Consider the following 72,089-nt stretch of genomic DNA (forward strand, 5'->3'; position numbering starts at 1 on the left):
AAAGTCTGCGATGCGCTCTTGCTGACTGTTGAACGCCTTTGAAGAAGGGAAGACCCCGAAACGCGTCGGGCTGCTGTCAGGTGTTTTAATGGACTGAAAAGCGCAACTGTCTGTACCAAATAAAAGCTTTACCGGGGAAAGCTGACCTTGATTTGTGCGCGGCTCATCTGTTGGACTACCCCACTGAGCTGTATGTATGTATATATATATATATATATATATATATATATATATATATATATATATATATATATATATATATATATATATATATATATATATATATATATATATAATTAGCCCTATTCATACATAGATATAGTACTCACCCTATACTTACAATTAGAACTCATATCTCTTTACCATTCATGCCTTTACAACGAAATTCCTTGTAGAGGCTAGTGTGGTAAAGGCATTTGGGTAGGAAAACCCTTCGTGGGAAAGGTTATGCGTGGTAGTGCACTTGCGTTGTAACGACCACATTGTAACGCCAATGCGTGGTAATGACCCTGTTGTAAATGTAAATGTAAATTGATACTTGTATAGTGCACTACTCACCCACAAGGGTCTCAAGGCGCTTGTACAAATACCGCTGTGGAACCTATCCGTGCTTTCCCGGTGAGGCGGCCACTCCTGGCCACCCCCAAGGTGGAGGCCAGGCATCCTTAGCGTTGTGGGGGCCATTTCGGAGATTAAGCAAGCTATTGCCCAGAGTTGCAGAGTGGGACTCCATGATTGGAATAGGCACCGAGGCAAGAATTTTCAGGTCAGTGGAATTTTGAGCCCAAGACCCGCTGAGGCGGGGAATTGAACCATGGTCCCGGGCTAGACCTCTGCATCAGGGTCTGCCGCTCTAATAATTGAGCCACACTTCTCCACATTGTCACACCTGTTTCCCACACAACACAGTGCAGTAACTCGGCTTGCTGCATTGCGCTGCTTGAAATCATAGGTAATATGCCACCTAGTGTTTTGCGATGGGGCAGTAGCTGTAGAAGTATGTCAGTTCAAGTGTGGCCATCTAGAGGAGGGTGTGATCAGACAGTGGTTAAGGGATATGGGCATCCTACCCTCTTCAGGGGAGGTATCCATGAAGGTAGCTTCAGAGACAGATAAGGTGTATTTGGCAATGACATCCGGGCAAGGATCTTCGAATTCCCTGCATGGTCTGTGTTTAGATGGGGGTGACAATATCTTAGTAGGAATGGATTTAATGCCAAAAAAGCTCTTGAAGTGAGGTCTCCCGGAACAGAGTCCAAAAGGAGATGTATATCTTTGAATAGTTTGTCTGGCAGTTAATGGCTTCCATCTGCATTCTTTTTTATTTTTATGTTTTATTTTTATAATTAATTTGGAGGTACATTACAATGCATGAAATATACCAACAAGTTCTCATAGTTCATTAATAAGGCAGGGATAGTAGATAAAAAATAGCAATTAAGAAGGCATTCAATTACTAAGCCCACCCAAGTCGAATTCACCCTCTCTCTCTCCCTTACACTTCGCATTTTATTTAACCAATTGGTAAAACAGCGGGCAACTTTAGACCGCTAGTTTTGTAAAAATAGGGATCATCCACTAACATCAAGATAAATATTGACTTCTGATACCTCATCGCTATATCCTGCATATGGCAATGGTATAGCCCTAGTAGTCGGTTTCTAGGAGTCTCAATCAGCAATTGATTTTCCAAGAATCTAAAAATATTCCTCTCAAAATCACCCAATTTGCTACGGTGCCGGATAATATGGGACAGTCTTCACTGAATAAAATAGCCCACCTAAAGCACAGATTTGGATGAACCACTCTTACTTTATTAAAAATCATGGAGTCCAATAGAGTAACTATTTTAAATAAAATTGCATTTTATGAAAATTCACAACCCTCCATAATTCATACTTCAATGAATTTGTTCTTTGCCAGATATCTTTAGTCAGCGTTATCCAATTCTCACTTAGCCATTTGGTAGCGATATGGCCACATATGTCAATTTTATCCAGTGACTCCTTCTTCTCTACTAGGCTCTTAGAATTAAAGCACTTTATGCCCATTACACCCAGACTTTATTGCTAACAATTTGTTGTTCAAATTCTTTCCAAATTTTCAATTTTTCACCGATCAAGAAGATGGCTAATTTTACGCAACCCAAAGCTTTTTCTGCTTTCAACAATCATTGGTTCCAGAGCAGCCCCACTACGCCATTTAACATGCCTTAACTAGGGGCCCAATTCACAAAAGCAATTTGAGACAAAATCCTAACTTTACGACTTTCGGTATTCACAAAAGGTATTTAGGAGTAGTAAAGTTAGGAATCCTAACTTTACTACTCCTAAATGCTTTTTTTGAATAACGAAAGTCGTAAAGTTAGGATTTTGTCTTAGATTACCTTTGTGAATCGGGCCCTAGATTCTGAATCTATATAAGGGAAGTTGTACCGTTTAAAAAATTGTGCTTTTCTTTTTTAAAAAACCATTGGAGTGTCTTGTATGTCACTTTTTAGGAGACTTAGTTAATCAAGAGTCGATCACGAATCTGGTTCTCTGTATTCATTATATCTTCTAAGTAATTTTGCAGATGGTTGCGCAGAGAACAGGCTTTCTGAAATCTAAAACAATATTGTGCAAATAGGGCAAAATAGTAAGTTCTCAAACTTGAGAGAGCCAACTGCCCTTACTCCGAGCTCCCATGTAAAGTGTCTGGTGCTAATCTTGGACTACGTTTAAACCACAAAAAGGATGAAATCATGGAGTCGACAACCTTAAAAAAATGAGAATATAAATACAGAGAGCTGCTTTGAATAGGAAATTAAATAAGGGAAGAGCTGCCATGTTTATTAGAGATACCCTGCCGTAGAGCGTAGCAGGTATCCAGTTATTTGCTAATCCTTTGATTTTATTCAAAAGAGGCTTGTAATTGATATCATACATCCCAACCATTTCTTCATTTAGAGCCTTCCTTAGTGATGATGACTTATAAGGAAGGTTTAGACCTTGCAAATGGGTGGTTTTGCCAGACCGAAATGGCAATTTAAAAAGGCACACCCAGGCTGCAATGGCCGACCAGGAGACATGCTTCACAGTGCCACTTTAGTGTGTGGCTCAATGAGCGGTGCAGCCCACTGCACTAGTAGCATTTCATTTATAGGTCCAGGATACACATTATACCATGTACTAGATAGGGACTTACAAGTAAATTATATCTTCCAATTAGGAATATGCCAATTCTAATATGTTTAGAGAGGGGAGGACAAGCACTTTACAACTAGTTATCAGAAGTAAAGTGTGCAGAGTTCTATGGCCAGCAAAAACTGGTTCAGCAAAAGAAGGCAAAAATCTGGGTCAATACCATGCAAAAGATGGTTATTCCAACGTTCCTTCTATAAGCTTCTTACGTAGCACCTTATAGTATCCGTCTGTGATGATGTGAAGACACTGGTCTTGTTCCTCCCGCTTACAGTATTGAAACTACAGACGGTCAACTAAGGGGTCACCTGGGAAGGGAACATGCTGTTCAGTAATTACAGTTTCACTTAGGGAAGCCAATTACATTTAACCCTTTCGATACTGATGATGGCTGGGAGCCGTCATGGCATACAGTGCTTGTGTGCTGATGACGGCTCCCAGCCGTCATGACCACACCCGCGATCGGATTGTGCCGCACTGGAGCGGAATTCCGCCGCGGGCAAGGGGTTAAAAGAAAGGTCCCTTAAGGAACATACATCACAATGTGCATCATTATGGCTGCAGCAACATAAAACAATGCTTCAGACATTCCCTGTATGAAGAGGAGATTTAAAACATTTAGGGGCAGATTTATGTGACACAGCGCCTGCGTAAACAATGTGCCACATTGCGGCCCATTTCAATGTGACGCATCTAGGGAGATGCGTCACATTGCAAAGCCCTGTGTCACATGATACCTGCGTCAGGTAGAATGTATGCAGGGTGGGCGTTCCCATGCGGGACTGTCTCATTGAAGTGACGCAGTGAAATCTACAAGATTTCACGGCGCCACTTCCCGGATGCCACTGCCTCAAAACCCTATGCCTACTTGGAGCAGGCGTAAGGAATTACGTGGTGTATTAGGAATAGCCCTCCCCATGCATTGCTGGAGTTGCGTTGTGCTTGCGACACAACTCCAGCAATGTGTGACTTTTGTGCCGACAGACGTGTCAGAATTTCTGATGTATCTGTTAATCCTTGTGCCATGGTGTGCCATATTGTAAATACAGCGCATCCATGGTGGTGCAAGGGTTGTGCAGGCTGGTGTCGGGAAACTGATGCATCAGAGAGATGTTGTAAATAAGCCCCTTAGAACCTCATTACAGGGGGTTACAGTGATCTCAGTTGGGGCATAAACATGTATTTGTGGTCGAATAAGGATTACAACCCTATTGGAATAAAGTGCGGTTTCAGTCATTTCCAGTGCAGGACTCCCTATAAGGTCTCCCACATGATTTCTAATGCAAGCCTTTGAGGTATATTTGCACCTCAATAGGAATGACTGCATACACATTGGAAAGTACTCCTAAGGATTACAATGGTTGCTCAAGGTATGGATGTGGTGAGAGACATTTCTGCTTCCCTGTGATCTGGAATTCCTGGAGACTCATTCAGCCCGGATAAGCGGTTGTTGGCATCATTATTGTCCTTCCTTCCACCCAAGCCTATCTAAAATTGGTCTGTAAATACCCCGCTTGATTCTCACATGACAGCTATTTGCCAGCCTGCTGGCTGTGACCCCCTGTTGCCTTGCAATTGATAGCTCGAACGTAGATCCTAGGCCACTGCTTCTTTCTAGCAAGGGTAAAATGGAGTTGCTATTTTGTAATTTAATCCAAATGGAAGACTTGTGTTATGTTGCACAGCATTGTATTTTATGTTAAGGACAGAGGCTGTTCTTAACCTTCAATTTGAGATGTGTTTAGCAAAAACTACATATATATGATGTTCAATAACATAGCCCTCAGGCGCGACTTGTATTTAAGCAACTGAATTGATATTCACTGCTTTAGCTGCAAGTGCTAAGTTGAAACTCTTCTGCATTATCACTTTGGCTGGGGTCCCATTTTGCCTATGTATAAGTTCATCTTCATTTTTCTTGTGTCTGGTCCCCGGTTTAAAGCCACTTGCATTACAGTAATATCTCTGCCAACATCCAGCATTTCTTAAAGTTTCATTTTCAGCTAGATTTTATTTTCTCTTAGGGGTCTATTAAAAGAAGTTTCGCCTTGTGGAGTGGTCTTGTTGGAGAAATCAAGTTTTATTTTAGGTCTTCTTGGCCTCAAATCATTTCTCCATAGATGTTTTATCATCAATTCTGTGTTTTCTTCTGATGAACAAAGAGTGACTTGATGTCTTGATCTTTCTCAACTGTATAAAAGAATACAGAATGTGTAACAGTACTGGGAAAATCCTCCACATAGTAATTGAACGCAGCAAGATACATAGGCTCCTGCAGTTACAAAAAGGTAATTAACCGAAGCCCGGGCAAAGGGCGGGCCCTCTGAGGCTGAAAAGGCTGTGGCTGTGTCGAACCTTGCATAAATTTTTGCCTATTGTATTGCATTTCTTTTGTGTTAAGGTTCTTGTGGTTAAATCAATCAAGACTTATTTAATTATGACTGCCAAGAAATTGAGGTCTGGGAGACTTCTGGTAGGCAGGTCCTGCACAAAAACTACGTCTAACCCCCTACGGAATAAGGATGGCCAGGCTGCTTTAGTAAAGGGAAAATCTCAATTATTTAGCCTATGGGAAAGGGGCAAAGACAAAATTCTTAGTGAGATACCCCCCCTAAAAGATAGTTTACAGGTTGGACAATATGTAGCTCAAGTGGCAGAAAATAGGGACAATATTCCTCCCTCTTTTTCTACCATGGTATCCAGTGGAGGGGAGTGTATTGACCCCCCGTAAGAGGACTTGGGGAGTCCATCAGTTTCATTACATATCTCTACCCCCTCCCGTCAAAGTGTCAACTCCAGAAATATTCTTGGCCTCTTCCCCTCTCAAACACTATCTGCCCCCAATTAAAAAACTATAGATGTCATTGTGCATAATAAAATCTTTAACTCCGGTGATCCTATAACCCCTCTAGAGAACGCATTAGGGATGACCCCAAAAGGGACGATACAAAATATTGACCCCCTCTGCCTTGACATAGATATGGATTTATGTAAAAGGTATATAGAGGATGAAATTGATGTGACATTAGATCCCAGAAACACCCCGGTATTACCGTCTCCATCTGGGCTCCTATTATTTAGTAGTACCCCCTCTAATAATTCTTTTCCCTCCATGCCACAATTAAATATTCCATCTAACCCACAACTTAAGATAACCAATACTGACCCAATTGAGTCTGTTGGGCGTGGTAACCTAATTTCAGAAACCCTGAGTTGCCTCGAGCATTTGCTTTCTTCCATTTTGTCTTTGTTGGAAAGATTTGTTGGTGGGTCTGATTGCGTTTTGGAAACGGTGACCCAAATATTAAAGGTTCTATTAGATAGACAGGGGGGGAAGATTGCAAGTCAATTATCTGTAATTGCTCAATCTGCATCTGATTTTCCAAAGGTTTCTTCTGAAGATATTGTAACTAATGCTTCAGTCCAAACCGATTCACTGCTGAATATGTCTTCTCTAGAAGTAAAGAGGGTATTATTGGCTCAGAAGATTTCCCCAATGAACCAAGGGGAAGTTTTTGGGAATGGCTGTGTGGTGGAGGTGTTTTGGATATTGAATCTACATGTATTCCGGGAAAAGGAGTATGTCAGGATTTATTTCCCATCTTTAATCCTTCAGATAAAGTTGTCAAAGAGGAGTCCTTGGTACAACTTAATCAGGAAAAGACAACGCTTCTAACAAAGAATAGTGGAAAAAGGAGGAAAAAGTTGCGTAGAATTACTAAAAAGAGGCAGAGGAAAATCAATTTCGAAGTTCCTCTGAATAATACAGTTATTAACTTCCCAAAAGAAATTCTTGAGGATAAGCTGTTGCAAGAGAGTTCGGGTCTTTCAGTGACGGGGGCTGCTCCCTCTCCCACCCCTAATCCCCCCCCCCCAAATTCTCTGCCTTATATTTCTATCCAGCCTATATCAGTTTTTGCCTGTCCGACTCCAGGGGGATCTGCCAATCTAGTTCCTCCGGCGGAGTTGATCCAACCTGTCGATCAGGGGTCTTCTAATCTTAACCCCTTAGCAAGACCTTTTGTAGGTGGAGAAATAGCTGCAACAATGTCAACTAAGATAATTGAGGAGAAAAATTTGGACACTCTCTATGTAGATTTTTTTCCTCTATTTGATTCTGATTTTATCTTAAATAGATCTACTCTCCTTCAATGTCTCCATGAGACGGATGGTTTGAAATTGTTACAGACAAACGACATAGACCTGATAAAACTCTTGAAAATCAATGCTGGGACTTTAACCAGAGTAAGATTTTACTCAAAGTTTGTTGTTAATCTTATCCTTCAAAAAATTGAAAGTTTTCAGCCTAGAGGGATTGATGTTATGCCTTTTTTTGTAAAACCCCAATTTAATAGAGTAATGGGTAAGCCTAGGTTTCCCCAGGCTATAGCTCGTACTGGGGTTTCTCCCATTGATTTTGAAGATTTAAAAATTAGTATCGAAAAAAATGGCCGGCAAGTGGAGTATCTAAATCCCCCTCGCTCTCACTTCTCAAGCACTCACAAGGAGGAGTGTCATCAATGGAACTGGTTGCCCGGAATCTTAGCGAGTAAATCTTCCAATACATTCCAATCGCAACCGTATCTTTAACAATGAATTCAGGATTTTATCATGGAACGTTGCAGGAATTCGAAATAGCCCTGAAAAGCTACTATCCTTACTTTCAATAGAGTTTAGTATCATATGCCTCCAAGAAACTTGGTGTATTGAGAATTTCCCTATAGGAAAGGACTATTTTGTTTTGGAGGGTAAAGCAAGCCCCTCAAGGAGAGGCCACGCTAAAGGGGGAATAGCATGCCTCTTGTCTACCAAGATACAATGGAATTTTTCCCATTTTTTAGACCCTAGTAATTAGTTTCAAGTAGTTACGTTATTTAGTTCTGCTATTTCTGAAAACAAACCTATTATTTTAATAAATGTTTATATTCCCCCGGATGTCAGTCATAATGAAATTCTGTCCAGGGTTTTCTCTCATATTAAATCACTTTTTGTAAACGATGCCTCTCCCCACATAATTTTAGTAGGGGATTCTCTGCCTTATATTTCTATCCAGCCTATATCAGTTTTTGCCTGTCCGACTCCAGGGGGATCTGCCAATCTAGTTCCTCCGGCGGATTTGATCCAACCTGTCGATCAGGGGTCTTCTAATCTTAACCCCTTAGCAAGACCTTTTGTAGGAGGAGAAATAGCTGCAATAATGTCAACTAAGATAATTGAGGAGAAAAATTTGGACACTCTCTATGTAGATTTTTTTCCTCTATTTGATTCTGATTTTATCTTAAATAGATCTACTCTCCTTCAATGTCTCCATGAGACGGATGGTTTGAAATTGTTACAGACAAACGACATAGACCTGATAAAACTCTTGAAAATCAATGCTGGGACTTTAACCAGAGTAAGATTTTACTCAAAGTTTGTTGTTAATATTATCCTTCAAAAAATTGAAAGTTTTCAGCGTAGAGGGATTGATGTTATGCCTTTTTTTGTAAAACCCCAATTTAATAGAGTAATGGGTAAGCCTGGGTTTCCCCAGGCCACAGCTCGTACTGGGGTTTCTCCCATTGATTTTGAAGATTTAAAAATTAGTATCGAAAAAAATGGCCGGCACGTGGAGTATCTAAATCCCCCTCGCTCTCACTTCTCAAGCACTCACAAGGAGGAGTGTCATCAATGGAACTGGTTGCCCGGAATTTTAGCGAGTAAATCTTCCAATACATTCCAATCGCAACCGTATCTTTAACAATGATTTCAGGATTTTATCATGGAACGCTGCAGGAATTCGAAATAGCCCTGAAAAGCTACTATCCTTACTTTCATTAGAGTTTAGTATCATATGCCTCCAAGAAACTTGGTGTAATGAGAATTTCCCTATAGGAAAGGACTATTTTGTTTTGGAGGGTAAAGCAAGCCCCTCAAGGAGAGGCCACGCTAAAGGGGGAATAGCATGCCTCTTGTCCACCAAGATACAATGGTTTTTTTCCATTGTTTAGACCCTAGTAATTTGTTTCAAGTAGTTACGTTATTTAGTTCTGCTATTTCTGAAAACAAACCTATTATTTTAATAAATGTTTATATTCCCCCGGATGTCAGTCATAAAGAAATTCTGTCCAGGGTTTTCTCTCATATTAAATCACTTTTTGTAAACGATGCCTGTCCCCACATAATTTTAGTAGGGGATCTTAATTGTAAAGTCTCCAACTCTAGTTTGGAGATCTTTTGTAACAAATATAAAGAGGACTCCTTTCAGATACCCCAAATCCTCTTTCCTGGGAACATTAAAACAACAAAGAGAGGGAAAATATTTCTTGAAGAGCTTTCTGAAATTGATGGAATTATAGTGAATGGCCAGCTCCCCTCTGATACGCCGGCTAATTTTACACAAAAGTCCAGCTCTGGGGAATCTATTTTAGATTATGTGGTGGTGGATATGCTAACTTTTCCCCTCCTCAAGGACCTTACAGTTACTCATACCCCTTTGAGCGATCATAAAATAATAACTCTCTTTTTAGATCTGAATCCTCCTCTTACAGATCATTGGTCTTTGGATGGTAATTTGGTAAATTTTGGAGTTCAAAATGGAAGATGCTTTTGGAACTTTAAAGCAATTAGGGGTATACAGAGTCTTTTAGATATTGCAGTAATTGACTTGGTTAACTGGAAGGGATTCGAATTAATCTGTTTTTCTAACTTCTTGAATAAGGTGCTTTTGGTTGCTAAAAAACTACCCAAGAAGGACCAAATTAAAAAACTTCCTATTTCTTTGAAGTTGCTTAACTTAGAAATAAATAAATTCACAAGAAAACAATATTTGAGATATTGCCCTTTAAGACATCATAGATTGTCGATATTAAAAAGAAGGAGGAAAAGGCTGAAAATTAAGCTAAAAAGGAAAAGGGAGGATCTTGTTTGGATTAAATTGCGGGAGGCTGTTTTTAATGGCCAACCTAGACTATTTTGGTCTTTGATTAGGGAAGGTTGTGGCCTTAGAACTAGATCCCTGCCTGTCCCGATTGAAGAACAAAAATGGGTAGATTATATTTTGAATTTGTATGCCGGAAATGGAATGGAAACTGCTCAGATTAGAAAAAAAGAGAACAATTTTAATATTGTTCCACCCTCTGAAAAAACTATTGAACTAGCCATCAGGGTATGCGTTCTTCTGGAGCAATGGGTCCGGATGAGCTCCCCATCTCTGTACTAAAACAGAATAGCGCTATCTGGAGCAAGATCCTCTTTCCAGTGTTTACATTTTGTTTTTTACACGCCGTAATTCCTCCTTCTTCGAAGGGCAGCATTCTGGTCCCCCTGTATAAGAAGGGAGACAGAAATGTTCCCCAAAACTATCGACAGATTGCCCTCCTTGACGCCATTGGAAACATTTTTGCTAGATGTCTTTTGCAATTAATTAATGATTGGGTAGCTGAGAATAATGTATTGCCGTTTGAGCAGATGGGGTTTCGAAAAAAGCATGGCACCATGGACAATTTGACCGCCCTACAAGTGTTATCAGAGAAATACATCAAACTCCGTGGAGTGAGAATATATGCAGGATTCATAGATTTCTCCACGGCCTTTGATAAGGTGGATCGTCATTTGTTGTGGAGAAAGTTATCGGACCTGGGTATGCCATCTGAACTTTTAGACTTGGTCCGAGAGCTCCACTCTGATACTTGGTGCAGAGTGCTTTTGGGAGGGGAAAGGGGCCTCTCCAAAGCTATCCGGTCTGCCAACGGTTTAAAGCAGGGGTGTCTGCTGGCACCACTATTGTTTTCCTTATACTTAGCTGATCTTCCACAAACTCTTTCGTCAAGTGTTGGTATTGCCCCGACCTTGGGGAGCAAACCAATAGCATGTTTATTATATGCAGACGACATTTTAATTTTGGACTGAACCCCCACTGGACTGAATAATCGGCTGCAAGCTCTTCACGGATTTGCGGAAACACATCATTTAAGGATAAATGTATCCAAGAGTAAAGTCATGTGTTTAGTGGGAAGGAAAAAACTTAAATATGGGAGTTTTTCCTGGAACATAGGGGGCCATGAATTGGAAGTTGTTGAATCTTATACTTTTCTAGGGAAAATAATTTCTAGCACACTGAGTGATAAGGGCCATATAGCCAACAATGTTCGTAAGGCTATGTCTCATGAGAGAGGTTTAAATACCCTCTATAGATCCACCGGCCAGAGGCATTTTGCCTACCTATTGGAGGTGTTTAGAGCTAAAGTCCCGCCCTCCTTACTATACGGCATAGAATTACTCGAAGTGGGGAAATGGGGCTTTTTGAACACCACAGAGGGGAAGATTTTACGGAAATTGTGTATGGTTAATAATGCATGTAATATAGCGGCTTTTAGGTTGGAATTTGGTATACGTAGTGCTTGGGTCCAGGGCCTTGCTGGGGTGGTACGGTGGGTCTCCAGCTTGGCGAATAGTGAACCTGGTACCCTAAGATATCTGATTCAAAAAAAACTTCTCGGACCCTTAAAGGAGTACACCACAATTGTAAAGAATTTTAGACTAGCAGTTAAATTACTGAAATTAGACGTATTGACACTCTTCTCGTTATCTGCTTATCAGGTAAAACTGACTCTAAAATTAGTCTCATGGAATCTAAGTTTTGATCTAGACAAAGAGGCCCTCACGGTAAAAAGAGGACCCGCTACCAATTATTAATCAATATCAAATTAGAATTCCTCAACGTTACATTTCCTGGAATCTTCCCCATGGGGTATGTCGTTTCTTGTTTCTCCTGAGGCAGGACCTTCTCCCTTTAAATGTTTTATTGTCAAAATGGTATAGCTCTTCAGTAATGTGTAACTTTTGCAACAAATTTAAACAGGATGTTAATCATGTGTTATTTGTTTGTCCGGCTTTAAAAAAAATCGTCTTAAATGGTTAAAACCTACCTGTTTAAGACTCAGTATTGCTTCCGCTTCCGCTTTATTGGAAGCTATTTGTAATCCACCAAATGAGAGGTTTTGTTGTGCAATTTTTAACTTTTTAAAAAGTTTTAGGGAAATATACTTGTTTTGTTCTTTGTATATTGTAATGCCATTTCTGATGATTTTATGTGGACCTCTGTTATGAGTTTCAAAACATAAATAAATAAAACTTGAAACTTAAAACTGAAACTAGATAGAATTATACAAGGGATATCAGGAGGCTCATTGTCCATTGACTTTTAAGGGTGCTTTCCTCATTATTGTAGTTAAAAATTAGACTCACAAATATATTTTGTAACCATAATATTGAATCCGAAATGCCATTATGGCACACATAATAATAGTCAATCTACACTAACCTCAACAATATTTTGGGAATTGATATAATGAGATTTGTGGCGGTCAATATTTTATGGGTCTATACTGTGATATCCCCTCTTTTAATTTCTCTAACTATACATCCTTACTTACTACCCCCTGCATCTCTTCTTGTGACTCTTTTCCACCATATTTACATGAGTGTGTATTTCCATCCTAATTCTTGCATCTCCTCCTTGAGTGAGACTCGTTTGCTCCCACTTTAAAATAATTGATTAATAGCACTATTTGACTCCAAGTTCTAAATAACACAAAGACACACCGATTATTCTTTGGATTTTATGGGAATTCCTGATACAAATGAGAGAACTTTGCAGTTTTTATGTAGCAGAAACAACAATGTTAGATCTCTGACCAATGCTTTGGGTAAATTTTGATGCAAGTATTTTTGTGAAGTGGGGATTAGTGCAAAGCGTTCAAACAAAGTCTCCCACAAAAACTGTAGGGTGAAAATCTTATACATAATTTTAAATGTACTAATGGCTTTCAGAGAAAGCTTGTGCAAAAGTTAAAATTGCATGTTATGTGAATTTCCTTAAGCACTTCTTGAATGTTCATAATGGAAAATCTTTCCTGTTAATGTGACAGTAGGGTTGAATTCCATTAAAGACACAGAGGCGAGAACTATGATATATATTATTTTACTGAAATCTTTAGCAGCAAGGAAAAATCCAACATGGATGACGCAATACTAGTACACATAACACAGAGGTTATCATTCAAGAGTCTATATGACCTAGTTGTAAGGCCACCACTTATAGAGCATGAGATAGTAAAACAAACTCTGCAGAGAAGTACATTTTCTCTTCATTGCTCTAAAGCAAATTTCCATTGAAGTAAACCTCTCGTATTCAAAGGCTTGAGTGCATCCTTGAAGTAGCCGAAAACGGATAAGAAGAGAAGAATCCATATAGAATCTGGCATGGCTGCCAAGGATGAAAGATCCCATCCGAGAAATGAAATGAACTCCAGACTAAGCTGAAAAGAAACACAAAGATGGTAAATACAGGGTGAGGCAGGGTGGAAGAATTATTTCCTTCTTGCCTTTAATAGAATCCAAAGCACCTGTCATATTAGTGCAGAAGATTTCGATTCTATTACAAGACCAAAGGCTTGATTATAACAACTTTAAAGCTTTGTAATGACATTGAAAGAAACATGCTGTATAGGTTTGTAGTAAAAACATTTTCAAATAGATATTTGAGACCAATCTGCTGCTTTAAAAATGTCCTTCAGAAGTCCTGAAGCAATGTAGGTTTTAGTCCCCATGGCTTCCCATGCTAACTTAGCTCCAAAAAAGGTTACGTCAATACCAGCTTCAGCCATAATCCATCTGACCTATTTTACTAGAGTAGACAAGGATACTGGATTGTACGGCTTGTTAAACAATCAGGAGGATGGAAAGCAGAAGTTTGGGACTCATAAAAGCATAAACAGCAACACACAGCTTTTTAACATCCTGGATAGAAAAAATAAATAGATAAGAGTCTTTGAATATCTACTGCTAGAAATATAACAATGGGTTGGCTAAATCGACAAACGTTTGCATTCTGGGGAGGATGCAGCATCCCTACACCCCAGTAAGGAAAATGCTGAAAACACATGTAGTTTCTTTACCCCTTGCATGCTGCCGCGATTCCGCGCCTGTGCGGCAAAATCGTGAGTGGGCGGGTTTATGACGGCCCTCAGCCGTCATCAGCACACGAGCGCCGTAGTGCATGACGGATGGGGGCCGTCATCAGCATGCAAGGGGTTAACAGTGGTTTAAAGACAACCAGATGTTCTGACTTTTTGTAGTTTGATTGGAGATTATGATCTCTTCACTGCACGGTTAGAAATATCTGTTTCTGTTTGTAGGATAAGAGTGCACATGCTTTATGTATTATATATGCTGTTTGTTATCTATACTGAACTATTTTCAAATGTCATGTGACAATGACAGTCATATAAGCAATCTTGAGATGTTTATATATGTTGGTCATGCAGAAGAGATGAGGTTATGTACCTTAAGAGGATTTGTAGTTGCTGGTGATATCTTCACGTGCACCTGAGCCCACACTTTTAGTACTTATGTTTTGACCAACAGCTCTGGAGTTGCTGTCTGCTCTTTCCTTCTTCGACGTTTTCGGCTCGATGACCCAAGAAATTACATTCGCACTCACTTCTGCATACACAAAACGGCCATCGTACTTAATGTCCACTTTGCCTTCCTTTATCGCACGGACGGGGGTTGGACCACAGCAAAATATTCCTGTTGGGGAGTTAAGAACAAATTAGCTTACCAGAGCAGAGCAGGGGCATAGAATCAGATGCTTTAAAGCATATCCGAGAAAAGCAAGTTTCAAGAAATATTTGTTTTTTAAAATATTGGTATTACCATCACTAAGCTCTTGAGGAGTTGGATCCACCACCTGCCATCCACCATAACCTGATGAAAGATCATTTCTGGCCATCCAGCATTCATTCCATACATGGAAATTCCTGCAAAATGGAGTACACAAAATGAAATATTCTTATAGCTGTAGTAGACCTGATGTTGAATTCTATTACAAAATAGGGTTCTTTCATTCAACACACTAAGAAATCAATGGAAAGTAATATGAATATAAGAAATCATTAATTCTCTTTTCAGGTTCATTCACTTCACTGGGTCCTTTAAATGAGAGCTGACCGGCCCTCACTCCTAGTTTATCAAGAAGATGCTGTCACCTTCTTCAAACAAAGTGCTGCCACTTAATTCCTGTCCACTAATTCTAAGGCACATAAAAGTATAGATGTTGCCAGTCTTTGTGGAATCCTTTCCTGCCTGAACCTTTCTCACCAGATCTCACGTGTCCTTGTTATGGCTACAACCAAACTTGGCTACTGTAAATACTTCTGCAGGTTTTCAGGCAAACGCTTCTAGGTTTGTTTGCAGCCTTCACCCAGTGCTAATTACAGAGATAACAGGAACTGCACCCCTCTCCCCACAGTATAGCCCAGACAATCCTTGAACCAGGACACTCCAACCTAGACTGGGGAGTAAGGAGGGTATCTCAATAAACTACTGCTGCTTAACAAGGCAGAGAAAGTCATCTCAACCTGTGCACAGTAATAATTGTTTGGGTCAGATGGCTTTCTGTGTCAATTTTCTAAAGCATTTAAGAATGTTTTAGGGCAATATGTCATAAATTACTAGGAAGCACTACAGTGAGTGCATCTGCCCAATATACCTAGCATAGAAAAATCCTGATAATTCTGATTCTGAAATCATGCAAACTGGCCAACAATTATGTTTATATCAACATTGGTGCCTAATCAACTTAGATAGTACGTTGTCTACCAAAGTATTGGTCATTAGAATGCTCCTTCTTACACCACTATTTGTCATTCCATTCCAGTCCAGATTTATCCCTGGCCACATGACCATACATAATTTCAGATGGTTTCAGTGTGCGTCAAGGTCCAGCCCTCCCTCCCTGTTTGGAAATACCCATTGTATGGGGGCTGGTCCACTCTTGAGGTTCGGACCAACTTCACCGCTATGTAGGCAAATTTAGAGAAGGAGGTTGAGTGTGTCTAACCGCTAAGTTGCAAGGAGACTCAACGTCCTAGTTGCTTGTTTTGATTTTTAGTTTTTAGTTTTCATTTTTTCCTCTGTGGTAGTCAGTTCCATTATGCATGATTTCACTATATAATGTTACAGAAAGGTGCCATTCTGATATTATTATACATTTTTGGTATGTGGTAGACAGCCGACACGTGTTTCGCCTCCTACATTACTATGTAACCTGGGGCTTTTTCGAGGCTCGGAAAATAATCTTCAGTTCTTGGAAATAATTTTTCTTTGGCACTCAAATAATCAAAGTCATACAGGTCCTTAAAGTTCTGACAAAATTCTCCATCACGCGTTAACTCCCTGCTATGGGGTTTGCCTTTCGGTGTTATATGATGAAAACATATATAATGGAACTAGCTACAACACAGAAATACATCGAAAATAAAAAATAAAAATAAAAACAAGACAACAATGACTTCGAGTCTCTTTGCAGCTTAATGCACAGACACACTCAATCGCCTCATTATTTCAGATGGGTCTTTGCAACATTCCACAACGTCCACACAGCCGGCAAGGCTGTATTAGCCACATTAGCTGCATGGAAACCTTCAACTTGGTGTAGAGGCCATTCCAGGCTGTGGTCTTGAGAAAATGGCAGAGGGCAGGCACTTTCTATCCATGTTGTTGTTACTGTACATTGAACCTAAAGCTTGCTTACAGAGGAACAAAAAGCGTTATCGTCTCTCGTGGACCAGAAGTGTTCCCTGTCTCCATTTGCCACACTGTGGGGCAGGTTTCCTGCTTACTATAGGAGAAGTATTTATGTAGAGAAATGTGCACGGAGAATGAGTGGAATATGGAGTTTACTCTGGGCTATAAATAATATACTCTGAATGAAGGTGTTCTCACTGACTGACAACACCGACATTGTGGGCCAGCATCTGGGATTGGAACGAATAAGAAATTAAAATAAACATCTGGGCATTAATATCTGCTGAACCCTAGATGTGCTAGTTATGAGCAAATATGAAAAGGGTCACACATTGATTTGCAACTTTGGTCTAGATATGGACCCAACCAGTATATCTTCTTAGATGTATTGTGCTTTTGTAGATGCTTGTCTTGCTCTGGTTCTTGTATTTCTTCTCAGATAGTCTCAATGTGCCTCATGGCAGACCTTATTACTAGATTGATTATGGCATAGTTGTGTGTGGTGAATGAGAAAGGTGCTTACTGGCCTGGAGCATGAAATATATATCCTTGGGGCTCATGCTCAATTTGCTAAAAAAAAAACGGTTGTACTCTCTCCACTATAGTGTGCACAAATAGTGTGATGTGCCCGTAGTTCACTTCCGAGTCACTTCTGGTTACATTTTAAAATGAACAGAAGTACCTTACAACCAAATTACCATTAAAACTGTAGGTTATTTCTTCAGGAATGATGCCTGTTTTACACTGGGGAAGTTTGGGGATGTTGACGTACTAAATACACTGGAAATATGTGTTTATATACATTTCAAAAATACAATATTCTTAAATAATTCCCTTGATCTGGCTACTTTACACCGAGCATCCTGGGATTTCAGATTTATAAATAAGAAACCAACCAAAACATGCTCAAAGGCCTGTCAGCAATATACAGAACCTGGGATGTGCCTAGCCTAGTCCACCTACAAAACACACCACACACAAGAACTTATATATTCACATTTGAAGAGACAGAGGGCCCAATATCATGGTTGGATCCATTGGAGATTTCCAGAAAACTATACAGTATCAGTCTCAAGTGAAGGACTATCAATGCTACTCAAAGCCTTGCAAGAAGAAGCATTCTGTGTAGGTCTGGATCGGAAACCAACATCAACCCTCGCAGAATTGTTCAGACCATCCCCACAACTGCAGGAGGTCACAACTGAAACATTTCCTTATCAACTCATGACTAAAACTACTAGAATTATGCAGCAATTTAAGAAAAAATGGAATGAGTTGACTAAACAATCAGCAAGGTAAAGTACATTTTGTGGTGTGATGTGCCAAATTTTGTGGAAGTATTATTTCACTATTTTGTCATTTTAGCACACATTTTTACTGGCTGGGCAACAATTTCACCTCCATGGCAAAAGTTTAATGTGAATACAGCAACATAATGATGACCGAAGTTGTCTTAAAGATAGGGCGCATTGCTCCTGTGTCTGATAGCACCTTTAACAGGGTGCTCCAGGTGCAATAAGACACAGTGCACCCTATTATAAATAATGCACTGCCCACAGGGAAGACTAGAACTTGCTGCTGCCTTCCGGACACTTTATTAGTGAAAGGAACAGCAATTGTTTGAAGCAGCCATTCCTTCTTTCACAGTGCAGGACGCACTCGACCTACACTTCCAAAAGGGGGCAGAAATCCCCCTACAGGCGGATTCTGTGAGTGACTACACATGCCTACAAGGGAATGTCTTGGGGGTACATGGCACCCACCTGTAGCCCCATTCCAATGGCATGAGATTTTATCGCAGATACTATAACGATCACTCAGATTTCTGAGTTGTCTGTGCACTTTGCTAGTATTTTTTCATTTTGATATTGCTTTACAAAGGGAATTCATTCCAGGACTGGAATGTTATATGGAACATCATCCTCACCATATGCTATCACGGGTTTCTTCCTTCAGTTCTTTTCCATTTTTGTCGTAGTAAATGTCTACATCCAGATTTCCATCTGTGTCATGGGCGGATTCAAAATTGGTCACCACTCGGGTAGGAATTCCAAGGCACCTCATTACTGCAAAGGAAAAATAGAATGTCACATCAGTGGTTGAGCCACTCATTTGATCAAAAAAACATTTGATATGCCCATGATTAGGACAGGATATTAGTTTTGGGAAAGAGTGATGCTTACACATGCAACATATATGAACTCAGAGAATGTGCAGATGCTGCTTTTGAGGAATTGCATTTGACCAAACTATACAGAAATATGTCAGTATCACAACATTGTAAATTGTACATTAAACACTTTCTGATCTCTTGTTGATTTAAGGGTGATACTCATATTAAATTTGCTTTTGGATATCATTTTTTCTGACATACTGCTAGCTTGTACTCGAGCTGGATTAACATCTAATATTGTTTATCTAGTCCTATAGAAAGTGGATGAATATTTTGATTCCAGTTCCTAGTCTGTAGATTTGGATGCTATGGAAAGTTTGAAGCATATAGTAATCCTTTGTACTACAAGTAGTAATCGGGCATTAACTTTATATTTAGTCCTGGACATGCCTATCACATAGTCAACTGATCATTCTCTTCTAAACCCCTATCATCTCCTTGACTTTATCTTTCATTATATCTAGTTGTGCAAGAACTAGTGAGTGACATTCTCAGTATAGATTGTGATCCAGCAGCAGGCAGTTTCATTGTGTATCACACGCTATATACTTTCTTTACATGGCCTCCAGGTGAAGTGCCGATATCATGTGATGGTAGGGAAAGGGAGCTGGAAACCCTCGCACTAAGTGAGCTTTCAGTTTGTTTTCGCAAGCTTTAAGCAGCCGAAGTCAATTAAAGGGTGTGAAAACATCCAAAGACTTCAGCAGCAGGCTGGGCAAGTTTTTGATTTTTATGGAGGATGAGGGAGATACTTGTGGCAGGGGGCAAAAGTGCCTCTCAGGCAGTTATCACCATGAAGATCTGCCACCTCCCACAGCCTCCCCCCTCCTTACACACTGATTTTGTTTTAAGTTGGCAGGACTGCATCTGGATAGAAGTTTTTTAATTTTTGGACACTTCACGACTGAGAAGTTCACTGCCAATGGTCTTCTTCATTTAGCTTAGGGTACCCTCTGTGATTCCCGCATATGCCGGGACTGCCTTTGTTCTATCCCTTACAACCACCTTCCCCATGACATTGTTTCCATGCTCGTTTGCCCTTGATCTTTTCTATTGCTTCAGCAAAAACTCCACAGAAATGGTAGATGGGCTGAATGGGACTTGGCCATGTAGTCAAAAAGGTGGGCAGAGATCCAGAAATGAAACTGAATTTGTCTCCACCCTCAGTCTCCATGTTACAGACTAGTCATTTTGTCTGTTTTTTTTAATTTATTTTTGAAAGTGGAATCTTTCATATCCCACCATGGGTCTAGCTTCAAAATGTTCACTTAGATCCACAGATGCAAAAGAGAGCCTGTATCATTTCTCAGATGTGCATGCATATAATGGAACATCTCAATGACTCAAAAAACAAAGTTAGCCGCTCTAGTACCTGTACACAAGACGGATGCAAATACCCAGCACTGTCCGTATTTCACTCCTTTGAATCCCGACGAGGCCCACTGTCGCAGAATGGCCACACTGCTGTTCCAATCTGATGGGTTTTTTCCATCTTTGTACTCTCCACTCCAGTTGCCTTCCACCACTCCATTCTCATCATTAACATTTATCTGGAGAGTAAAATATTAATAGCTTAGGTATAGGGAAAAGGTGACAGGAAATTGAAAACAAAGCCTACTGGTCTTTACCATGTAATATTGTAGAATTTAAATAGAGCTCCATACTCCTGCTGACACTGTTCATATACTGGTAGAACATATACCTAGAAGTCATCTAAATGGAAACAATATATTTGGTAGTTGTCCTCAAAATGTGATTTGGAGCCAGCCCTTCTGATCCAAAGACATAGTGCATTCCTGTCTTCCTTTATCTTCTGCAGAATGTTTAATTGCAATATAAAAAAGCATTGGCAATGCCAAAATGTCTGGCCTTAATGGAATGTTGTATGGTAATGTGAAGCATTACAAACCAGACCTAAAACTCCATGTAGGTTAATGCCTGCCCTCCTATCACCTGTACTGCATACATTATCTAGCTATCTAAGACACTGAAATACCATTCCAATGTCATGTGTGTGCCACTGAAAGTTCATGCTTTGGAAGCTGGATAAATAAACTAAATGATCACAGCTGCATGGAGGGTTAGCACTTTTCTTTTGTGGAAGCATACAACATCTCCGCAATCAACACATGTACTCCTAGCTCCCAACATGTGAGCGGGGCAAAGCACCCTCTCAAGTATTGCTCACATAATCGTTTGACAACAGCTGCGCTACCAAGCCAGACCAAAAAAACACATCTTACAGGAATGTTTTCTGACAATATAGACATGCTTCCAAACAGTCCCTACACTGTAGGTTATCACAGTTTTGATTAACTGTACTTGAATATGGTATGATGTCTGCATTTAAAGGACAAACTGATAGAGCAGGTTATCTGGTCATTCGAAACTGTGTGAAAGTTACAAATTCAGTCTGACTGTGTTGAATGTGGGCTGGATACAGGGACCAGGTTAGTTCCTCTGAAAACGTTACCTTCTCAAAGCCCTGCACAAAGAATCCAGTTTGTGGTTGAGGAGGCTATGAGGAGACTATGAGGAGAAAGGCAAGCATCGCAGATGGTCGCCGATGTAGCTCAAAGAGAAGGCCAGGTGTTGTGGATGGTCGTCGATGTAGCAAGAAGATCCTGTTGGGTGGCATGATGTTTGCTTCTGGAGCTTCGCGTTGGCAGTCACCATGGGCTGTCGATATTGTAGCATGAAATGCAGATCTTGTATGGGTGCTTGTCACTGGTGGCCACTGTAGTGCAGAGAGTTGAGTTCACCAGAGCTTCACTTTGGCGTTTGGAGTGGACATTAAGATCTTGGCATGGACGGATCGGTTTGTGGTCGTGAAGATTCCAAAACTTCAGGTCTTCTCCTTTTCTTCAAGGAGGAGCTCAACTGATACCATACCAGGGGTCCAGGACCTGGAAGACACCTCTTAGGCATCAGAAACTGAATCCAGCAGAGGCCATCAGGGCTCAGACAGCACCAGTTGCAGGTCCAGGCAGGTCCAGTGCAGCAGATCAGATTAGCTTTTGAAGGGTGGTCTCTGGAACTTGTCGAGTTCATGTACCTCAGAAAATGAGGCTAGCTAGCCCTTCGAGTCACTTAGGTAGACAGTGATGAAGAAAGCAGGCCCAGTCATCCTTCTCAGTCAACAGGGCAGGTCTCAAGCAGTAGGGCAGTCCTCTAGCAGCAGGACAGTGCTTCTTCTGTATGTCCATAGGTCTAGTATTGTGCTGAAGAGTGGGTCTGAGGGTCCCATTTTTATACCTGATGCCAGGTTTGAAGTGTGAGAAGCTTCTGGAATTCTCTGACTCCCTGGCCTTTTCCCAGACTTCTGTAGTCACAATAGGCTAGCGAGGTGTTCTTTGTGTGTGATCTGAGGCAGTGTCTTTGAAGTGCAAGAGTGACAGATGATAGCTCAGCTCTTCTCATCAAGCTGGGATGGCACATCCTGCCAACACCCAAGTCCTCTACTGTGATACTGTCTGGGAAGTATACACAAAGACCAACTAGCAACTATACTAGTCATGTGAAGCAGGAGTGAGACTGCAGGCAGCAAATAAATTAGTACAACAAAATGCAAATTGCTAAAAGTGGCATTTTCAGAATTATTCCTTAGAATCTGCCTTTACCAGTAAAAATGGTTTTATATTACAATTCTTCAGAAAACAAACATGAAATTCTTACCTGCTCCCAAACAAAAGGTATCGCATAATAAATGTAAATAAGATAACCCAATGTTATCCATTGGAATAAGTAGGCCTTGCCATGGTGAAATAATTAATTTGAGGGGGTTTTCACGACCAGGGCATGTAAAACTTAAAACAACATGTCCCAATTTTTAAATACGATGCACCCTGCAGTATGTGCTGTTAAGGGCCTACCTTAGGGATGACTCATATGCATTAAAAAGGAAGGTCTAGGCCTGGCAAAAGGTTTATTTTGGTAGGTCGTAATGGCAGTTTAAAACAGCGCACACACGCTGCAATGGCAGGCCTGAGTCACATTTTAGAGGGCTACTTGAGTAAGTGGCATAATAAGTACTGCAGGCCCACTAGCAGCATTTAATTTACGGGCTCTGGGTGCTTGAAGTACCACTTTATTAGAGACTTACAAGTAAATTAAATAGTCTAATGGGGTGAAAGACAAATTTGTCATCTTTAGAAGAAAGAGCAAAGGCACTTTAGCACTGGTTAGCAGTGGTGAAGTGTACAGAGTCTTAAACATATGAAAAAAGATTCAGAAAATAGGAGGGTGACCCTGCAGAGAGGGCCAGGCTCAACAAACTGCAAAAGCACAGCATAGCCGATACCCTCACTCCCACAGCCCCGTCCAAACACTTCTACAAAACTTCACATCATGGTCTATGCTGATGTAGGGATAATGCAACAAGATCATAACGAGTAGCTCCACCTTCCACACATACTCATACCAAATTTCAGAAAGAAGAGGTAAGCACATAAGAAAATAATATTCAAAATAAAGACCACAATGTGCCTGCTGTGAAAGTATTTAGAGATCCAACCGGGACCATGAACACCCCTCTGCATTTTCAAGAAAAAAGGGCTCGCATAATGACTGTTGAGATCATGTCTCTGGCGTACTCTACTAATCTATCAAAATGCACCTGTAAAGAGTCATCAGAGGCTTATTACGCACCTCAGAACCATGCCTGCAGTGCTATATGGCAAATAATGGATATATTTAACCCTGTAGAAAAGGTTATGTCACCACAGGAGATGTTAACTTAAATAGCTTTCATTCACCATACGATCCATAACTGGCTGACACACATAAACATCAAAGAGGCAACCTGTCACTAACTTAAGGTACGAAGGGTAAACCAGACTTAACATATAGTATATGATTCTGACCTAATCCTAGCTGCACATTCTAAATGCTTCCAGGATTTAAGGCATGATTTTCCATGTCAGAGAAACACAATCTAAAAACAATATTATATAATAATAAAAAGGAAGCGTATGGATTATATAATTTTCCTGCCCATGTAAATTGATAGGCTCAATTTGTGGCATGGTAATTTTAAAATATTGTCATCAAGCAGCTACCTACCAGAGGTGTATTTTCAAAATACTCTTAGGATCATCATTCAAAACACTCAGAATTGATTCCAAAGTTCAAATGCACCATATTTCTCTCATCAGCCTCAACACATTAAATTCAACTCTAGGCTGCAGTATGCTTTATCGAAGATCTTTGCAAGTACTACAGGACTGCCCTTACCACCAGAGAACAATACTAGCTTCTTACAGCTGACTGAATCACATTGTTGCACCATCCACATGATGTTGCACCATCCACAAGTTTTGCTACTCTGCCATACTTGGCAACCAAGATTAAGACCACCAGTAGAGCATCAATGAAATACAGTAGCTGCACAATCCAGTTAATTCAAAAGTCCTTTGACAGTTTAACAGCGACAGCTTAGCTTTGCTATCTGGAACTCTTGTTGATGGCATATCCTTGATCTTGATACGCTATCCATTGTAACGTGATGAGAACGATAGATTTTATATCTATTCGACGTGTAGTTAGGCATGACATATTAATCAACAATGCATTCTCTTACCATGGCACTGACGACTCTGCTCACATACGCTGGGCTGCTTCTATTGGAAATGTCTGTAGATGGGTTGTTACGGTAATTCAAACTTTTGTCAAGAAGCTGCAGGCAGATTTCCAAAATACCATCCTCAAACTAGAGTGTCAGAGGGAGGAAATGAGGCAGAGGATTAAAATATAGGTAATATTTCTAAAGATATATGGAGCAGTCACGGACAGATAATGAAAGCACAAGGCTAACTCTTGCAGTGTACTTCCAAATCACAAAAATTAAAGATCAATATGCACTGGTATACTTTCTTTCTCTTTTTGTCTCCCCCCCTCTGGTTCTAGAGACACCTTATAGTTCCATCATCCCTTAAGTGACCAAGGACATTGCAAAATAAACCATGCAAGTATTATTTACTAAGCTTGCTCTTCAAATGGAAAATGTAAAAGCTCGATAAAATAAATTAACTCTGGGAGACCTTGAGTGAATAATAGCTGAGGATGAGACAAGTATATTCAATGTTTCCTGCTCTATCAAACCTGGCCAAGAAGGTTCAGGTTCCAATTGATATTTTGGTGCAGTTAAACAAATCCCTTTCTCAAACATGGTTTGCACGTTTGAAATGCCATTAAACCTTGGCCAAGTGCATATGTGGGGGCTTTCCTCTGGTGTTGAGCACGGGGGGAGAGTAGTTAGTGGTTAGTAGGGTCTCAGGTGTTTGACGTGGTGAAGGTATTGTAACTGTTAGGAGGGAAATGTGTATTCCTTAGGTTTCCTAGACATATATTTGGGTTTCCCCTTTCCAAATTTCCCTCTACTAAGGTGCATGGGGAACTGGACAATGCCATGCCTCTACATATTCATTTATATACAAGGTACTTAGATATGTAGATGTGTAATTAAGAATAGTAAATCCATATTCACCTATGAATAATTACCTTGATAATATAGTTGATATATTAAATGCAATAGTTATGTAGGTTAATATATACATCTCAGGAGGATATTCACAAAGGTAACTTACACTTGTGTGTAATTTACATGTGCTATTTAATCTTGCACATTTGAGTAACTCAGTTATTCACAAAATCTACAAAGAAAATCACTAAAGATTTAAATTTGCAGGGGCAGTCTCTTGAAAAAGAGATAGAACCAATTGTATATGGTATGTTACTACTGCCCAAAAAAACAGTAGTACGTCCACTACACATGGCCAGCCACTGAGCATTACACTGCCACAGAAAATAATGAAGATGGGAGCTTAAAATAAAACCCCATAGGAACAAATATTAAATTAGATTATTTAAAATAGTGCAAATATAAATAAATAAAATGTAATGTTAAAAAATATATATATATGAAAAAGCATGAATTATTTAAATATAAAATATCCCAGCAACTTTTTTTCATGTAAAATTATTATAAGATTTATCATTATAATCAACAAACTTTTAATTAATTCTATACATCACTTTTAATGAGTATTAATTTATAATAATGAAGTTGGGAACTTAAGATAAAACCCTCATTGGGTAAAAATATTAAATTAAATTATTTAAAATAGTTAAAATATAACAAAATATAATGTAATGTTAAAATATATATACACACGAATAAAACATGAATTATTAAAATATAAGCATTAATTACTCCATATGTGAGCTGGAGAACTTTTGCTACTTTTTCGAGACCTATTTAACATTAGTAAATTTAGAAGTAGAGTTCTTGAATAGGAAAGGGATTACCCTATTGTGGGTTGGTGTCTGTCCCTCCTTAAACCCCTCTTCAACCTTACCTTAACCCATCCTTACTATTCCCTAAACTCCACCTATTTCATTGTTCAGCCACTACCCCAGTTCCTTGGACATTTAGTACTAAGGAGTAAACTTACATGTGTGAGGATGTCCCATAGAAAAGATAGGAAAGATGGAGGTAGAGATGTACACTCGTACGTTTGTGAACACCCTTTTGTAGTACTCTCATAGTTGTGTAGTAGTATTACTAAACACATTACAAATTCCAGTTTGTGAATATGCCTCTCTGTATTTTGATATACAACATCCAAAAAGAACAGCCTTCCAATTCTGCAGCATACTCAATCACTGAATCATTGTGTCTCACAGCTCCTTGAGCCACAGTTCATATCAGACAGCCAAAGAAAAGTGTCTAGTCATGAAAACGATTCCACAGACCTGATGCTGTGTCAATGGACCACAATGAGAAGCTTTGCTGCAAACTCACATATTTGATCACTGATTTAAATACATCCAGTCCCAAGCCTTTTTAACTGAGAAATCAAGCTAAACCCAAAGCTTTCCATTTCAATAATGAACCTGATGTACTGTACATCAGATTGGGAACCTGGAAGCTGGACTAGTTAGTGCACACTCCTTGGACTCTTTTTTAGCTTCTTCCAGGAGAACCTGGCATTCATGTATCCAGCTAGAAAGTTAGAAATGCTTCTTTAGAAACTCACCTCCAATCACATTTGCAACAAACAAACCCTTTCTGCACTTCACGTATTAGAATCTAGGGTAGTGCACTGTTTTCATATATCAGAGGTGGGAGGCACAGGTTCAGAATGACTGCATCCATGCCAGAATTTCAGGATAGCAACAAAAGATAATTCACGGTCAGAGAACCTCAATTGCACTTATTTGCATAGTCAGAACTAATCCTTCAAAATCTGTCATAGATCCAGCATTCATATTGCTTGTTGTCACACCTTGTATATATCCATGTAATATGATTATCAGTGAATTTGTTTATTCCCATCACAGAAACCCATAATTTATACTTTCAGATTCTGATTCTGACAGTACAATTGTAATGCCAGGCAAATGGGTGGTTGAAAAGAAATCAATCATATCATTCTGTAAATGGCACCTTACCTGTCCATAGATCCACGAGCGACCTGTGATATACTTTGAGTGACCAGTGAACAGGGTACCATTTTCGTTCAGGACATATTCAAACCGCAGAGCTTCATTGTTCAGAAAGACATCATCATCTGAGGGAAATTGAAACGCAGAAGTGAGTAGCTGCTCATAAATACAAATATATCCAAGGACAGTGTGTTACATTTTGTGCATAAATATGTTGTCTTGTTATATTCAGATGTTGGGGTGTGATCTTGCCACTGAGGGTGCTGATGTTAAACCCAATCCTAGCGCAATGCTGTGTGAGTCATCTACGTTAGAGTCTAAATTCAATCACCCACATACTGGAGTGGAAACCCTGATCTTGGTGTTTTGGACTATGAATGTATTTTTCTCATATATGGGCATTAAACGATCTTTTCATGTTCCTGGACCCAGGACCATTCTTCCAAATTCATGGTTGCAAAAAAACATTTTTCTTGATTCTAGAACATGGAACCATCCTCCCACATTGATGGAGCCAAAATTATTTGTCTTACTTTACAAATACAGAACCATTCTTCCACTTTCATGAACTTAAGTATATTCATCCAGATTCATAAAAAAATTGTGTTCGCCCTCATTCATCGACAGATAACCATTCTTTCAGAATCATGGACACAGAACCATTCAGTCAGATTCAATGAAACATAACCATTCTCCCTCATTCGTCTTGGAGAACCAATGTTCTTCATTCAGAAACATTATTCCACATTCATATATTTAGAGCCGTTCTTTGATGTCTATGGGCGTGGAGCAACTTCACTTCACTCACGGACACAGAATCATTCTTCCACTTTATTGGACACAGAACCATTCATCCAGATTCATGGAAGCACAACCATTCTCCTCACTCATACATACTTAACCCCATCCGCGCTAAGCGTTTTCCCGCTGTGCGCTAAAGATTCGCAAATCCCGGTTTACTCAGCTCAGCTCGTCATGAGCGTACGACAGGCGTACCTCATGAGCGTGGAAGGGGTTAACCAGCCGTCCATATTCATAGTCAGAGAACCAATCTTCCACATAAATGCGCTTCAAACAAATTTTCCTTTACTTCTATTCTCATGACATAGACACTAGTTCTTTGGGACTGCAGCAGAATATTTTATCATATTAATTTTACCTCCGCCCAGATTTTGCTCAAAAACATGATGAATTCTGTCCTACCTGAACACCAAGGGTTGAAGAGCAAGACGAAGTCCCCAAGCTCCTGAGCAGAATTCTTATTGATCTCAAGTGACAAAGTGTACCATCCAATGATGGCATTGGCTGGTGTGAACAACGAGACTTCCAGGGAATTGCCTTTGTTGCTCTTCACAGTTGCACCCCAGTTGTTGGCTGATGCCTGTTTTGAGAGTGGGGCTTTTGTCTTTTTTCCAGATCCTGTGGAAGAAAAACTGGGTTAGTTTGAAGAAGAGTATTTAACTTTAAGCTTAAGGCTGGAATTGTATACATCATTGATTTATTTTAACTGTTTATCTTTCCAATTATCAATTGCTTATATAAATGCTTATTCTACTGAACTTAAACTGAAACAACCTAAAGAAGGAGAAATGTGTAGTACAAATTCAGCACTGCTGCCTGATAGAACGAGGCTTCATTAAATCAGATATGGTTACAAAATAGGTACATTTATTTTTAGTTGTAAGATGTTAATGATGTGAAGGATTGTGTAACATATGATTTATAGGGTATTTGACATCTATCTTTTAAGAGACGGCATTTGAGTTAGTTTGACTTTACTGGATTTAGAATTTGATATTCCTTAACCATCGCAGGAATGTGAGTATTTTGAAAAGTTTGTTACATTGTGCGAAAATTGTTCTCTTTGGGAGTGTAACTTTATTAAGAAAGCTGATCCTAAGAAAAGGTCAATGTTTTCAGAAGCTTACCACTGAGTTGTGAATTTAAGATATGAGTTGACACCAAGAAATCGAGTGGATAAGCTTTAAAGAGACAAACACTGAGTGAAAATCTGATTAGATGGGGCTGAACGTGGTGCAGCTGTGTTGTCGAATTATTGAACCGGTAGTGGTCGATCTCCTGCTCAGTCATGTATTCGAAATTACATGATTGGTTGTGTTAACATTGGCTTGTGTGATATTCATATTTGTTTAGCAGCTTGTTTGTGGTGTCTTGTTTATTTTTGTTATGTGATTGATGTCAAGAATCTCATGCAAACGAACAGAGTTAGAATTTTCGCAACTTTGAAAAGTTAATAAAATGTAATTTGAAAAATAAAACGACTACATAGTAGCTGCTCTGCTACTTATTATAAATCGGTTCTTTGACTGCCAAGCGCACCTGATGTTGTTCTATGTTAGCATATCATCTGCATGAAAAATATTAAGTCCCAAACCCGGCTAGTCGAATAAGTTTACTAAGCTTAACTAGTGCTAGGACACCCTTCTAGGGTATCTTTTGCGCTTTACAAATACATACCAACATCCTCATCACTAGATATAGGGGCATATTTACAAGCCCTGTCGCTACCACAACATCACTTTTAGTGACGTTGAATTGGTGATTGGGGCTCTACATTATTTACAAGGCAGCGATAAGCCACTTAATGTGCCTTATTGCTGCCTTGTAAATAAGGCACCATTTCACGCTATACGAATTGATTTTGATGCTGCCCCCTATTTACATGGGTGGTGTAAATAGGGGGCAGCACCAAAATAAAGACCAGGAAAAACATGATCTTACCCCTGCAAAACAGGGTTAATTTCGCCTTCTGTTTGCTGTTTCCGTGTGTGCTGCATCATGCAGCACACATAGAAACAGCAAAACGCCAATGATTGTTCATGTGAATTAAGGCATCCCTTCCTACACATAAAAAATCCTTTAGAAAAAAATGCTGTTTTGCAACTTCTGTGTGTGCCGCTTTGAGCAGCACTCATAGAAATGAAAAAAACACCATTTAAAGATTGTGTATGTGCAAGAAGGGGACCTTCCTGCACATAACCAATCTTCCCCTGCATTGCAGACACCCTTGCACTATGGTGCTAAATTTAGCACCAGCACAGGGAGAAACACAGGGCTGCACCATATTCTTGTAAATATGGTGTAGCCCGGCGTTTCTAAATTGACGGATTGTGTCATTAGCCTTCTTGGCTTAGCGACAGGCTTCCCCACTTTACTAGTAAATATACTCCCTAGTTTCTAAAAATATCTTCCCATTGAGTGTATATTTACATCATTAACTCCAATGGGGCAATATCTTTTCAAGTGATATTTAGGTCAAACCACATATGCCAGACAACATTCTGACAATATTATTCTACCATATCACCTGATGTTGATTCTTAGCTCGTTCAAAAGATCTGGCACAATAGATGGACACTATAATATGTACTTCTAGGAAAAGTTTTATTTTCCTGAAAAAATGCATGTTTTCCGGCTAATGTGCCTGTTTAAGACATGTGATGTGAATAACAACCACATGAAGACCATGGCCCTTGTACTTAGAGGCTCATTACATCAACATGGGTGGATCTCTACAATGTGTTCTTTCAAGTGCACCTGTCAGCAAAGAGATGCTCAGGTTTCCTCTATTATATATACACAAGTCATACCAGTGAGACTCACAGTGTGAAATTTACTGTTATTGGTCTGGTTGACCTAGCCCCTCCCCCTTGACAACCTCATGGTGCCTCTTCTTAGATGAGTCCTTTATGTAGTAATCATTCTTTGAATGATGTTTGTTCCACCAGTGCCTCTTTGCATTTGTGCTTCGGAAGGTTACACCAGCTCTGAGGGGGGCGAGGCCTTCGCAGGGGCAGGGCTTTCTGCAGAGAGCTGCCTAAAACCCAGCTCTGCTCCCTCCCACTCCAACTTCTCCACCACCTCCCCATAAAACACAAAATCTTGGTAAGGGTGGCACCCATATCTTGGGGTGTTTTCAAAACTTATAATGGACAGAAACTGTTCAGAAACTCCAAAGAGGAGCTGGAAACCAACCGAATGCAGGGATTTCCAGATCACCTTCCCTTTCACCATGTGATATTGAACCTTCACTGACTGACCCTGTGAAGGGAGGCGATATCGTGTGGCACATGAGGCCATTATGTATGTTGGCAAGTCTAGAGTTCCACGCACACTCTAATAAAGCCTTAGAACCCGACATAGTAGGCCCTACCAGCCATTAAAGGCCTGCCCCATTGTTAAAGGGTGTTTAGCAAGGGAGCAGGCCTTTAACGGCTTGTAGAGCCCACTACGGAGGGCTCTAAAGCTATTGGAACATAGAGGGCAGAATGTTCTAATTTGTAACAACAAAGGCCTCTCGGAGCTCGAGGTGGTTTAAATCCCCTCCGGCTCCGAGAGGCCTTTGTACACAGCACCGGCTGTGAAATGAAAAATCATTGGAATGTTGCTCTCTGGGCTTCTACCGGCCAGTAGAAGCACGAAGCACTCCATTGTCTTCAATGGAGCGCTCAACATTCCAATGTTCTAAAAAATCATTATAGCCTGTTACTGAAGGCCATTCCTAATATTAAATATTCATCCTGAGCCTCATTGACAATGAAGCAGAAGGAAAGAATTACTCGTAAAGATAAGACAGAAGAGCCGTAATGCTATTAGAACATTCCCCCCACTGAGGGTACACTATACCAAATTAAACAAGAAGAAACAGGAAGACACATATTGGAATGTTGGAGCAGAAGGTCTATATCAGCCATTATTTGTCTTCCACCACTCCTTTGTCTTCAAAGGAGTTCCAGGCATTCCCGTGTTCTGACACGATTGCCAACATTCATGTTTAAGTAATTACCAGTCTCCATGATGAAGGTTAGCTGATCCACATCATCCTGGAACCCTCTGTTGAACTGCAGGGAGATGCTAAATTCTTGTCCCCTTCTCACGATCAGGTGCTTGGTGTTATTTTCATGGGTGGAATGGGCCTTGCCATTTGTGCCGATTTGAAAGTCGGCAGATTTGAATTCTAGTGCTGAAAATTAAAAGAGAGGATATGGTTAGTAAAAATTCAAGGCTACGATGGCATATTTTTTACCCCTTCTTTCTATAACTGACCATCAGGATATATGACAAGTTGACTCGATGTAAGCCATAATATTTGCAATGCAGTTGGTTATGGGTATATTATTTGTTTTCCAACTTGGTTAATACTTTCATTTTTAAAACCAGTAATTAATATTTTATTGGAATTGTTACTGGTTCTGGTTCTAATCAGATCCTTGGATAAATCATAGAGAGGTTATCATACAATTCAAGATCGTATCTATTGTTCAATTTCTTTACTTACTAGTTTGACAATTGATACACAAAGTTGAATGTAGTGGGATAATCGAAAAATACCAACAAATCAATCAAGTCTGCTCTCACAGCTTCATTCATAGAGCTTAGCCTCTGCATTTTCCTAGTTTTAGTACCTTACCATTTATTGCACTTTGAGTGGAATAAGCTTTTTTTTTTTAATCTTCTCTATACGTGACCCTGTGAAAATAATTCTGAGCAGGGGCTGGTGGTGTATTTGGGGATGCCATATGCAATTTTACTAGTCACGGACAAAGGAGTAGCTAAGTGCAATTACTTTGTAAATAGATGGATGTGAGCGGTCTAGTCTTTCACACTCTGGCAATACCCTGCACATCACTCATGTCATTCTCATCAGTCCAAGAAGCATTGGGCATTTCCATGATGAGTGCATGTGGTACAGGATGTTATTCTAAAATCAGCACACAAAAACAATGCCAGCAATTTTTCCTGAAAAGGTGTGATCCCTTCCAACAGTAGGAGTGGAGGCCAGAAAGAAAAACAGTGTGGGAGTAATTGTTCGCCTACTAAAATAGGCTGTGTCTAGAAAAATATTATTCCTGTAAGCACAAGGAATAAAAATACAAAATACAGACTCACATCCATTCATGGAAATGAAATACGTTCTTGGAAACATTCTAATTGATATTCTAAGGTGGTGAAGCTTTTTTTTTTTACCTCATCTATAGCAGATCATTACACATATCGCAAAGATGTGGTGTGAATTCACTGTATCATATTGTGGTCGGAGATAGATCCTGCAAAAAGCGGAGTAACTCCATTCCACAATGGAAAGGAGAATCAATCACTTCCAAACCTGGTGAGGATACAAAGAAGCCAGCAGTGGCCCCTTGCAGGTAACAGCCGTGGGGTGGTGTGGCTGGGGAGGGGGGAGTGGGGATTTTTCGACACACAACAAGGGAAATCCCACCTCACCCAGCCCCACCGCCCCACCGCTCTTCCCTGCAGAATTTCTTCTAAGCCCAAAGGTAAGCGCCGAACGGGCCAAGTCCACTTTTAGTATCCGACCTGCGCTCCATCATGGTCTGCCATATTTTTCAACTTTAACTCGGTGTCGCACGATTAGATATCAAATGTTGGCGCTTTGATCTTTTCAGTGTTCGTTTTTGCTGTAAACTTTAAACATTCATACCTTTTATTCTAGTAATTAGATTTTTATCATTTTGAGGTCATTTTTTTTTAATTTATAGTCTTTTGCTAAATCGGTGGGGGATTTTTCTTGGTTTGTGTTTATACTTAATTACTGTTTTGTGTTGCATAAATACTATACATATTGCATCTAACTTAAGCCTGACTGCTTTTGTGCCCAGATACCAGCGGGTTAAGAACAGGTTAATTTAGTGACTTTTGTGGTTTTCCCTGACAAGGATTGTGGCTTTTGCTTGAACAGGGGTCACCCTCATTCAACCAACTACCCAATTTCTCACAATGACTGTATTACGGTGCAAAATAAAGGTCAATGGTTATTCTACCGAACTGTGGAGAGTTGTGCCAGTTAGGGGTATGCACCTTTCGTGCTGTGTTCTTGGTGCACCAAATAATTAATCAACACTACAGATGCAGGAGGGGCAAAAGGCTACAGCAGGGTAGCAAGAGAAAGTAGGGGGTTAGGGAAGCTCCCTGTGTGCTTGATTTGTGACGGTGTTTTCTAGTGATGGGCACCGGCACTTATTTGTAAACACAGGCACTTATTAATCAGAATCAACCACATGGTGGCGCTGTGTGTGTATTTTAAGTAACATCCATTAATGGACCATTAGACTATTGAATATAGCTAAAAAAAATTATGAATCTTGAGCTTAAAACTGCAGTTAAAAAGTGACGTGGGTGTGCCAGGTGAAGGGGTACCAGTGAACACTACCTAGGGATCCAGTACTTAATTTTTTCCAAACTAAGCACTGCCTGTCCATAAAGAAAAAAGCATGGGCGGGCACCCCTTTTAACGAAAAATAAAGAAAAGTGGGGGAAGAGGAGGGGGTAGCAAAATCACCCAGGTCTTGAGTGTGCCAGTATTTGTCCCACAGTGACATATCTGCAGATCCAATTTGGGTAGTAATTGTAAAATTGTAAATTGATACTTGTATAGCGCACTACTCACCCGCAAGGGTCTCGCGCTTGTACGAATACCGCTGTGGAACCCATCCTGGCTTTCCCTGTGAGGCGCCAACTCCTGGGCACCCCCAAGGTGGAGGCCAGGCATCCTTAGCGTCGTGGGGGCCGTTGTGGAGATTAAGCAAGCTATTGCCCAGAGTTGCAGAGTGGGACTCCATGATTGGAATAGGCACGAGGCGAGAATTATCAGGTCCGTGGAATTTTGAGCCCAAGACCCGCCGAGGCGGGGAATTGAACCCTGGTCCCGGGATAGACCTCTGCATCAGGGTCTGCCGCTCTAATCATTGATTAGCCACTCACAGCTCCTGCTACACTCACTTCTCCCATAGTACAGGGCAACACAACTAATGGAAACAGCTTGTTCTGGGCACAAGGGCATCAAACTACATTCACCCAGATTATGCTTTATCAGACTTGATTGAATGACACTATTTTTTCTTTAATGGTCTAGGTTCTACCTTCTTGGGGCATCTCTTCCTCCATTCTCAACTTTGCTTTACTGGTAATTGCTTACAATTTATGGACCTGACCTCCACTTTTGATACCACTTTAGAACTTTCCTTCTCACTGACTTTTGTCACTTTGTATCCCTTTGTATAAATGTATTCCATATTTAACTTAAAAGTTTTAAAGATACCCACATGGGTCTGATTCACATGGTATAAAACACCAAATGAATAAAGAAGGAAAGAAATAAGCACGCTGTCACTCCATCTTGGGTCGGAGGTCATTCAAGACACATCTCTGTTGTTTTGTATAATACAAAAGAAAATCTATGGATACCCTTAATTTCACAAACCAAAATATTTCAGAAGTCCAGCATCTTAGTCAAGTCTAAAAAATATAAATCAACAAAACTTTAAGACAAGCGGTGATGAGGTACCATGCTGCCTACTCTCAGGTTACACATTTCTAAACTGTACCAGTGAACTCCAGCTCTAATTTGTAATAATATCAGCACACAGTGTCTGTCTGATATTGTTCTTAGAATCGTATTATATTCTCCTTCAAAAAGAAGGGTGGCCTACAAGAAACACAGCCCGCTAATAATAAGTGCAGCCCACCACCCTAGACAATCATAATCACAGTCGTCCCTCCTTAAACAGCTCAACTTATAACAGTTCTATCTGATCTTCTCACCCATAATCAAATTTTCGTAGGGTCCTCCCTGGGATGTCACAGGTGCACAGGTAAGGATCCTATCAGTAATTTTCTTCATGTATTTAACACCTTCAGCGCGGCGCGAATTCTAGCGCTGTGCTGAAGGTTCTAATGAGCCAACGGGGTCATGACGGAACGGCTCCGTCATGAGCACAGGCCAACCGACGCTCATGACGGAACCGTTCCGTCATGAGCATCGAAGGGGTTAATAAGGCACAAGTGATTTTCAGTGAACCGGAAGTAAATAGTCCTGCCTTCTTCCTGTTTATAAGAATCGATTGTTAACAAGTATATTGGGAACTGGGGGGCAGATCTGCAAGAAACTAACGCAGCGCGGTGCCGCAAGTCATTTTGCTGCGCTGCGCTGCATTTGTTTCGAAGCACAGGGATGCGACATATTAACAACAATATGTTGCCTCTCTGTGCTTCATCCTGCGCTGGCGCACAAATTGCTGCCATGCGCCGGCGCAGTGCAAGGATGCCTGTGTCATGTGGAGATTGTTTTTTGGCAGGAAGGGACACCTTCCTGCACAAAAACAATCAATTGAGGTGATTTCCTCTTCCAATGTGTGCTGTAGAATGCAGCACACACTGAAAGAGTAAAAAACGAGGAGAAATGAAAACATTTCTCCTCGTTGCACCTCGCTACTCCACCTCTAGGGTGGAATAGCATTCTGACGCATTTCCAGATTCACGAATTCTTGTAAATCTGGAAATGCATCAGTAGACATGGGTGTTGTGTGGGAACACCCACAGCAACACCCGTGTCACGCCCCCTAACACTCAAAGTGTTGCGTGAACAGGGGCAATATTTACTAGCACAGGTTAAGTCACGCAGGATGACTTTACCTGTGCACTCAGCATGCTGCGCCACCGGTGCGTCACACAAAGTGATGCGCCGGCGGTTCAAGGGGCTTGTAAATCTGCCCCTGGGTGTCTAGCATAGGCATTACGGGGTGTGCATGTCGAAAAACGGAAGGAGCAGATAGCTATTGGATAGCAAACTGGATGAGAGTCAAAGAAACAGCTCTCCATTGGTTTCTACATTAACCAATGTAGGGTCTGTATTAGAAGGCCACTGCTTTGATCCCACCAGTGAGAGGTCAGATCGGGTCTGTATCCCAGAGTGCAAAGAGCGTGTATCACACTCAATAGTGAGGACATATGGGCAGATTTACAAGAACTGGTGCATCCCTGCACATTAGCAGGGATGCACCAATTAATTTGCATGACAGAAAAATAGCCTTGCGCCACCATGGATGCGCTGTGCGACGCACTGTGGCGCAAAGATAGACAGATGTGTGATGCATCTTGTCGGCGTAAGGGCAGCGCATTGCTGGAGTCGTGTCGCAAGTACGCCTATTCCTAACATGCTGCGTCACTCCTTATGCCTGCTTCAAGCAGGCGCAAGGTTTTGACGCAGTGACGTCGTAAAAGTGACGCCGGGAATTCTTGTATATTTCACTGCGTCACTTTTACGAGGCTTTCTTGCAACGGAACGCCCACCCTGCATACATTATACCTGACGCAGCCATAATGTAGCGCAGGGCTTTACCCTAGATGCGTCACGTTGTAAATATGTTGCATCGTGGCGCATTGTTTACGATGCCGCTGCATCACAGAAGTGACGCAACAGTGGCGTAAAGTCGGCACAAGGGGCTTGTAAATCTTCCTCACAGTGCTTGAGAGATAGAAACCGGGAAGAGGGAAGGTGTGGGGTAGGGGGTGCAACAATAGCAAGGGCGAAGGCATGTTTGGAGAATCATTAAATACTGCCAGTGCTTTAAATGAAAATACAGATGTGCTGTTGTGGTTCCCCACTATCCAGAGTAACTGTATCCTTCTAGGAAGTTTCGTACTGTCCCATTCAAATGTACTGCCTGTGAGAAGTGCGGGTACTCTCCCTTTAAAATGAAAAACATGCAGATACTCCGTACCTGACGGTACCTGCCCATTTAAAGGACTGAAGACTGCAAATGACACAAATGCAGTCACACAAGCAAGCATTGACACTGAAAGCAACACCTACCTAGCGGTTAGAATACAAGCGCTTAAAGAGCCTTAAAAAGAGCCGTATTGAACGAGTGTTCTGGTTGGAATCGATATGCATATCTCGATTCAGAAAGGACCACACCAAAGATGAGAGAGAGGCCGCGTGCCGAGCATAGAAGACAGGACAGTAAGGACAAGAACAAGGCGTGGTGGCTGCCGTAGGCAGGATTGCGCCCATGCCAGGATTAAGGAGGACACAGGTGTTGAGGTGTGAAGAGACAGCAGTAGCAGGAGATCGAGAGCACAGGTGCCGGGACTGAGACAGGATGGAGCCGGGCTGACAAATGTAAGCGCTGAGACATTGAGTCTCGGGAGGTGGGACTGCGGGCGCTGAGACTGCAAGAGCGGATGGTGCCGAGAAAGAAAGAAGGCGTCTCGAGAGGTGTGAATGTAGAGGATTGGAAGAGACAGTGTGGTGCCAGGACTGCCAGTGTAAGAGCTGAGACTGAAAGTGACAGGGTGTCACGAGAGCTGAGACCGAAGGCGCTGAGATTTGAAGAGACGGGATGGTGCCGACTGGAGCTGACAGGGTTTCTCGGGAGGTGAGACTGCAGACGCCGAGACTGTAGGAGACAGGATGGTGCTTGGACTGACAATGTGAATGCTGAGGCTGGAACTGAGAGGGTGGCTCGAGAGGTGAGACTGCAGCCGCTGAGATTTTAATAGACAGGATGGTGCTGCCTGGAGCTCAAAGGGTGTCTCGAGAGGTGAGACTGCAGACGCCGAGACTGGAAGAGACAGTATGGTACTGGGACCAAGAACGTGGGTAATGAGCCTGGAAGCTATATAGTGGCACGAGAGCTGAGACTGCAGACTCTGAAACTGGTAGAGACAGGACGAGAGAGGGTGGCGCTCGCGAGAAGGACTTAGGTGCTGTCGCTGAAAGAGACAACTCCACGAGAAAGTGCCAGCGCGTCTCCTTGGGCAGTCACTCCCTTGCAGATGCTTAGACTCTGAATGAGACGACGCGTAATCCGTCCCTCGCACAGGTCCAGTTTTACATATTTTTTTTATGAAGTGACTGCTTGACACCGGCACGTGATTTGCTTCGCGTGACGCATGCTTGGAAGAAATAATTAGCTCTAATTATTTGTATAATCATGCCGTTGCACCACAAGACAGGAAGACGGAATTACAGATCCATGCCTTGAGCGGACACATACATACTGTATTAATGTTTAGACACTGTCTTTAAAACATACATTTTAAAACTGAATTAAATCTTATATTCATATAGAAACCAAAGGAATACCTAATACGCCATTATTTAAAATATAATCTCCATTCTCCTATCATCTGAGCATATTTAATTAAGACATGTTTTGAAGAATTTTGCCAGTGCACATGCCATATCAAGATATTCCATATTTAACAAAAGTGCAAGTGCGTCATTGCGACAATTTATGTCATATCTTTTAAAAAGTAGTATAAAAATCAAACAGAGGGGACAGAATAAGGGATTTTGTAATGTATCTGACACGCCTTTAGAAATGATAACCACACATGCTCATTGAAACTTTTTCCATTAGCAACAGTTTAAAAAAAAAAAATCTAGTATTCGTGTGGCGTGGACCTCACCAGGCGGATAGCAGGGTACTTCATTATGAGTTGTATCAAATGCATCTCTGTTCTTGGCCATACATATACTCTCCTCTGCTCTCTTACCAATAGCTGTTGACACTTTAGTAACTTTGCTTCCCAGCTTTGTCTCAGTACTCACCTTTAGCCATGGATGGGGTGTCTCGCGGTCTTGTCGTGCAAGCTTATTTGGTCTTCGGGTCTTCTTCTCAGATGGTCAGAGCAGGTTGTATCCAGAGTACATTAACGGTGGCAGTCATTGAGTGTTCTCTTATATGCCTTAGGCTGGACCTACAGTGAGGGAGGAGTCCGTCTCGGATGCTTCCTCCTCGCATTCTTGAGAAATGACTGTCCAAGGTGGATTGCTCACATCACTGTTACATCTGCTCTTCTTCCAAATATTAGCAAGGCAGCATCACAGCCTGGTCATCTACACATCATAGGCAAAATAATTTTCCAGCTGTTAAAATGTAGTGCTTCCTCTACAATTAAATTGTTCAAATCTCCAATAAAAATCTTGATTTTTGGATTTTTGCTGGAACTTTTCAATATGTCATTTTAAACCACTGGTCCTATGATTCCTCCTAGCCCCCTTCAACATGTCCCAAATACCCCACTTTGAAGAATGGATGACTACCCAGGTCCCCGCCCTGCCCACGTGAAAAGGCAGTTCATAGGCCCCACCCTGGACTACATTTCCAGGTAACACACAGTTGTGTTGTCTCTCTTGCCTCAATCTTCAATTGATATTACCAAACATCTGCTTTTCTTTTATTTCCAAAATGTGCTTATATGCTACCTATTGTCCAAGGAGGCCATTACAGTTGTCCTGTATGACAGTTCTGTTCTAAAGCCCCCTTTAAAAAATTTTTTAAGTAAAACTTATTGTTCTCTAGGAGCTACTATTAGATTTTCCATTTGCCAACCATTGATAAGGACTTATTAATTCAGCAATCAATTATTTATTATCAAGTGAGCATACAGTCAGCATTGGGTTTCGGTACCAATCTTAAACCACAGGCTCTCTCTGGTGGAAGAGGTGTGGCGCAGAGTCCGGGGTGCCTGACTCCGGGCTATGGGGTTCACAGTTTCATCCCCAGTGCCGGCGGCTGGTTAGCCCAGCACCATGTGACTCTAGGTTAGCTGGCTAAGTCTTTCCGACGGCCTCCAGCGCCGGGATACCACTTTGGAGGTAGCTGTGCGCTTTACGAATGCTGGTATTTCATTTCTTACAGGCCATTTTGACAGACACAGGGATGCTCCATGGCACATACGAGGGAGAGACGCGTCCAGCAGCTCAAAAACCTTTCAGTCAGAATTTACCTCCGGTACTGCTCAACAGATCTTATTCTTAAGTTTCGTTTACTGAAAAATAGTATACTAACAGAATAGCATGCCACTAGTTGCTCTTTGATGGATGAAGCCTTAATCTATTTTAATAACAATATTATTAATAAAAGTATCAGTAAAACAATTTTTGGATTGCTCTATAAAAAATGAACTGGCATGATTCCTTCCAATCTTTGGCATATTAAGGTACTTTTATAAATGCATCTATGATTCAGTGATATCATTAGATAAAGGGACTGTACTTTAGCCTCAGAAGAATCTACACGGAATTTAAATTCCAGATAAATGGTAGATACAAACATTGATTTTATCTTCACTGCTATTCATACTACATGTTACTACTGCTTCTACAATTATTACTACTATCTACTGTTAATACTACTTCTATACTAACACCAATAGCACTCCAAATGTTATTATTACAATACTACATTTACTACTACTATAACTAGTACAACCACTGCTGCTATACTATTACTATTATTACCACTATTACAATTAGTACTGCAGCACAGCCATTACAATTGCCAGTACTATAACTACTGCCATATTACTGTTACAGTTCTCAATACTACTATTCAACCATTACTATGTAGCACATCTACTACTGCTACTACAGTTTCAACAACTATACTGCTAATACAATACTACTGGTACAATGACTATTACTACAATTATTACTACTGTATACTGCTACTATAACGATTACCACTGCTATACTACTAGACTGCCACTATAATTTCCATACTACCACTACAACAGCTACTAATATACTACTACTAATAATGGCAATGGGAATATGAGGAACTATGTATTAAAGGCTTTTCTCTCAGAGTTCTGTGTGTTTCCAGGCCCTGCAAATAATATGTGCGCTGTTATGTGCCTCAATGATTAAATCATATATTACTGTGATCTTGGATTCTCTTTATTTCTCAAGAGGAAGAAAGTTAGCAGCCCCACCGTCGCCTCCATGTAATTGGTTTCACTAAGAGCCAATGCCCATAATTCCCAATAATTGTCAAGGTTGTGCAAAATCCTCAGAAGTCCTATCTATTTTCGTCCATAACAGAGTTGTTAGACAAAGAAAGGCAATGGAGACCGCAAACTAATCTCCACTGTGTGTTGTAAGCTTTAATCAATTGGCTCTTATCAGTGCCACCTAGCATACCTAGACCTTACTCTGCAATTACATTCAGAAGCAAATATGTTTACCTCTTGCCACCAGACTTGGGACCAGGGTGTAACTACACCCTGGTACCAAAATACTATCTGTCACTAGAGTGCATTGTTACACACTGGCACCACATTCTTGTGACAAGGGGTAAACATATTCGATTCTGAATGTGGTAGAGAGAGGATAGATCAAAGAAGCAGTGTCAGAAATGGGCCTGGGATGATAACTGGTTTTAATGAGGAATTGATTTACTGTGTGAAGAACAAACCTATGAGAAGGCTGCTTCATTGGCTGTAGGTTGGTTGGTTGGATCCCAGTGAATGAGCTTTAAATTCCACTGTGCAAACAGGAGAGTAAGACATATCACAGAGAGAATTTACAGAAAAGGGAAGGGTTTTGAACAATGTCCTACATGTTAATTTATAATGTGGTTTCCAGATATATATGGGGGTAATTGTTTTGAAGGCATTGCGACCAATAAAGTTTCCAAACAAGTTTTGGACACTTGTTTTGCATTGATTGTGAGCCTGTTTGAAAACAGAATATTCTCAAATGCTGGTTAGATGGAAAATCACTTTAAATGGACAGATGAACCACTTCATGTGGTGGTGGGACCAGAGATAGAGAGGCTACTTTAGACTTCACCTAACATCCACAGAACCCATCTAGCAGCAGCACCTGCTCTGGCTATTTTCACATAAATCAGTGGTATTATGGCATAGTAACTTCTTGAAATGGCACCAGCAGTAAGTGAGAAGGCCAGGCTGAATATTCTCCAATGCTAGATAGATTTTTTTTAAACTGCCTAACACATGAAATTAGAAATGTTGCCAATGAACTAAAACTTCCTAAGTGGAACCGCCTAAGAAAGAGGAAAAGGAAAACGTTAATTTTGGTAAACATGCTTCAGGCCCAAGAGACATGATACTTGAACAGCAAAAAGGTGCCTGACGGAAGTGCTTCAAGTAAACAGACCTATTTATTTCCATTGTATGTAGTATTTGGGTGACATTACCCTAGAAATGTTCACTTCAAACTTGGCCTTACGCCCTTCATCAGGTGGTGCAGGTAAGTGCGATGGGGCGGGGCAGGAAGCTGACAGATGACGGAAGAGGGTAAATTAAATAAATTTATAAATCATATTCCGTTGTCTGTTGACTCCCTGCCCCAACGTGCGTACCTGCACTGGCCTTGCTGCTTATGCCAGAGGGGAACAGTCATGTGCACACTGCTAAGCCCACCATCACTTTTATGCTGTGAATTTGCTCCTTAAATGCAAAAGCAAGTGAAGGTGCAGGTTCCTACCCTGCTTTGCCACAGTGACTCAAAGTGCACCCAACAAATGAGGCTGAGCAATGAGGAGACTTATTAGGGTTCCTTACGTTGCTGTTCAGAGTGGACTTGCGTTGTTAGTTATGAAGGCTTTGCTTGGGCACCCATTTGGCGCAAAGCAGCATAAACCATTGTATAGATTTACTTAACCATTTAAAAGTCTATAGGTGAACCACAAAATTTCACAGCCCCAATGTATCACCTGGGCACCCTTGGCACATAATCCCCAGGTCTAGCAGTTTGAGTTGTACTGTCCCTTTAAGGGTGTGTCAAGACTTAGTTGCATATGTTTGTTCTGTCTATGGAATGGCATTTATGCATTGAAATGGAATGCACCGAGCTAATTTCCAGAGGTACTGATTTATTCATTCATCACCTACATCATTATTTTTTATGACTGGAGATAAGGTACATCCCCACCTATCACTTACTTTAGAACACACCAGGAATTATTACCCTGTCTTCTAATACTGATTATCTTTGTAGCCTCAGCCACAGATAGAGCCTGTACCTGGACATTACCGTCAAATACACAGGAGCACACAGGGTTGGTTGTAATAAAATAAAGTATTTTAGGGATAGAGGTACATTGTATTCTATTTTATGTTGACAAAATAGCGGCATAATATATGTATTTGTATTCTGACGCATTTGGAGTGATATTTAACAAAAAAGGCAGACAATTGTTGGGGTTGTGGATTGATTTACTTGTCCATAACATACACTTTATAATGGATGATGTGTTATGTTATGTTATGTTATGCTATGTGGGTATTTATTACGCGCACAACTACTCTTTAGTATCCTGGCGCGGACGTCTATTGCAAACGCTGAGAAAAGGCATCATGTAAAACAAAACAAGAAAAGAAGAAGAAAAAAGAACTCGCCAAAATTGTAGTTGGATCGGCCAAAATAAACCCATACTGGTACATAATGGGCATTCCTGGCAAAATTAAGACAATGATGCTAAAATCACAACTCATCTTCTGGGACAGCTCATGAGAAAACACTGGGAGAGCTCTGTGAGGGATCCACCCAGACTTCTAAGGACATAGCAACACAGTGTGCACTCTATGGAAGCAGATACTTGAGCTTGGGAGGGAAATTAATGTCAGTGAGAGGCCCAGTGCAGGAAAATGATGGTTTTTTTATACAACCTTTCTGGGGTGTGTGAGGCCAGTTTTCATGTCAATAGGTCCTATGGCACATTTGTTGCAACATTCATCCTAGACAGTAATAGTTTTGTGCGTTTCACCAAGAGACTTGACCTACGAGCGTTTTTTACGATGACTTGGGTTTTGTTTTTAAAACAACTCCAAAGATAATTTGTTTGCAATTTTGTGGGGTTTTATGTTTATATAAGCAAATATGATATAACATAGGAACACATCACATTTTTTGTGTGCACGGTTTCATTTTCTTGTCTTGAAAATGCAAGGTTAATGAGGAAAAAAGGCTTAGCAGTTATTTAAAAAAAAAAAGATAAATTGTACTGGATATCACAGCTAGAAAGACCCCTTTTTAATGTCTATCTTACTTTACTTATTTTGCCAGTGCTCAGTGTGAGTGTAAGACAGCCTCCCCGAAGGAAATCAAACACGGAAAAGTTGTAAGATTTGTATTAACTCGCTGAAGACAGACTTCTTAGCCCTGCAGTAGCTTTACTCCAGTGAACGAGAGCAGGGACTGTTTGCAAGCCAAAACCAGCTATGACAGACCCGAATTGCACCACAGGAGAGGGGTGTGTTCACACACAAAGGATATCTTTTTTTTTAGATGTTCCATGCAGTGCACATTTCAGCACCTTTTCAAAGTTATTGCCTAAAAAGCAACACGATTTACTGGTCGGACCTGTAGGACTGGAAAACCTTAGGGGTTTCTTTTTTTTTCTTCTTTTTTTCACTATGGTAATTTTTTTTATTTATATTGCACAGTTACTTAAAACCATTTACAATACATTTTAAAAAGAAAGGCAGTCCTAAAAAAAATGCATTTGTATACGAAACTATCAAAATCAGTGTATAAAAAAATCAATATATATATTAATATAGGGGTTTCTTTTGAGCACAGAAGTACAATTTATTAACAACAGAAAATCATGTATGTGCCTGGTACCAAAATCTGTGCCAGATGCAGTAAGAGGCAGTAAGAGGCAATGCAAAGTAGGCAGACGATTCTATTGATCTACTACTCTGTGCCACCACTAAGGAAATGTGCATTCAGATTCCAAAGTATGCCATCTATTTCAAAGTTTGTGGCACAATATAATACCCATCACCATTTGTGTGCCACTGAAGTGGTCATTAAATAGTTTGTGTTATAATCATATTGTTCTAAGTATGCTAGCCTATACATGAATACTGTTCATTAAGCTAACCTGTATGTAATGTGATCAGTAATACACAAAGGCCACATCAGTTCATTGTGATTGGAGTCACCTAACTCTGCCATTGAGCTTCTCATGGTGTCAAAGGTCATGCTCAAGGTGATGTGACTGACAGAGAGTTTGTATCACACTGGTCCAGGCCTTACACATTTGTGGTGTTCACTAGTTCACAGATGCTCCCATCAGGCCGGTGTCCAAGTTGGTTCATATACATTTTTCTATATTGGATATATATGTAAAACAACAGTGTCATGCCACAAGCTATGGTAAAGAAAGACAGGAGAAAAAATGAAGAACAGGTAGAAAAAGGATAGAGGAAAGAAAACAGAAAGGAAGGGAGACAATCACAGAGGCAAAATGCATAGAAAGAAAGAGATAAAAAGAAAGGAAACACGTGATATATTAATCTTTCACCCGCTTTACTTGAAAACATATGAAATGGATAAAATCCACAGCAATTCTCTAATTTCTCATTATACATATATATATATATATATATATATATATATATATATATATATATATATATATATATATATATATATATATATATATATATATATATATATATATATATATATATTACCTACTGGCGGTCGCCAGTAGGTAGTTATAGTTAGGATTTTTTTCAATGTTAAATCTCAAAATTCTATTTAGAATAACTTTGGCACCGGTTGACGAATCTGCCTGAAAATTTCCTGAAAATGGCCTCGTCGAGCTCCGGTCCTTCCTTGAAAGTTTGGGGGGGATACGTCAAGCGGGGGCCGAGATAAAAGGGGGGTCCCAAAACGCGTTTTCCCCATGTTAATTTCCATAGGGCGGTCGATTTCACTTTTAACCCGAACGGCTGAATGGATTTCCACCAAATTTGGCAAAATTGTAGGGATTGGTAGCCTGATGTGCCTTTGCAATGTCTCAAGATATGTGCTGCAGTGGATTTTGAGTAATTTAGGTTACAAAAAATATATATATCTATAGCAGCGCACCGGTGCGCGCACCAGGGAGCGCTCCGGGCGCGTGACGCGAGGTCCGCATGGAAAGCTGATTGGCTCTCGGGTGTCTGTAAACATTCGAAACAGTCCAGAGCGGCCGCCATCTTGTGTCTCGGTAAAATCGAGACATAAGAGGTGGCTAAAACAAAGGGGGAACTGACCATAAGGCGTCAGGGATAGACCCCTTTGACCCCCTAGGTTTGATGTGGGGGCTATAAAAGGGCCCCGCGGGGCATTTAAAATATATTTTTTTTTTTCATTTTGCGCGGGGGAAGCGCCCGGTGCGCGCACCAGGTAGCGCACCGGGGAGCGTAAAATGAGGGAAAAAGATGACAGAGTTTTTAAAAAAATGAAGTTTTTATTTAGAAATTGGAGGTAGTTCTAAAAAGAACTTTTTTTTTTCTTCTTTTTGTTGTTTTATATTTTTTTTGTGTTTTTTGAACTTTTTGAACTTTTTTTGGCTTTTCAAAACAGTTTTATATTTTTTTTGTATTTTTTTAGGGGGAGAAACAAAAAAAGGGAATTGAAACTGGCTCAACTGGAGAAAAAAAACAAAAGACCCAAAAAATTACTTCTTTTTGGGGCACTTGTGATTATCACCTGCAAGGACGATGAGCTTAACGCTTTTTTCGCCATAGGCGATAAGCTTGCCACATGCAGAACAAGTGATTTTAAAATCAGCAAATCTCGGCTGAATGCAAGGCATCACCTCGGATGTTTCTGGTTCTGATGAGGTGGGTTGGTTTCTTTGGGAGGGGGTCCTTGATGACTGGGGGAGGTTACTGGCCAGTTCCCTGAACTCTGCACGAGAGTAGTTGTTTGGGTGCTTTCTGGTCATGTGCCGAATCATGGTATAGTTACCAAAAGAATATTTTTTGTTTGGGTTGCCCCGTGAAAGTTCATCATTGCAGATGAGGCAAGTCACCTTGGGCGCATTCACCTTTTTTTTCCCCTCTGGGATTGAAAAAAACTGCCATACAATGTGTGGTTTGGGTTTGTAAGGTGTATTTTCTTCTGGCAGCCATCTTCTTCTCCCCTCCTCCTCTTCCTCTTCCTCCTCCTCCTGTTCTTGACCACCAATATAATTTGGAGCTGGTCCTTTTGGTGGTTGTGGTGGTGGTGGTGGGGCAGATGCACCAGCTGATGCTACTACTGAAGCCATTATTTGGAGCAAAAAAGTAGAGAGAGCAACAAACAGGTCTTCCTCAGTCAAAGGACAAAGTCAGAATAAGCAAAAAAGGTGGGGTCTTTCATCATTTAGAAAAAAAAACTGTCCTGAACCAATGAGAAGTGTTATTTTCAGGTCACAAGACCAGGGGCTTCATCATTATGTAACTAAAACTGTTATGAACCAATGAAAAGTGTTATTTTCTGCTCACATGACCCGACGCGCTTACGCTACGCGCCCGGGGGCGCGCAGCGTAAGCGCGTCGGAAGTTTACGTTTTGCGATCGTATTCGCTCGAGTACTTCCGGGTGCGCTTACGCCGTGCGTATCACGCGGTCGCGGTTACGCGATACGTCACGATCATGTTTTCGTTTGCGATATTGGCGCTCACGGGACGCTCCCCGGAGCGCGCCCGGGGGCGCTTTTTGGAAATACGCTTTTCGGGGCGCACTCCGGGGCGCGCTCTGGGAGCGCTCCCCCCAAAAATTAAAAAAAAAAAAATGGGATAATTGTAGGGACAGGTAGCCCTATTCTGAAGTGGTTTGTAAAAAAATTAACTTTATAAAAATATGTATTGTGCTACATTGGGCTTAATATATGTTAGAGCCAAAATGTAGCCCAAATGTAGCCCAAAGTAGCCCAATGTAGCCCAAAGATGGCCACCAGAGACCAAAAATTGTAAATGTAGCCCAAATTTCAACTAGATGTAGCCCAACTGTAGCCCAATGACAGAATGTACCAGAGTGTTAAAAAGAACAACTAGAGTGCTAACAGTCTTATTTATAAAGTGAAACTTATAGTTAGGAATTAGCATTAACAAAACCTATGAAATTCACTGAAAAAACCATAGGTTTCACACCAGTTATAGTTAGGAATTAGCATTTAAAAAACCTATGAAATTCACTGAAAAAACCATAGGTTTCACACCGGTTATAGTTAGGAATTAGCATTTAAAAAACCTATTAAATTCACTGAAAAAACCATAGGTTTCACACCAGTTATAGTTAGCTGGAAATTTTACTGATATAAAACCATTGAAATTCCCACGTTATAGTTAGTCGGACTCACTATAACTTGCGCGTGCAATGCACTGCTGATGACATCACATATTACATCACTCATGACATGGTGAGTGACATCACTCATGACATCACTGATGACACCATCCTTGTGACACAGTGACAGACCTCCTCTCAGTGTAAAGTAACCCTTGAGACACATATTCAAAAATAGAAACTGAAATTTTTAAAAAATGGACATACCTATATCAGTTACAACAAGCAATTCTGTACTTCCACTATCTATATACACATCCACTCATTCACCAACAGTTCTATATAGTCACTCATACATATACTCACTCATCATATGAAGAGATACACCTATACATCCTGTTACACACCGACATTCATCCAAAAGTTACTCACACACATATTCACACGTGCAAATAAACTATTGAACAACCATTTATTTGAATATAGAGTTATACACACACTTCCACCTTACTTCTATTGAAAATTACACATATTTATTCTCTTAAACAATCACTTATAGAAACACATACTTATTTAAACAGGAACTCTTACAATCTCTTACTCTCACATATACTCACTTATATACATCAATATTCATATATACTAGATTAAAACATATGTAGTTACTGATAAAGACACTAGTGAGACAGTCATTCACTCACTAACGAACACATATAGACACTCATCCACCCATACAGTCCTGTACATATGCTGTCTTCAAAACACATACAAACAAAGAGTCAGTCACTCATGCATCTATGTGCTAAGTAATACCCCCACCAAACCATATAGACACTCAAACTGATACTAATAAAAATATCAAATAACCCATATACATACGCATGTAGCTACTTATCAACACATGTAGCCACTTATACACAAAGTGAAACACTAATATATGTATTTAAATATTTAAACATAACTCACTAATATTTATTTTTCAGAAAGACACATATTCACTGGATGGTGTCATCAGTGATGTCATGAGTGATGTCACTCACCATGTCATGAGTGATGTAATATGTGATGTCATCAGCAGTGCATTGCACGCGCAAGTTATAGTGAGTCCGACTAACTATAACGTGGGAATTTCAATGGTTTTATATCAGTAAAATTTCCAGCTAACTATAACTGGTGTGAAACCTATGGTTTTTTCAGTGAATTTAATAGGTTTTTTAAATGCTAATTCCTAACTATAACCGGTGTGAAACCTATGGTTTTTTCAGTGAATTTCATAGGTTTTTTAAATGCTAATTCCTAACTATAACTGGTGTGAAACCTATGGTTTTTTCAGTGAATATATATATATATACACATACATACATTAATTTTTGGGTTTTGCATATGGAAATGTCTTGTGGCCTGCCTCGGTCACGGAAAGCCTTCTCGCAACCAACGCGAGTCCACATCACCGATGAAAGTTGGTGGTGCTTATGGAGCTGCATGTGACGTTTGGCACCAGTACTGAAGGCAGAGCACTTCTCTGGTGTGTTGCCTGTGAACCTAATTTAGGTAGAGACTTATTGAGGAATACCATTGAAGGCATCCACAAAGGTTTTAAACATTGGACTCTAACTACCATCAGGCACTTAGACCACGACCACTGCAGCAAGACTTTATGACATGCAGCGAGTGCAGCGTTATTTTTCGCCTTCCATGTTCCCTTATGCCAAGCAATTGAGAAAGGGATATTTTCCAGAAACGCGTTCGGTGTAACAAGGTGCATTGACAGTTTCATTGCGGGAACTGCCGGAGTTGTTATCTGCAGGATGTCAATAAAGAAGTCCTGAACATGGAGTGTGAGGCTTTCCAATTTTTGGGTTTTGCATATGGAAATATATATAAATTTACAGTTTCTATTTGCAAATCAATTCAGAAGAGAGAAATATTTGTATATATATACTTTACACATACAACCAGAAAACATATGCATTCGAAAACTATTTTGTTGGACATATGGAACAGTGCTAATTATCAGGTTTGGCCTTATCTTCTCTCGTAAGCACATTCCAGCTGCAACACGTGCACATCCAACATCCACAGAATGTCTCCTTGCTATTATATCTACAGTCTTTAATTAGTTTACAACCCTGCTGACTTTAAATGACGTGGGAGTGAAGGTGTTTAGGTGATACTCACCTTTCCTGTATGGCAGGTGGAGCTGTCATTTTCATTACGCTAAGCATGGTGTCCAGCTTCTTAGCCCTATGTTAGTCAAGACTCTGTCCATGCCAGAACAGGATGGTAAGTACTCATCATAAGTCCTGGGAAGCCAATATTAGGATGTCAAGCCAATAGCCAAAAAAACAAGAAGCACCACGGATTCCAACAACTACTGAAAAGCCTGAAAGGCTCTTAGCTCTCTCGCACTCCTCTGTGTCCCAGAACACAAGTGTTCATATCCACTGATCAGATGTCAAGTGAGGTGCACTTATTCTCAGGACAACACAGGGCATTTGTAGATATCTCCATTCTTTTTAAATGTGAGAGTGTGTGTGTGCCCATTTAGTTCTCACAACCAGATCTATATCCTTTACTGTCACAAATGGGGACTTGATTTTGAGTTGGGGTAAAGAAGTACCCTTTTAAGTGTGTTATACCGTCTCGGATCATTATACTTTGTTCTTCCCAGCCTTCGAATATGATGCACTAATCTTCTAAAAAAATACAAGAAGACATTTTCCTACCTTTGAACCAACCAGATATTAGAAACCAAATTCAAATTTCTGATACCATCAAAACAAGCTGGATAAAGTTCTTCTTGGGAAATCCAAACACCCATTGTTCAAGGCCATATGAAATCAATGTAGTGCTTTTTCAGAAATGATAATAGTTGAGAAAATAGCTTATTCCAGACTAATAGGTGCAATTCATTAGTACTGGTAGAAATGTTCTTGTCTTGTCCTGAATTAATACAGTTTTCGTAAAAAGAAAATTCAAGCATTAGATGCCTAATAATCTTAAGCGAAATTAAAAAACACAGCAAATACTTCATGATAATGATTGAGGTAAACGTGTAGCATTGCGCAAAAGTTTTTCTTCCAGCATGAAATTTGCAAAGATCTGCAATTGAATTTCTTGGATTAAAATAGCTCTGCATAAACATGTGTGCAAATAATTGATTACTTTTTCAGTCCTCAGATACACCCAGTGCTCATGGTTACATTTTGCTTACCTGATCTGCGTACTCATTCTCATTATTGCCCCTATTTCTGTGAGTTAATTTTTCAATGTATATGAACAGACATTCTGCCTTAATTCATTAAAGCTTGAATGTACAGATTAGTCAAATTAATACACAATGGGGCTTATTAGCAAAGATACATTTACATGTGTAAATGTACTTATTTGCAAATCTACTACTGCACCTTGATGTAAATCTACACTTTTTTGCTAGTCACCATTTACAAATGTCGATTTATATTTAAGTGTAGTCTTACATGTCTCCACTACTAGTAACCTCTCACACGTGATTGATGATTGCCATCTCCCTGTTGGAGATCTCCCAATGGGAAAGCCCAGCAAAATGTATTTAAGTTTAATCTTCTTCTAAAAATAATTACATTTTCCAATATTATCTATACATGTAAAATAAATTGAAATATTTATTATACACCTAGCACTAATAAACTAAAATGCCGAAGCACATTCATTCATATATTTAATTTGTAAATAATTTTTCTTAAATTTAAAAAACGTCTCATCTACAGTAACATTATTTTTTTTAATGTGTATTAAATGTCTTTGGACCTTATGTGTAGAATTAATTAAATTAATTGACATTTTTTAACTACTGTATAAAATATTGATGTCTTTTTTTTAGTTTAAGTTTATTGTTACATTCTAAAATAATTAAATGATTGTTCTATATTGTTAAATTACATATTGGAATAATCTCTATTTATATGTATATATATCTTGCAATATATGTTTTGCAGAGTGCTTGCAGTTATAGTTAGGATTTTCAGAGATAGGAATTCCTCGTATTTTTGCTTGCTAATAACTTTGTGCCCTTTTGACTAATCTCCACCAAACGTTCTAGACCAATTCCTTTTTCTTCATTGGTGGATGACGGAAAGGTTTGCTGAGATTTGACAAGAGGGTACAAACAAATATGGGGTTTTCCAAATGTCTTTTTGCCCTAATGCATTTTCCTTAAACTTTGTGCTCATGAGTAGTGGGCAAACACCCAGTCGGAGTTACGAAAAATTTGGCAGGTTTATACATTATGGTGCAGATGATCCTATTGTGTGTTACATGCATGTAAGTTAATTAATTTATAAGTTATAAGGCATTTTAACTTAGTAATATCTGTTGTCTCTGTAGTTTTGTTAACATTTTGCGGTATTTCACTAAACGACTGCAGTTCATAGCGATCACAGGCCTCATGTGATTAACTAATGACTTCCTTTACAAAAGTTAAAGGTAGCCATGTTGTTTTAAGTACAGTTTGGCTTTGTTATGCGTTACACCCTTAGGTATAGGTAAGTATTAGGATATATATTTTTTCCCTACCTAGTACCTCTTTTTCAAAGTGCTAATAGGTAAGAAAAATTAGTTATAAGTTTCTATGTATACTTACATTTTTTTAAACATTTTTAAAATACATTGTACAACAGTATAATTTACAACTATAGTGTACAACAGTGTATTTAAAAAGTTTTACATATTTAATTCTTTACAAAAAAACTATGAAGTAACACAGTAATACCTACAAATCACCGTGCTTCCTAATTTAAAGAAAAAATAAACATTGTTCTCTGTAAGGTGCTGTAAAAAAATATAGAAAAATATAAATGCATTTCTATACCTATTACCACTTTAATAAAGCGATAATAGGTGGGACAACACAGATAAAACCTGCAACTTACCTATACTGAAGGCCCTAACCCAGAATGCAGTAAAAGTGTGCAAAAAGTACATGACTGCCTTTTACGTTTTCTAAAGACAGTCATTAGCCAATCACATACTGCCTTTTCATCAACACGTACCACAGTGTAAAATGAAGTTACCACAGTATGCCACTGTACAATATATAGCCAAGTCTTTCAACACTTATAACTTTAACACTACTTACACTATTTACACCTACTTCCAAAAACGACCTTTTACACCTCATAATCTATATCGCTGTCACGTTACATCTAAATTGATTTTCCCACTTTCACGCTACATCTGTTTCAAGAACCATACTCCACTCTATGCTAATCCACCCTTTTCCACCTTACTAAACACTATTATATTCTATGTCACTCTATTCTATGACACTCTAGTCTACGCCACTCCACTGTATGCCACTCCACTCTACGGTACTGCACTCTAAGCTAATCCACTCTACACCACTCCACTGTACGACACTCCACTCTACACCACTCCACTATATGGTACTCCAATGTATGTCACTCAACTGTGTGCCACTACACACAACAGTTTTCCAGTCTATGCTGCTCCACTGTATGCCACTCCACTTTAGGACACTCCACGCCACTGCACTCTAGGCTATTCCACCCAATGCCTCTCAGCTGTACTCCAGTCCACTCAATGCCACAGTGAAAACGTTTTGCCTAGTGAATTAGTTGAAGTGTTGTTTGTGTGGGTACTGCATACCCGTAATATTATAGAAAGGCTTAGTTCCAGTGGATATGTTTAAAAGGCGACTGCGCCACCGAAACGTCACTTTTACCAATGTTCCAGTGGTGCAATGCCCTGCACCATATTTACAAAGCGGAGTTAAGGCAGTTTTTGTGGCCCCATGCCGCTTTGTAAATATGCTACCTTTTCACACTGGTATCTGCTTGAAAGGGGCGTGCAATGGGTGTTGCTGTTGGCGTTCTGTCATCCTTTTTGACGGTGCCCCAGATTTACAAGGATCTGTAAATCTGAATCAGCGCCAAAAACTAACACCATGCAATAGCAGGCGATAGACTGGCCCAACGAGCAGAAATACCTTTCCTCGTTTTTGCTTGTTCTATGTTTGCTTCATTCGGCTGCGCACGTAGAAAGAGCAAAAGGCCATTAATGACTGTTTATGTGCAGGAAAGTGTCTCTTCCGGCACATAGGCAATCATTCCCTGCAACTCAGGTACACTTGCACTATGGCTCAAGGGTGTCTGTGTTGGCGCTAGGCAGCTATTTTTAGCACCAGTGCTAGGGGTGATCTGTAGTGTTGTAAATACTGTGCATCCCTGCATTTTGGAAATGGAGGAGTGCGGAGCTGCAAAATTTGCCACAGCTCCTGGCTCCATCATTTCCTTGTCATTTTTGCCCCGGTGTTTCCACACCCCACATAGGGTTTTACCAGGTGCCCATCCACAGCTGGTAAAACACTATTTACCCCTGTGTGAAGGAACTGGTAGATTTCAGCTTTAAGCTCCTAGGAATCTGTAAAAATCTGTTTTAATGAACCGATACTATGGGCTTGACAGATAATTACAGAGTTTACTCGTCACTCAATAAATGTTCATTAACCATGTAAAAGAAGCCTCATGCATTTTCAATAAAAACACCATCAGATTTTAATGAGCTCCCTCCCGCTGCATGAATACGGCGTTGGTTGGCACAGCGCACTAGATTATGCATTTTTGTGGTTAACCACAAATACATAGGAGGTTATAATTGTGCTTGGGATTAAAGGAAGAACATGGGGCGTGAAGTGTTTACCGGTTAAAGGGAAACTCTTCCTTCACACGCTGTGCATTCCTCAGGATGAGAAATGGATAGACATATATTTAAGGAGGCATCCTGTGTGCAGAGCGTTACCTGGATGTTATGTAAATAGCACCATAGGCGGGTTATTCATGGCATGCCAGGGATCAGGTGCAGCAATGCCTGAAGCATTCCTCCATCTCCTGCTGTCATAAAATTGCAGGTGGCGCTGTGCAGTAATGATAGGATGGAAAAAGGTAGGCATTGAATATGTATTAGATTCAATCCATAACCAGTGCATTCGTTTCAGAAAGGGAGACTCCAAAACAGGTTGGAGGGACCTCCGTGACGCTGAGTGATTAGTACTCCTCCTAGGCATCAATGAATATGTTTTTAAACTTTGACCTCTACATAGCAAAACGTGTAAAATTCATGGGGAAAGTGAAAGGGGGAAACAATAAAAGGGTTGCAAGTGATTCTGGAGAAAAACTAATTTAAGGAGATCTTTCTCCACCAACATGTTACCTTGATGGTTTCTAGGTGAATGGGATTCCTAAAGTGTCGAATCCATTCTTGTGAGCACCCTTTATGTAAAAAAAATAATTCATCCTTTGTTTCCGGGTCACACGGAAATCACCACACATCCCTTTTAACTCCTTTCTTTTTTTATGTATTGAGGGAAACGCCAGCTCCCTACCATGGTTACGTCCTTGCTTCTTCCCTAACTCCCTCAACTATGTGTTTTTTTATCAGAAGCCCTCTACCCTAACACCATGACGCTACCTATCCACTAGTACCTCTTTTACAGCTCATAACTTTTCACCTCTATCACAATGTATACACCTACCCATGCATATAGCACATCACCTTTCATCCCATCTGTACCCTAGCACTTCTACCCCCTGCCTATACCCAAGTATAATTCTATCCGTACCTATGTCCTGAGTCATCTACTCTGGAAATACCATACTACCATACCCCCGTCCATTCAATAGTACATCTGCCTCACCTTTTTTCTAGAATCACACTTCTTGCTTATGCCATAGTACCTGGGTCCCTACCAAAAACCCATCTTTACTTAATACCATTACACTGGCCTATACTCTAGTATAATTCTATCCCTACCTATGTCCTGAGTCATCTACTCTGGAAATACCATACTACCTTACCCCCGTTCATACAATAGTACATCTGCCCCACCTTTTTTCTAGAATCACTCTTCTTGCTTATGCCCTAGTACCTGGGTCCCTACCAAAAACCCATCTTTACTTAATACCATTACACTGGCCTACACTCTAGTAGCTCTCTTGTTAGTCAATACCCAATTACACCTACCTTGGCTTATTTGTCTACCCCCTACCTATCCCTAGTACCTCGTCTCCTCTCTGTACTCTAGTATCTCTACGACTGCCTGTACACTAGGAAATATAGCCTTACCCTAGTGCCGGTATTCCTACCCAAACCATAGCCCCGTACCGCTTAATATACAATGGCTGCTCTTGTGCCTTTATCCTTGCCTTTACCCTGCACATATACGTCACATAAATCTTTGTACCTGTTCCACTCCATATAACTTAGGGCCATTTTACAAGTTTGGTGGACCTCCTGTCCGCCCTCCACTGCCAACAGGAGGACCGACAAACCTGTTGAACGCCTGACAGATTATAACTGTAATCCATGGCGTGCAGTGCTGCGATGGACTCATGGCAGTGGTTGTATAAGGCTCATAGGTGAGCCTTAACTGCAGATACCACTGTGACAGTGCCTGCAGCACGTATCTACATGGTATGACATGCATGGAACTGGGTTGTAATTCCAGGGGGCACATCATGGGCCCCTCCCAAATGCACCACCAGGCCTAGGAGCGGCAGGGAGCCCTGTTAACACCCCCTTAGTTGCCTCTTCACCATCGTGGGCTCTCCACCATGAAAGGGGCGGTAGACAGACAACTCATAACGGATCACTGACAAAATATAGAATACAAAAATATATAATACTAAAAATATCGAAGTAAAAATATACAAAGCAAAAATATCGAAGTCCTATCTACAAACAGGTAAGTACAAAAATATCGAAAAAAAATATATAGTTAGTCAGAATATCGATTTTTTTTAAATGTCTTAAAAGTCATTTAAAATTAATGAAATAATAACCATAATTAACTAAAACATACTTAAAAATACTTAAAATAACTTTAAAAGTATTAAATAATTAATTTAAGGTAAAAAAATAAACATACAATTTAATTTTTTAACACATATATATATATATATTAACATAATGTTAACTAATAATATACAATATTTTTACTGTAGGATAGCGGGAGGGTAAAATTTACTATTACCACTCCAGCAACTGCAACAGTAGGGTAAACGTTGGATAGCGTAGGGGTAAAAATTACTATTCCCACATCAGTGAGTGCAACTGTAGGGAAAGCGTTGGATAGCGTAGGGGTAAAAGTTACTATTCCCACTCCAGTGAGTGCAACAGTAGCGAAAGTGTTGGATAGAGTAGGGGTAAAATTTACTATTTCCACTCCAGTGAGTGCAACAGTAGGGAAAGCGTTGGATAACGTAGGGGTAAACATTACTATTCCCACTCCAGAGAGTGCAACAGTAGGGAAAGTGTTGGATAGCGTAGTGGTAAAAATTACTATTTCCACTCCAGACAGTGACCATTAGGGAAAGCGTTGGATAGCGTTGGGGTAAAAATTACTATTCCCACTCCAGAGAGTGCAGCAGTAGGGAAAGCGTTGGACAGTGTAGGGGTAAAAATTACTATTCCCACTCCAGAAAGTGCAACAGTAGGGAAAGCAAATACTTCATATATTAATAAAAATAGGTTAAATATTATTACCAATAAAACATTTATTAAAAGTAATTACCAATTTATTATAATATCATTAATCAATTAAAAATACAAATAAAAATTAATTATTAAAATTCATTACCTATTAATACAAATTAATTACCAATTAATTAATTAGCAATAACAAATTAATTAACAATGAATTCAAAATAAATACTAATAAATAAATTAAAATATTTAGTTAATTACAATTAAATTACTTCCCGTCCTATTCCCCTATAAACCTACAACCCATTACGGGAAATAAATTTATAAAATTACCATAATTATCAATTAATCAATTATGTAAAATTAATTGTCAATTAAAATGTATTTAATTACCAATTAATTATTAATTAACAATTAATTCAAAATAAATACCAATAAATACATTTTAATATTTCATTAATTATATTTAAATTACTTCCCACCCTATTCCCCTATAAACCCACAACCCGCTACAGAATTAAATTACGCAAAAATTAAATGACATAAAATTCATTACTTAAAATAAATTATAAAATAAATATACACTTTTCACACATATACTAACATACAAAACACTTTAAAAAATTCGATATTTTTAAAAATTCGATATTTTTAATACCTATATTATATACTTCGATATTTTGACTTTCTATATTTATGAAAATCGATATTAAATTACTTACCCTAAAATTCGATATTTTTGTTGACTATATTCTGTCCATTCGATATTTTGTCCATTCTATATTTTCACTTCGATATTAGTGCTATTCTCTATTTTTTCATTTGATATTTTGTCTGTATACCATAATTGATATCTGAATTCTAAAATAGATGGGGCAGACATGTGTAAGGATCAGTGTTCCTAAAGAGCTGGAAATTTAGAAGTCAAATTAGTTTGGAGTTTTATTGTTCACGCTTTCAAATGTTTCTGTATGTTTTTTTATTTATTTTTTATATTTTTATTTTGTGGATGTCTGGAGGATGGGCCTACCTTCAAGAAGCAGCAGAGTGCTTCAGATTGGAGGCTGCATTTTGGCAGTTGATATGACCCGGGATTCTGTACTTAAGCGAAGACCGCCATCTATGAGAAGAGGATTTGCCACTTGGTCAGGTGGTTAGATGAGAAGAGGGCACTTTGGGCTACATGCATTTTTTGGTATGGTTACAAGTGCATAGCAGACTGTATTCACAAAGAGTGAGGAATTATTGGAGTTACAGCTAAGTGGAATACGTCTTGAGGCAGAGTTAGGCACTAGACATTCAGACTCAGGGAGAAGCATCACCATGTATGGGCATGCTCAATGGGCACATGTACACCAGTGGTTTGGCTTGGCAGGAGCTGTCTGATTTGGGATTATACCATCTCATACCATTAGATGCTGAATTCTTCCACTGACATTCAGCGGCTATGGCTCTGCAAGGTGGGTGGCCCATCGGTGTGGCAAGTAGCTGCCTGAAAGATCTCACTGCTTAATACTGCCTTTTTGCCTTTTGGTATCTCTCCAGAGTGTCCCCCGGGGAATTGCTGCCAAGTTTGGATCCTATATGGTCGCAGTGGGCATTGGGGAATTTGGCAGCATGAGATTCTGGTAGTGAAAGCTAGACATTTATGGTGGTGTAGCTACAAAAAAGAGACAAAAATCAGGTGGGACAGGGCAGAAAGGAATTAGGGAAGTTTTCCAAAGATTCATGTTTTTCTGCTATTTCTGCCAATGCTGAGCTGAGTCATAGCTTCTAATGTTGAACTGACTTAAACCCACCACAAACATATCAATAGTTTTATCATTGCAATTTTATATTTTCTCACTTCACTCTGCCTTTGACATCCCTAATGCTTTTATATCATGCCAAATATCAGCTCAAGTCATCTGGGGGATGAATCCGCTTGCCCCAAGATCTTGCCAACAGGCCCAATTACCTGAATGCAGAAAAGCATTCCTTCCATATCTGTTTGAGCTGCTCAACGGATGCAGTGTGTGCAAGTGGCAGAGTTTCATGACCACCAACAGCCTTATCCCTACTTTGCTCTCACTGTACTCTGTGGATCCTCTTTACCACTGGAGATGGGTCAGGATGCCCCATGGCTTTTGTGCCAATGATGAGGGGCTGATATGGGTAACCTGAGCCTAATAATACTTTGGTTCCTCAAAGTGTTACTATCATTATACAAACAAACAGCAGCATATGGAGTGAGAGGAGGATTGATAAGAGGAGAACATTGGAAAAGAAGGGATAGGGTAAAGTGCCCCAAGGCAGTCACTGGCCTCTTCCTAGAGGGTGTGGGAACTTTTGGATGAATTGAGTAATCTCGAGGTCATGGTTTGACCCAAACAATTTTGATGAAAACTATTAGGTGGACAGAACAAGTCAACCTACTCCATTGTTTCAGGAGATAAACATTATAGTCATGATGAATGATTGTGGCCTAAACAAGATTCAAAGCCATGGAAAGTTATTAAGGACAAAATAACATTGAAATTATACATGTGGAAATGTCAAAACATAAAGGGGGTCATTAGGATTGCGGTTTTTCCGCATCCTCGGGGCCGGCGGAAGCTACCGCCGGCCCCGAGGATGCGGAAAAACCGCAGCGGACTGACCAAGGACCCACCGCCACATTAGGATGGCTGGTGGGTCCTGGTTTCCGTCCGCAGCTTTTCCGCCGCGGCTGGCTTACAACCGCGGCGGAAAAGCTCTGATATGGTGACGGTGTCTCTCAGACACCGTCCGCCATATCAGGATGGGATTTTAAAAGTGCTTTTCCGCGGCGGGTTTTCCGCCGTGGAAAAGCATACGGATCTTCACCTAGGGGGCCCGTTGCGGGGCCCCTAGGTGAAGGGGGGGTGGGGGGTGCACATGTGGGGTACCTATGGTACCCCCCTGCATTTGCATGCAGAAAGCGGCAGGCACCGCGCGGTGCCTGCCTCTTTCTGCATGCAAATGCAATGCGTGCATTTTTAACATTGCCGCGGGTGCAGCTTGAAGCTGCACCCGCGGCAATGTTAAAAATAGAGGATGTGACCGCCAGGGTGGCGGTCACATCCTAATCGCACAGGAGGGGACTCCGCAGCCCATGCGGACGTCCCCTCCTCCTCAATGATCGCGGACGGACGCAAGTCCGTCCGCGGTCATAATCGGCCCCATAATCTTCTCTTTGATAAATGGTGATACTCAAAAGGATTCCAGGCCCAAGTGTACTGAGACAATCTCAGGTTATACACCCTGGCTTGTGGTATCCCAGCAGCCAGCCACACCCCTCAGGAGGTTAATGCACCCTCCGCATAGATCTGTGGGGAGTATGCAAGTTCGCTTCCTGCCTGCTCTGCCTTTTATCCTTCTGCCGTTGATGAAACGTGAATTATTGAACGAGTGCTAATTTTTTACAGTGCCGCCAAACGTAGAACTATGTGCTATATGTGGACGTATCATCACACTCTCTATCCAGATACAATGGATTAATGTTATTAAAACCGACATGCAAACTGCATGCTCTGCCCTAACTCCATTTGGCACTATGTCTGTTTCACTTCCAGACATCGCACTGAAGCTTGCAAATGTCTCAGACATCACAGGCAGGCTGCAGTGCTCAGAATGTTTCCACCTATAACACAAACCCACAGACAAGTGCGCAAATGCACGTTCCAAAAAACACACCCCGCTACGGGGCCACACCAGTGACAGATTCTGCGCGCTACAAATCCTGGTTACATATCAAGCACTGTACACAATAGAAATTACTTAGTCCTTATTTCAAAAGGGAAAAATATTTATAACCGTGCTGCCTCTTGTCCGACATGAACCCTTTGCAATTTTGTGGTGTGCATACACACCGCTGAAGGACACACTGGTGAATGTGGTTAGGGTGTTAAGGCTCTGTGTTATGTTATGTTATGTTAAAACTATTTATAGAGCGCACTTACACCAGGCGGTTTCATGGCGCTAGGAGCAGAGGGACAACTGCAGGGGAGTTACAAAAATTTTATTGATAGGCTTGTGAGAACAATAGGGTTTTAAGAAGGGTTCTGAATTTAGCGTAGCCAGTTACTGATCTCAGCTCAGTAGGGAGAGAATTCCAGAAACGGGGGGCAAGAAAGGAAAACCTGAGACCACCATGTTTTTTGCGTTGTAAGGTGGGGACAATAAGCAGATTAAGGTCTGAAGAGCGGAGTTCACGTGAGGGAACATTTCGATGAATCCTGGAGGAAATAAAGGCAGGGCCCTGACCAGCGAGGGCTTTAAAGATGGTACAGCCCATTTTAAATACACAGCGTTTAGCTACCGGGAGCCAATGAAGGCTCTTCATCAGGGGACTAATGTGGTGATGCTTAGGTTGACAGAAGATAAGCCTAGCGGCTTGATTTTGTACGAGCTGAGGCGATGAAGCTGGTATGCCGGAATGCCAACATAGAGTGCGTTCGTGTAGTCAATGCACGAAGTGACCAGGGCCAAGGTGACAAGATTGAGGGACTCAGTGGTCAGGAACCTACAGATCTTCCGAATTCTACAGAGATGAAAGAAGCAGGAGGATACTACTGCATTGATTTGTGGCTTCAGGGACAGATCGCTGCAGATAATAACCCCAAGACTTTTTACAGAATCCACTGGGCAAGGGGGACAGCCCAGAGGTGAACGCCAAAAGCTGGAGTTCCATGGGTTGGCAGCACCTCCAGTCAGTATGAGCTCAGTTTTGTCGGGATTAAGTTTTAGTTGATTGGTATACATCCATTCACTGATGGAGGTCATAGTGGATTGGAAATTGATAACTGATGTATTAGAAGAATCAATGTTGAACACCAGCTGAATATCATCAGCATAATTGAAAGTTATGGCTGGGCTGTTCCGTAAAGACGCAATCAAGGGTTGCATATATAGGTTGAACAAGAGGGGCGATAAATCAGAGCCCTGCGGGACCCCACAGGTTAGTCTTGTTTTCTCTGCCGAGATGTTGGCCAGACGGACCGCCTGGAAGCGCTTGTGTAGAAAAGAGGAGATCCATTTAAGGGCCAGACCCTGGATGCCGGCATTCCTGACACCGTCGATCAGAATTTTATGATCGACCATGTCAAAAGCTGCCGATAGATCTAACAGCACCAGGGCCTGTGTGATGTTTTTATCTGCTCCTATCATGAGCTCATCCATGACTGCCAGAATGACTGACTCCCTGGAGTGTGCTGGCCTGAAGCCCGCCTGCCAGGGTTCAAGAAACTGAGAATGCTCAATAAATGAGCTGAGGCAGTTCTTAACATGAGCCTCTAATATCTTGCTAAGATAGGGAAGCAGGGAGATTGGGCGAAAATTGCTCAACACCGATGGATCGGCATTAGGTTTTTTCAATATTGGAATGATTATGGCACTTTAAAAGGTGTCCGGAACAATGCCCAGTTTAAGGGAATTGTTGAGAAGTGAAAGTGGTGGATCAGGACAAGTAAGAAAGGCCTCTTTCATAACGTGGGGTGGGGGGGGGGGGCAACAGTCATTAGGAGATCCAGATCCTACCTTTTTTAGGAGAGCCAAGAACTCTTCTCTGGAAATCGGGGGAATTTGGTCGAGCGTGAAGGGGTTTTTGCAAGATGTAGGGAGAGTAGAGGAGGCATTGAGGGTAGGGATGTTGTTCTTAATAGAGGTAATTTTGTCAATGAAGAATGAATTCAAAGAGTCACATAGTGTTTGTGAAGGGACAGATTTAGCGATCACCCTAACGGGTTGCGCAAGCTCATCGACTATTGCAAAAATATCTTGGGCTTTCGTGGATGAGTTAGTGATTTTTGAAGAGAAGTAAGCAGTTTTGGTCTGAAGGTTGGAATCTTTATAATTCTTTAGCAGGGCTACATACACCGCTCTCTCCTTGGGTGTATAAGCTCGCCGCCATCGGCGCTCTGCTTGTCTGAGTGCCATTTTGTTTTCTTTTAGATCGTCGGAAAATCAGCGTTGGGAGTCGTGGAGACGTTTGAAATTAGTTTTCTCAAAAGGGGCGACCTTGTCACTGGCTAATTCTAGCCAATGCTCAAGGATAGAAGCCTGAAGGCAGATGGAGGCCTGTTCGATGGGAAAGGTAGCTGTTAACAATGAGCAGAAGTCGCCCATATTGGCCTGTTTCCAGTTTCTGGCCAGAAAGTTTCCCGTCATGGGCGGCTTCGTGGGAGGAGTGTAGGACATGCTAAAAGTAATCAAATGATGGTCAGACCAGGTGCATGGAGAAACTGCAAGAGGTGTAATTTCCATATTAGAGGTCCAGACTTGGTCCAAGATATGCCCTTTGGCATGAGTAGCTTTATGCACGTGCTGAGTGCAATTCATGCCTAATAAAAGATCTGTGAACTCGATGGAGCTGGCACTCTCGTGTGTATCAGAGGGCCAGTAGTTGAAGTCTCTAAGAATAATAATCCTGGCATGGTTAATGACTAGCTGGGACATTAATTCGCCGAATAATTGGGGGATTGCTTTGTCATCTTGCGCTGGTTGCGAAAGATACTGTGGATGTTGCCATCCGACACCCAGAGGTCTGTGGTCAACGCCTTGGTGACCTCCCGGTTGGACTACGGCAATGTACTCTACTTGGGGGTTACCAAGGCGGTTACCTGTCGCCTCCAAATGGTTCAAAATGCCGCGGCGCGACTACTCCGCGGCTGCAAAAGGAACTAACCCATTATACGACACCTTAGGGAACTTCACTGGCTCCGAGTAGAGAGCCGTGTGAAGTTCAAAGCCTTAAATTACATGCACAAAATTAAAGCAGGCACGGCCCCAATATATTTACAATCCCTGGTGACAACGTACTCCCCCACTCGCACATTGTGGTCATCCACCCAAGACATTTTTTGTGTACCCAAGGTCAGACTTGCTAGGATGGGCGGGAGGTCCTTTGCTTTCATGGGTCCTAGGCTCTGGAATTCCCTCCCTCCTGCCATTTGGGCGGAACGCTGCCTCAGCCGTTTCTGGAAGGCAGTCAAGACCTGGTTGTTTAATCAATAAATTCACCATCCACTGTATGTTGCTCCAGTCTCCATTAGCGCCGGGAAACCCTATCTGGGTAGCTGTTGCGCTCTACAAGCTGAAAAAATAAATAAATAAACCGAGGCATATGATCAGGAGGTCGGTAAAAGAGAGCACAAATAAAGGAGAACTTAGGGGATTCGAATTTTAAAAAGAGGCTATCGACCTGGGGTAGACCGCTGATCTCGAGGGTGGTGAATTTATGTTTCTGCTGGATGATAGCTGCCACCCGCCCCCTAGCTTACCCAATGCCATGTTTGCTTGAAGTATGTAGTAGCCAGCGGGTACTGCTGCAAGGATGTCAGGGTGGAATCGGCCGTGAGCCAGGTTTCCGACAGAAGAAGGATGTCAGGTTTGTTGGAATCAAGCAGTTGGAAAATTTCGAGCTGGTGCTTAACCATAGAGCGCATGTTTAGGTAGATGATGTCAAGGAGTCCCGCTGCCGGGATGTCGGGATTAATAGATTCCAGAGATTGCATGTTGGTAGAAAGGGGTCCTGCCCAGTACCCTGGATGAGGCATTTAGGGGACAGATCTCTAGGGGACAGGATCCCTGCTCTCTTAGCCGCTATCCTAGCATTAGGGCTAAAGGGCCAGTTGCCCTGCAGTTTATAAAGCTCAAGTGCTGTATAGGTGATTAATTGGGCATTATAACTGGCCCCTGGTCCCGGCCAGGCGCGGACGGGTGCAGATGGGCTTGCCTTTGGCTCGCCTTCGGCGCACCCGCTGCGGGCGCCCGCTGTGTGCATCCGCTGCGCGTGCGCACTCTAGGTGCCTCAAGTCGTTTTGGTGGTGCTAGGAGCTGAAACGCTGACCCCCTCATCGGCGGAAGTGGAAGATTAACTCCAGAGCGCCCTCCGAACGATCGGCACAAGCCGTGTCGGACCGGGGTGAGGGAGGAAGGAAAGCAGCAACAGGTAAGGAGTTTTAGCGAGCAAAGTGTTCAATATAGTTAAAAGATCAGGCAAACATTCACAAATTAAGCATTAAAATCTCACACATGCAGCTAGCGGTGTCTAGGAATACAAAGGCTGCCGCTCTAGTCTAGGACAATATCTGTACATTTTGATCCGGATGTGAAGTCATTTACAGTCGTCCACCCCAATTCCCCTGACTACGGTGCCTGTGAAGGTTGTAAATCAATGCATGCACATGTGTATATGTTCTCTGCAGATGCACAATAGAAGAATTTTCAGAGACATCACCTAGGCATTCTGCAGATTTTCACTTATGCGGCTTGCACTTATTACATTTTTCCTACAGGCACTGGACTGGTAAATTTCTCGTCGATATGGCGGTCGGGCACTCATTCAGATTAGAAAGTTTATGCCTCACCACTTTCAAATGTCACCAGCCGCCACAGATACATACTACCATGAGGAATCACTTGGGAAAATCAATGTCCTTGGAGCACAACAAAAGCTAAAAAAGCAGAAGGTAAGACACTGAAACAAAAGACATTAAACATCATGTCTTGGGAAGCCTAAGCAATCATTCACAGGCCAGAGAACTATAACCTCACCCAAATTATCCAAGATAACTTCACTTCATCATATTGAACATTAGTAAAAACATTCTGAACTTAGAAACAAAAAAAAATCAATGTGCTGGCTTTGCATCATTTCAAAGTTGTCTCAGGTGGAAACAGGCCACAGGACAATCAGGATTATACACAAAACCCATGACTAAGTGGGATGGAGAGCTAGGAGGTCCCTAGACTGGGTCATCATTCTCTGTGATGAAAGCAATCTTCCCCAAATGTCTAGGATGTGAGATACATATAGGGAATATTTCAGTTATGTGCCACAGTCTCCATAGTTACAGTTATAGATGAACCAAACAAATTGTAAAATGTAATTGTTTTCATTACCCACAAAAACAAGACCAATTAACAAAAATTGCTGTCTATATTACTGTCAGAGCCTTTATTACGTTATTCCTCAACAACTGGCCCTCAATTTGTGTATATTTCACCTGGCACTTTAACATTTTTCACTTCCTGATTACCACTGAACTGACATAGAGTCACCATGTTTGGTCAGTTGCGTTCTAGTCGTTCAGTGACTTCACACTATTTTAATCACCAGATGCAGCGGACGCTCAGCGGCCAGTTGCGCCGCAATATATTTGAATTTTTCATAACTGCTTCTGGCTCAATATTGTGTTCTTAACCTTTACTATGTTTATAGGCTGTTATTGTGAGTTTACTTTGGCCTCAATTTTACTTTCTTCGGGGTTTTCTCCATGGGTCGCCTACTCCTTTTTGCAAATGGGACACTGTTGATGTTTTTACTGATTACCCGTGTTTAAGAGCGTTTGCGTTCTCGCGCTTTTGGGGGGAATTGTCTTAATAGGGACTGTCGCTACCTGAATTCCTTAAATTACCAGCCCTCGGTTTGTGTATATTGCATTTGGCACTTTACATTTTTTTACTTTCTGATTTCCACTGAACTGACATAAAGCTGACATTATCTGGTCGGTTGAGCTCTAGTTGTTTAGTGGCTTTATGCTATTTTAGTCACTTGATACAGCGGACGTGCCGCTGGAGCACTGATGGGGCACCTAAGGCAAGCCCCTCTATGCCCATCCACGTCCAGATCACGGCCAGCGTCAGCCATTCTTCCAGTAAGCTCTCATTTTCAGTTCCCTTAACTAAGTACAGTAGGACTAAGCTGTTTGCATTACACTCTGCTCCATGTGTGCACGTGGGGGTTCCCTACTCTGTTTACCTTGGAGCAGGATTTGACTGCCCTAGGTGCAGCTTTTTTTTTTGCCTCCGAACGCTCTAACAAGGTCTATGGACTTCCGACTCAAGATAGTTTACCTAGGGCATGATGACCTTCCTCTCTAGTATCTTTCCCTACAGGCCTGCTTAACTGTTGTTATTTACCTAGACGTGCATTGTAAATTTTTAATTTATTGATTGATCAGAACTGGAATGTATTATTCCTTACCAAACCCTGGCTCAAAGCCAGCTCTACCTCCATCATTGCTTTAGCTATCCCCAAAATTCCTCTGTCAAACATTTTGATAGACATCATAAAAATAGGAGTGGAGTCGCGCTCATACGTCGCTCTGCTTTCCCCTGCACTTTTCCTACACTTACAACATTGACAATACTGAGGGCATGTTGTTGACTATAACTCTATCTCCCACCTTCGCTAAAGCTGGTGCACCTATCTATCACCCCCCCCCAATGGTGCAGCCATATCTCTTTAATCCCTTTCTGACACTCTGGGTCAACTTTATCCACTGCATGCCAATTTTGTGGTTTAGGAGATTTTAATGTCCGTTTAGATGACTTCGACAATTAATCTGTGCAGAAATTCATGAGCACCTTCGAGGGTTTTTACTTTGTGCAGCTCGTTAAGGTGCCTACTCACAAAGCTGGTTACACTCATGATCCTATCCTGGCCAGTCCTCTGCTGGTCTGTACATGTCCTAATTCCTTTTGGGATTATAACTTAGACCCCCTCACATCTTGCCATGATTGATAAAAAATATGTCTAGACCTTGGCATAAAATGAATTTTCAGATGCCCTCCAGTCCGTCACTAAGGATGAGACTAGAGTTTTAGAACACAACACTGTGCTGTTTAATGATTGGGTTGAGATGGTCCAGCACAATACAAATACTGTTCGATGGGCATTACCACCTTCGGCACATTAGTTCTCTGATGGTCTCAAATTAGATGAATCTCAATGCAAAAAGTTACAACGGCAATGGAGGACCAAATATGATAAGGATGAAAACGTGATTTATTGGTCCACCCTTAAGAAATACCATGCAGAAATTTGGATGGCTCAAAAACTTTCATTGCCATGTCTATTTCTGAGGTCAATAATTCACCTCAGGAGTTGTTCAAGGTGGTCAGCACCTTTCTCTCCCCTTGGCAACAAAACGATACTCTCATCTCATCGATGGAGCTTTACGAAGGCCTCTCAGATTTTTTCATACCAAAATTGAGTAATTTATAACCAATTTCTGATGCCTTCTTGCACTTCCCATAGTGTTTCTTCCTCTACCTCACCTCCTCCTTTACCATTCAGCTTTGTCTTTATATCTCTTGAGGAATCTACCATGGAAATTTTCAAGTAAAAGTCAGGTTCTCCGCTCAACCCTTGCCATTCTCAAACTGGGTATCTCAGTGGTGAATCCCACTTTGAACAGTCTACTTAAAAACAGGTCCTTTTCCTTCACCTATTTAAGAAGCCCTCAGCCAATCTTAAGACTCTCAGTAATTTTAGGCCCATGTCTCTTCTCCCCACTGTTGCAAATCTCTTGGAGAAAAATGTGAATTGGCAGCTCCCACACATTTTGGAGGAAAACAACCTATTCCATGACTCACAATGAGGATTTCGCTGTGGATATAGTATAGTACAGAGACTTCCCTTCTTGAGGTCTCTGAATACATCAAAGTAAACCTTAATTTAAACACCCTGGTCATGGTGATGCTTTTGGATCTTTCAGCAGTGTTTGGTATGGTCTCTTAGGCTATTTTGCTTGAGAGCCTGGAAATAATAACCATTAAGGACCTCGCTCTGCTATGGTTCAAATGTTTCATTAGTGACCATACTCAGGCTTTTTTCCTTCCTTCTTTCACCTCTGCAGCAAACCCCCAGGATGACAGAGTCCCTCATGGTTCGGCTCTTAGTCCTACCCTTTTTAATTTTTACCTGTCACCCTTGGCTAAAATTGTTGAGTACTGGGGAGTGAGAATTTTTTCCATACTCAACTCCTTTTGGCTTTTCATGAAAAAGTTCCTTCTTCTTTGAGCTCTTTTAAGTCTTGTCTTAAATCTGTTGTTGACTGGACGAATGCTAACTTTTTAAAGCTTAGCTCAGACAAAACTGAGATTATTTTCTTTGGTGTTAAGTCTATCCCTGATTCCAACCTCTGGTGGCCATCAGTGTTGGCCCCGCCCCTCCCTGCTGGTAAGAAACCTCAGGTTAAATTTGATTCCAAGCTCACCTTTGAGTCTCAGATGAAAGCATTGTCTGCCTCCTGTTTTTGTACTTTGAAAAGTGCTTCACCTCATTCCGGTGAAGCACCGAAAATAACTGTTCTTGCTTTGGTCACTTCATAATTGGATTAATATGACAGTTTGTACCTAGGTCTCCCAGCTTTTCTCATTGAGCATCTTTAAAGTATTCAGAACTCTGCTGCCCGACTGATTTTTAAAATCTCTTCCTGAGTCTCGGTATCAAGTCATCTACGCTGGCTTCACAGGCTTCTGGCCTACGAAAAAATCTCCCTCATGACCAAATTTATTTATGCATAGGAATTAATCCTAAAGGCCAACTGTGAGCGCCCAAGCTGGTGTGTGAACCCACTCAGAGAAAATTATAACAACATATCTAAAAAATATACAGTTTTTAAATTTCATTTCATTTTATCAAAATATTTTTTCATAGCTTATACAAATCCATAAATATTTTTACAAATAACATATTTCAACATTGTAAAGTCACAGATCAACATAAATAGGAGAAACAATACATGTAATCAATCATGATACCCGGGAAGAGTCAACCAGAGACATCACAACAACCCATTCATACCCAACTCACACAAATCCAGACACACCTTCACATTCATAATATATCTGAGGAACACAATTACAGAATAGCAAAGTAACTGGGATGACCAAAGACAGAAACTGCACAAGGGCAGGGTGTTATAAAGGCCGTGGTCGATGCGTTTCGGTGGCTGCAAGCTGATTGAATGCCACCTTCATCAGGACCTGCCAGATATAATGCCCCAAAGTATGGGGGCAAATGCCACTCCACCCGGGAAAGGTAACAGCACACACTCCAACAATAAGTATAAGCACCTTCTTAACAGGTGCCAATAGGTATCTTTAGATACAGAAACCAGATTTGCCAGACAGTCCTCAGCTAGGTGAACACACCAATCTCAACATCTGTGGGGATTAAGCCCCTTAAATCCTTTCTAGTGTGCCAATTACTCGAAATTCAGAAGCCTCTATTCTTCTATCTTACACATATTCTTGGTTTCTACAGGACGTGTCAAACACCGGAACAGTATGACGAGAGGATAATATAACACCCAGTGAGGGGCCTCCAATACTTCAAAGGCTGCCCTTGGTCCAATAATCTTCCTCCTTCTCAATCTTCCAACAATGTTTATGCTTCAATATGTAGTGGACTCTAAAAACGGTCCGATGTATTCCTGGAGTGCCGCCTCAACAGAGCTCGCATCACTGGCTTCTGGTCAATGGAAAAATCCAGTTTAAGGTCCTCACCCTTGCCTTCAAGATATTTAATCAAAGAGGACCTCTCTGCTTAGACGCCGCTTCAAGGTGTCTTCCCAGGTGCGCACATTGTAGTCCAACACAGCTCACTTGAAGCTTAACAGGGAAAAAACGGAAATCCTGGTATTAGGTAACCAGTTGAAATTTACGCCTAATTCGATGTGGACGACCTCTATGGGTCCTGCCCCTACCCTGAAAAAAGAGAACAAAAGCCATACCCAAGCTAGGAAAACGGCGGGAGTCTGCTTTGGTTTACTCCGAACCGCGCGGAAAATACTTCCCCTCCTTCCTGCCAACTCTAG

General features: G+C 40.8%; 1 protein-coding gene across 1 annotated transcript; it reads right to left on the reverse strand.

Annotated features, from left to right (window-relative positions):
- Positions 1-13,130: 13,130 nt before the first annotated feature.
- LOC147706016 (protein-glutamine gamma-glutamyltransferase 5-like) lies at positions 13,131-40,212 on the reverse strand. The gene is made up of 10 exons (XM_086932479.1): positions 39,749-40,212; positions 32,180-32,356; positions 28,576-28,791; positions 27,379-27,497; positions 24,506-24,634; positions 20,300-20,477; positions 18,682-18,820; positions 14,883-14,986; positions 14,511-14,756; positions 13,131-13,483 (listed from the first exon to the last, which is right to left on the reverse strand). The coding sequence occupies exons 1-9, from the start codon at positions 39,756-39,758 to the stop codon at positions 14,512-14,514; spliced, it is 1,317 nt and encodes a 438-aa protein (XP_086788605.1). The 5' UTR covers positions 39,759-40,212; the 3' UTR covers positions 13,131-13,483; position 14,511.
- Positions 40,213-72,089: the final 31,877 nt, after the last annotated feature.

This window comes from Lissotriton vulgaris, chromosome 7 (genome assembly GCF_964263255.1).
Source record: "Lissotriton vulgaris chromosome 7, aLisVul1.2, whole genome shotgun sequence".
NCBI classification, from domain to species: domain Eukaryota; kingdom Metazoa; phylum Chordata; class Amphibia; order Caudata; family Salamandridae; genus Lissotriton; species Lissotriton vulgaris.

Excerpts from the sequence above, each read along its gene's own strand:
- LOC147706016 (XM_086932479.1), bottom strand. Across the intron at positions 28,792-32,179 it reads AACCTTCATCATGGAGACTG|GATCTGGAAAAAAGACAAAA; the intron begins GTAATTACTTAA and ends TTTCTTCCACAG. Across the intron at positions 18,821-20,299 it reads TGCATCCGTCTTGTGTACAG|TAATGAGGTGCCTTGGAATT; the intron begins GTACTAGAGCGG and ends TTTCCTTTGCAG.